This window comes from Phragmites australis, chromosome 20, assembly GCF_958298935.1.
Source record: "Phragmites australis chromosome 20, lpPhrAust1.1, whole genome shotgun sequence".
NCBI lineage: Eukaryota > Viridiplantae > Streptophyta > Magnoliopsida > Poales > Poaceae > Phragmites > Phragmites australis.
The window spans coordinates 2,510,830-2,563,888 of record NC_084940.1 but is presented as its reverse complement, the minus strand read 5'-3'; the positions used below and the strand labels follow the sequence as shown (position 1 = coordinate 2,563,888).

The 53,059-nt window shown below is 45.1% G+C and overlaps 6 protein-coding genes across 7 annotated transcripts; 3 read left to right on the top strand and 3 right to left on the bottom strand.

Annotated features, from left to right (window-relative positions):
* The first annotated feature begins 900 nt into the window (after positions 1-900).
* On the top strand, positions 901-2,561 carry LOC133901968 (3-ketoacyl-CoA synthase 4-like). The gene has a single exon (XM_062343525.1). It carries the CDS (start codon positions 949-951, stop codon positions 2,398-2,400), a length of 1,452 nt encoding a protein of 483 aa, XP_062199509.1. The 5' UTR covers positions 901-948; the 3' UTR covers positions 2,401-2,561.
* Positions 2,562-16,236: 13,675 nt separating this feature from the next.
* Positions 16,237-17,471, bottom strand: LOC133901214 (transcription factor PCF2-like). The gene has a single exon (XM_062342504.1). It carries the CDS (start codon positions 17,373-17,375, stop codon positions 16,389-16,391), a length of 987 nt encoding a protein of 328 aa, XP_062198488.1. The 5' UTR covers positions 17,376-17,471; the 3' UTR covers positions 16,237-16,388.
* Positions 17,472-19,244: 1,773 nt separating this feature from the next.
* On the top strand, positions 19,245-23,803 carry LOC133901212 (hydroxymethylglutaryl-CoA synthase-like). The gene is made up of 12 exons (XM_062342501.1): positions 19,245-19,917; positions 20,717-20,823; positions 21,032-21,164; positions 21,297-21,440; positions 21,559-21,717; positions 21,875-21,948; positions 22,050-22,125; positions 22,255-22,310; positions 22,729-22,816; positions 22,897-23,037; positions 23,125-23,274; positions 23,391-23,803. The coding sequence occupies exons 1-12, from the start codon at positions 19,852-19,854 to the stop codon at positions 23,607-23,609; spliced, it is 1,413 nt and encodes a 470-aa protein (XP_062198485.1). The 5' UTR covers positions 19,245-19,851; the 3' UTR covers positions 23,610-23,803.
* Positions 23,804-24,248: 445 nt separating this feature from the next.
* On the bottom strand, positions 24,249-28,363 carry LOC133901213 (ATPase GET3A-like). Its single transcript, XM_062342503.1, has 7 exons — positions 27,984-28,363; positions 26,742-26,863; positions 26,343-26,493; positions 25,792-25,902; positions 25,092-25,230; positions 24,714-24,829; positions 24,249-24,635 (listed from the first exon to the last, which is right to left on the bottom strand). The coding sequence occupies exons 1-7, from the start codon at positions 28,257-28,259 to the stop codon at positions 24,459-24,461; spliced, it is 1,092 nt and encodes a 363-aa protein (XP_062198487.1). The 5' UTR covers positions 28,260-28,363; the 3' UTR covers positions 24,249-24,458.
* Positions 28,364-29,735: 1,372 nt separating this feature from the next.
* On the bottom strand, positions 29,736-33,360 carry LOC133902042 (SPX domain-containing membrane protein OsI_32082-like). Of its 2 annotated transcripts, none has more exons than XM_062343616.1 (10): positions 33,308-33,360; positions 32,967-33,087; positions 32,293-32,604; positions 32,097-32,204; positions 31,549-32,003; positions 31,133-31,446; positions 30,895-31,034; positions 30,610-30,800; positions 30,404-30,537; positions 29,736-30,299 (listed from the first exon to the last, which is right to left on the bottom strand). In XM_062343616.1, exons 1-10 carry the CDS (start codon positions 33,358-33,360, stop codon positions 30,058-30,060), a joined length of 2,070 nt encoding a protein of 689 aa, XP_062199600.1. In that variant the 3' UTR covers positions 29,736-30,057. The 2 variants fall into 2 exon arrangements, with proteins under 2 accessions (XP_062199600.1, XP_062199601.1); XM_062343617.1 differs by having other exon boundaries at positions 31,139-31,446.
* A 9,250-nt stretch (positions 33,361-42,610) lies between these two features.
* On the top strand, positions 42,611-46,295 carry LOC133902166 (flap endonuclease GEN-like 1). The gene is made up of 8 exons (XM_062343765.1): positions 42,611-42,962; positions 43,173-43,373; positions 43,680-43,850; positions 43,942-44,123; positions 44,224-44,470; positions 44,721-44,853; positions 44,991-45,544; positions 45,859-46,295. The coding sequence occupies exons 1-8, from the start codon at positions 42,759-42,761 to the stop codon at positions 46,123-46,125; spliced, it is 1,959 nt and encodes a 652-aa protein (XP_062199749.1). The 5' UTR covers positions 42,611-42,758; the 3' UTR covers positions 46,126-46,295.
* The last annotated feature ends 6,764 nt before the right edge of the window (positions 46,296-53,059 follow it).

Genomic DNA, 53,059 nt, shown 5'->3' with positions numbered 1-53,059 from the left:
CGAAGTTGCGGCGCCCGAATCCGAATAACCCTCCTTCCAATCTCCAAACCGTGGAGAGATAGCAGTGGAGAACCGCTTGCTCTGGAAAAAAGACCACCCAAGCAACAACAACGACGACGCACAAGAAAGCTTAATGGCTAAGTAGCTAGTTGGGAAGCATGTGGAGGGTTGGAGGTGGGAGGGGGTCATAGTTGAATCAACGCAGCTGCGTTGCGTTGTGTTGTACTCAAGTGATGCAGCTCGAGAGTAGAAGAGAGGTAGAAGAAGACAAGAGAGAGGCTGACATGTGGGGCCTACTGCCACTTCATCCGAAACCACCGGAGGGTGTGGTTTGTATGGTATCGGATAGTTGATAAAGTATATCTAGTTTTATGATTGAGGAAGAAAAATCGACTGGAGGAAGATAAAATGTACCTTTTCCTTTGATAGATGGCATGGAAGGAGATCAAATGTGGTTGATGATCACAAGCCTTCTAATCTCATCACAACTTCAGCAGGTCGTACTTTGTCGTTCGTTGGTGATGGGGGACTTTTTCTTGAGAAATTTGTTGGCAGGCCCATGTTTGATTTGCAGATACGATGGCCATTCAGGCATTCACTGAAGCAGCACATCAGGGTCAGCAACGGTCCTTGGCCAGAACCGGTCCTTGGCACACCTCAAACGATCCCATTCTTGCAATGTTTAGACGAGCTAGATCTGATCTATGATCACTTAAAGCTATGTCTAACCCCACACAAAACGATACTGCTCTACCTGCCAACTGAACGATTTCCACTGGTCTGATGTGCGTGAGTTATGATGCACTGGATCATTCAAAAAAATATTTTATGTACTAACCCCAAGCATTTGATGCACTGGTCGTCGAAAAGCCTCTATAAAACCTCACCTCCACATCGTCTGGGGTGCACACTGACACCGCGCACAGGCACATCGCCTGCAGCAACGGCATGACCATGGACATGGACATAGCTCACCGAGACCACCTCCTCGCCGAGCTTCAGGGCCTCATCGGCGTCGCCACCCTGCTCCTCTGCCTTATCGCCGAGCTCTACGTCTTCGCCTTTCAGCGCCACGCGGCGCTCTTCCTTGTCCCTGCGGCAGCAATGCTGCTTCTCCTCCGCTTCCGGCTCCGCGCTGCGGCCGAGGACATCGGGCTGGTAGACTTCTCGTGCCTGAAGCCGCCCCGCCGGCTGCGCATCCCGGTGGCGGGGCTGCTCGAGCACCTCAGTCTCATCGGCTGCTTCGACGACGGCAGCGTCGACTTCATGACCAAGGTCATCGAGGGCAGCGGCATGGGCAACGAGACCTACTTCCCGCCCTCGCTGCACTACATCCCGCCGGCGGCCACTCACACCGACGCCGTCCAGGAGGCGCGCATGCTCTTCTTCCCCACGCTCGACGACCTCTTCGCCAGGACCGGCGTGCCGCCGTCCGCCGTCGGGGCGCTCGTCGTCAACTGCAGCGGCTTCTGCCCGGCCCCGTCGCTCGCCGCCATCATCGCAAACAGGTATCGGATGCGCGAAGACGTCAAGACCTTCAACCTCTCCGGCATGGGCTGCGCCGCGGGGGTCATCGGCGTGGACGTCGCGAGGAACCTCCTCCGGACGCACGCCACCATGTCCTACGCGGTCGTCGTCAGCGCCGAGATTGTCACTGTCGGCTGGTACAGCGGCAAGGACCAGGGCAAGCTGCTCCTCAACTGCTATTTCCGCACCGGCTGCTCCGCCGCGCTCGTCACGAACAAGCGCGGCGCCGCAGCAACGGTCCCAATCAAGTACCGGCTCGTCAGCCTGACGCGCACGAACCAGATAGCCAACGACCGCAGCTACCGCTCGGGTTACCGCGACGAGGACAACGAGGGAATCACCGGCTTCACCCTGGGCCAGGGCGTCGGGCGCATGGTCAGCGAGCTGCTGCGCGCGCACCTCGTGACACTCAGCCTGTCCATCCTCCCCTGGCGCGCGAAGCTGCGCTACGTGGCCGCGCTGCTCCTCTCCGCGCGCCAACGCCGGGACAAGCTCGCCGGCAGCAGCCCCGCCGTGCCGCTGCCCGACTTCCGCGTGGCCGCGGACCACTTCTGCCTCCCGTCCTCGGGCAGGCCGATGATCTGGCGCCTGGGGCAGGGGCTCGGGCTGGGGGAGCGAGAGATGGAGGCGGCGCTGATGACGTTCCACCGGTTCGGCAACCAGTCGGCGGCGTCGCTGTGGTACCAGCTCGCGTACCTGGAGGCCAAAGGGCGAGTCCGCGCGGGCAACACGGTGTGGCAGCTCGGCATCGGCAGCGGCCTGAAGGCGAACAGCCTGGTGTGGGAGCGCGTCGACGCCGACGGGCACGACGGGGAGGGCGCGCTGGGGCCGTGGGCGGACTGCATCCACAAGTACCCCGTCACAGAAACGTAAGCGCGCGCAAAAGAACGCGGATCACGTCGCCCAAACTTCCAATTCCATCAAGTGCTGTTTTATTTGTGAGAAGTACCAAGTGTTGTTCCAGTTACATGATCGATCAAGTGTGTACTAAGTAGTGATATATTTTCCCATAAAAAATTACTTGTTCTGTGGTATACTACTTACTCCAAGTTTCTGGTCAAAATTACAAGGATTGGGGAGACATGATCTAGCTATAGCTGGCTCGTCTGGATGTGCATACCTACTCTTGTGCTTCGCGGCTTGGCTCGAACAGGGTAGTATGTTTGGTATGGTTGGCGGAGCTTTTGCTTCAAAAATTCTTACTGGTTATCCCTAACTTTAGAAATTTTTAGAATTAGAGCTATGGAAAAATGTTGATTGTTTTGCGGATTCGAAACGTCTCGCGTTCGAATTTGTGTTGTAGCTTTGTATGTATGTGATATTGCAGGCGTATCAGTATACAGAGTATACGAAAGATAGGAGAATGTAATAATCAAAATATGTAACTTTATTCATTCATATCGAAATCATAAAGTGTAGCTTCTCTCATATACATTTTTACTCCACAACACACACGCTATCTGACTATCTTCATGATCTGGCGATTGCTTTGTCTTGGTTCCCGTGGCCTTGTGAGGCTCTCCGGTTAATTACGCCCGTCTTCGAGCTACCTCCGATTAAGTGCGCTGGCGGTCGTCATACCGAGGTCGTCGCCGAGTCTGCAAGGCTGTAGTCACACGCAACAAAGACCAAGCAAAGTAAACGTTAGGAATAAAAAACAATAAAGAACAAGATCACAGTCTAGCATGAGCTTTTTGGACTGTTTATATATCTCAGGTCATCATTGGTCACATAGGCCTCATAATTGTGTATGTGTGTGAAGAGGTGAGCTAGGAGTGCGGCACAACGCGTAGCTTCTACTGGAAGCAGCGGCGAGGCCACAATCGGGAGCTCCGACGTTGTGCTTGACTCACTAACTCACTCTTTGAGCCTCGGACTTGTCCTCATCAGCCACCGAAGGCAACAAGCAACTGGCGCCACACAAGCAAAGCCACAAAGGCGGGGTGATCACTTGTGGGCCACACAGGCTCCAGCCACATAAGTATGTATTATTTTGTGATAGGTGTTACCTAATGGCCATATAGGCACTATGCCACAAAGGCAAAGCCACAAAGGCGAAAGGGAGATCACTTATGATATAAGGGCAAGCAACAACAAGCCTCTGCAACATAATAAAATATCATAATATCATGATCACAACCTCATATGATAGCATGGATATAGATCACTGGCTATTAACACTGCATAACTTTCAGTACCATCAGTAGGGATAACCCAAGAACTGAAGCTTTCATGCCAATCTCATCTCATCTGATAATACAGAGATACCACTGAACTTCAACAAGAAACAAATAGCATAATTGAGATCAACAAGAGGGCAGAGTAGCATCAGAATCAAGCCAAGCTACAGTCACCCTCACAGCATAGCACTACTAGATGATCATTAGCCATAGTGATACGAATGATGGCAATAGGATAGGGTAGACAACAGACTCAAACCAAGCCACAGCCGCAACTCCATCAGCGGAACAACAGACAAAGAGCTAACAAAAAACATTAGCCACCAATACGAGCATCAGCAAGCTATGTTCAAACAACAGTCAAAGAAATCACCATTGCCAAAAGCATCACAGGAGAGTAGGATGCTCAGACAACAGCAAAGCCGGCCTAGCACATAGGCACAACGGTGATCGATGAGCGAGTTATAGTGGCCGGGCCATCAGTGAGGCACAACGGCGCACAGGCGGCACGATGGCACGCACAGACAGAGAGACATCAAGGCTATCATGACACGCAACCAGAGCCCGGAATTCACTAGCGCGTAGCCGGAGTACAAGACTTCAACAGCGCATGTCTAGAACCCGGAGTTTCTTACGGCAACGTAGCCTAAGCTCGAACGTCCACGGCACAAAGGCCGGTCACACAAGGCGAATTATATCGGCCGGGCCTCAGTTTTTTTCATCACTGGCCACGGGCACGACATCATCACAGAAAGCACAAGGCGGCACGATGGCACGCACACAGGACAGACGGAGTAACCGGGGCCTCAGTTTTGTCATCACCGGCCCACGGCGAGCACGACAGCACGAAGGCCGGGCCATCACAGAGCACCGAAGAGGAGCAGAAGGGGCAAACATTGCCAGGGATCACCTTGAGTCGACGTCATGGCGGCGGCGGGGACGGATTGACAGCACATTCCGGTCAACGTTGGGGCAGTAGCAAGGGATCGGCCTTTCTTCCTCGGTACGGGGTGGCTAGGCCATGGGCAGCGCAACAGGAGCGACAACGCATAGCCAGAGCAAGGGCGTCGCCCAGCAGCGGCGAAGGGCGATGGCACAGTGTGGCAAAGCTCATGCGTTTTTCTCCCCCAAAGCTCTCCCCCCTCCTCCCGGGCACTCCCTCCCTCCTCCTTTTATAGGAGCGACCGGGGTTCCCTCGAAGGGAATACGCTCGAGCCCGGACTGGATTTTGCATCTGCCTTTCTGCAAATCAAGCCTCCCAACCGATTTGAAGTCGGGGAAGAGATAGAGGTGGAGTTGGTTTGGATTCCGATCGGGACGGCTCGGTTTGGGAAGAGATAAAGATGAGAGGGGACTCAGGTGGTGCGGCGTGGGCGGTGCACGAGAGGCGGCGTAGCCAGGTGGCGGTGTGCTCGGGCGCGTGGAAGAGGTGGGGCTGGTGGCGGCGCGGGAGAGAGAGGGGCGCGGCGCCAGAGAGAGAGGCGGCGCGAGGGAGGGAGGAAGAGGAACAACGCCCCCTCCCTTGGCTCGCCCAAGTGGATAAGGGGAGGGGCAGGTGGGCTGGGTTGGCCTGACCGGGCCGCGCGTTAGGGGAAGAAGGAAAACGGCCACCGGGCCGCCCTGGTCCTCTTTTTTTTTCTTTTCTTTCTTAATTTTATGTATATGAACACGTATATGGATGCAAATATATGCTAAAATAGCATCGTACATTGATCTTTGATTTAAGTATTTTATTTTTATTGTAAATTAAAATTAGATAATTTATTCATTTTATTTTATCTTATAAATTTTAAATTCTGTATGAATCTCAAAACTAAAAGCTCTACATACCCAATCAATCAGCGAACTGCTCAGCTACAGCAGAACATGTCAATAGGACGACTGACCATGTTTAGACTGATTGGGCCAACATGTCAACAATACGGTGTAGGCCCAACGAACGATGCATGACCTTTCCACTTGGGCTTAGTGGGCCTCTACCCTTAACACGCAGGTAATTAAGGCTGATGCACTGCCACCGGCCACTCCAATCTGACTGGACGTCTCGGCTTCGCGCACGGTGCTCGCCTAGTTTACAAGTTTATCAAATTGTTGCTACTTGCTAGTGTTGACAGAGTTTTTTTCTTAAATGAATTATATAAAAAATGAACTAAGAAACAAAATGAGAGAGCAATACTTGACTAATTGTATGGTTACATTCCTTGAATGTGATTTTTTTTAAACAAGTGGATGATGATGCTATCATAACTCACTTCCAAGAGGGGATCATAAACTTTGAATACCCGTTCTTAAAATCCTGCCTCTTGTCATGAGCAAGAGTTAGGTCGCGAATAAGTGTGATGTGCAGAGCTAGCTTGTGCAGCAGCAGTAGCAGCAGCTAGTAAATGTGCGGTAGGTGCGCTTAACGTCGGCTGCCATGGATCTGATGGGGCCGGGGAAGACATTGCACGTTGTGAAGAGTTATGAAGTACTGCCTACCCGTACCAGTCGATCGTAGGAAAATGCTATCGGTATAAGCTTAACGACCTTGCTCCGGTTCGGTGTTCACTAGAAAAATGGCGCGCCCCCAATGCATGGCGAGCTCATTGGTCTTTGATACACAGCTGTTCCGACCGTGGACTCAGTAGCGGATCTAGAGTTATTACTTCTCCTTTTATTCTTCCTCCTTCGTACCTAAAAATTGAAGGAGTGCATTGTGGATCCGCTACTGTGTGAACTATACAATGCTGAATATGCGGTTAGGATTTTAGCGGAAGCATCACCAGAATCATCAAGTCAAGCACAAAATCAACACACAAGACACGATGTTTTTTAACGAGATTCGATCAAGTTGTCTACATCCTCAGTGCATGACTACGGATGCTTCTCCCTAACTGTTTCAGTTTTTTTTCCCCTTAGATACAACGGTGGTGCTTTCTTTTTAAAGACCTGAAATTAAGAGTTCAACTACAACCCTAATCCTAATCTCATCCAATTACAACTCGGTAGCAGATCTGGAGTTAATTAGATAGATTCGCTCTTTCTTTTTTACTTCTCTTTTTCCTCTTCCTCCTTCATACTAGTAATAATTGAAGGGGGCGCACTACTGTGGATCCACCACTGTGTGAACTATACACTGCTGAATATGCAAATGTGGGCTCCGTTGGAGCACCATCAGTTATATTTCAAAATTTGTTTTGAGAGCAGAACTACTCAAAAATAGCACGGAGATAAAAACAATGAGAATGAAAAAGGTGGTTTTACAAATCAATATAATATTATATACTAACGGTGGTGAAATCCGCGGTGATCATAACCGTGTGTGTGTATATATATATATATATACATGTATATATACATATATACATGTATATATACATATATACATGTATACATATATGTGTATGTATATGTATATGTATATATATATATCCTGCAAGTTAGGCAACTGAGTCTCTCCATGCATTCGATAGTACTAAAAAATTGAATCCAATGATTCTGAACTTGAGTATAAGCAATTGACCGCATGTCCAATAGCATGTCAGGAAAGACCACCAAGCTCCCTGATGCCGTTGGATCCAACCAGACAGCCATACTCGTAATCTTACAGAGTCCCAGACAGCCAAACACTAAATGGCAAGAAGTTCTGAGGATCAGGCATCAACGGTCAATTCAATACACCAAATCATCAGAAGGTTACTAGCAACATGAGCTATATTACTCCTGTTTCAAGGTTATTATTTCATATTTTGCTTCGTTGTGAAGGGAAAAAAATACGAGTCAAGTAGAAATTTTGATACATATTTGCCTTGTTTCAGGTCAGCATGAGAGAATCATTTAGCTCCTGCTAATAAAACAATTATATTCTGGTCCTGCTAGAGTCCTGCTGGCACTGAACTGAAGCAACTATTCACAATTTAATTTTAGATAAACATGAGTTAATCGTAAGTACCATCGATCCCATCATGTATTTTAGATAAACATGAGCTTAGGACCATATTACCAGATGGATATGGATTCCGTTGGGATATGAAAAATCTGTGGTTTGTGCAGAATGTGGTCTTAAGTACAAAACTATCCAATTAGTTTATAGTGTTGCTAGGTCAATAAGATAATAATCTTGACATGAATGTAGATAGACTAAATATGAGTGCGCAAATATAGTATACACTCGTCTCTGCATAATAAGAAGGGAATAAAATTGTGCAGTTGCATTATATGGATAAAATTCAAGAACTCCCCTCAAATATCAAGATATTTACTGATAATATATTTCAGTAGCAACACACCTCTAGCAGATTTGTGCAGGTATTCTACAGTTTTTTCTTGGAACAGTGACGGAAAGATGCCAACATGAGCACGGATGTTTCAGAATGGAATTAAATTAACAAATGGACTTTTTGCCTCACAACCAGGGAAACCCATTAGCTTCCGTAATCTTTACTGAACTCATTGGGTATATATTTGGACATAACAGATTCATTTTAGGCAAATAAGAATCTTATTAAAAAGATGATCAAGTTTCTCGGGCTAAAATTGGACACGTACGATTGACCGTGTCCAATAAAAGAAGAGCAAATTAGGGCGTTGTGACTTTACGCTAGGGCTCGCAGAGTGTGGTAAGGTGCTCTGGAATGCCCAGTCATATTGTGACTCTGTGATGCTGTATCCACAGTGCAGTTTGAAACTTAGGGAACTTGAGAAGCATCTCAATCTAACAATCTCCAAATGTTTCGCAATAACATAGAGGCTCATTTTCTATAGTTAGCATTAGTGAAACTTATGTACATTCTGCAAAAATATATTTCTGTATTCAAGTTTTCCCATGTTGATCTCTTACTTAAAAAAAAAATACTTTTTCCATGAAGGGGCAATGATGATATCTCACTTTAGCTTTGTTGCAAAACGTTGCAAAACTGCCTGATAGCATTGAAACAGCCAACAGATAGTTCTTTGGCTAATCGTATTTTTAAGAACTTTTTTTGTTAGTATGGCTTAAAATATTTTGTATAAGATTTTTCATTAAAACTATACAGCCTAAACAGAAGATAAATGTCGGTGTATCAAGTAAAAGGGTACCCTGGCTAACAGGTCCTACGAATGGTGCAAACAGCTAGGGAACATCTCCTAAAAACGCTCATCGGTTGATGAGCTACCCCGACCAGTGCAAGACCTCCAGCGACCAATCTCGCTACGACTTCACACAAACCCACAACTAGCCCCCTGGTCGTGGGACTGGATTGGACACTCGTCCGAACGCTTCTCTTCACCAGGCATCGGCCCCGACGGATAAGGTCGTGGGTGGTGCAGGGGGACGTTGTCCCATCCCGTAGCATTAAAGGCTACGGAATGAGACTCTACAGGCCGGCACAGCGCCTCACGATAGATGGAATGTTGTCAGCCATCTGGCAGGGCAAGTGGACGGAGATGGCGCAGAGAGGCAAGTGGACGGGAACGACGCAGAGGGCAAGTGGACGGGAACGGCGCAGAGGCAAGTGGACGGGGACGGCGTGGAGAGGCAAGCAGACGGGGATGGTGCAGAAGGGCATCGTTCCGTCCCATTGCATTAAATACAACAAGATAAGGCTCTACGGGCTAAGCAAAGACGGCGCATGGTAGCACGATATACAATACCGTCAGAGCAAGTTGGCATGCCCAGTACTCCGTAATGATAAGTTGAGTTAGATATTAGAATGAGCAGAGGTCATCTATGTAGGACCCGTTTGTAAGTTCTTATTCTCTCTGCTATATAAAGGAATGAAGACCCTGTTTATAACTAAGATAGATCAATTCTGGCAAACTGCTAACACACCGTCTGTAACCAAGTAAGATCTACTATAACACAAACACAGGATGTAGGGTTGTTATCCTCCAGTAGATTCGAACTTGTATAATCCCTTGTGTCCCCGAATCCATCATTTACACACAGACACACCAAGTCCCTGAAACACCGTTCACGCACCCACTGTCCAACACATCCCAGAATCACTGTCAAGGATTTACTTTCAACATTTGGCGCTTCAGGTAGGGGGGCGCATTTTTGTTGTTTCAACAAATTTGAGAAAACTTGATCAGGCTACCCATGGCTGAATCCACGGCAACCGCTGAGTCCCGTCCCGAGGACCCTGGCCGTCGCGACGTATTTGTCATGGGGTACCATCCAGACTAACCAGGTGTACTCCAGGCATGGGACACTAAACCGGAATCAGGGAGCTCTGAGACCCAACGCGAGGTATGCATGGCGGCCCATTCCGCAGAAAGTGCTGGAGGGCCCCACGCCTCAAACACCGGCGGCGAACCCCCGGCTTTTCTCCTAGAGGGAAACTGGCCTGACGCCGGACAGGCAGGAGCTTCAAGACAGCCCTAGCATTCCCAGCACCGTCCCGAGGAGCCCCTGCACATGACGTTTTCTACGGTGGCATCTTCACCTAGGCCATCATGCCGCCCCAACACTAGGGGCTCCCCATCTCGCAACCTATCACCGCTCCACGCCCAGTGTCTCGACTACGAGACCATGACGCCAGCACAGAACCTCCAGACCCTATGAGTTCTCCTTAGCCACCCGCCAGTGCCCATACCGGAAGGCTCGCCGGCAACACCATGGCTACGTGATCTCGCCCTCCTAGTCGAGACCGCCCGGCGCCAGAGCACGTTGACATGCACCGCGCCTGTCATGAGGTTCGGTGAGGGTTGCGGTCGCCATAGGTCCCGTGCTCCCCCACCCACGGGGAGTACCTATGGGCCACCACCAAGTCGGGGTGGCCAACCCTCCGACTTACGCGACTACCTGTGCCAATGTGTGCTCTCCCCATTCTATTTTAGTGTGAGATTTGAGAAGAAACGTGAATTGAGTTGAGAGATTGAGTGCAAGTGAGCTAAATTCCACTCTTGAGCACTCGAGTTCATCGGCAAGAAGTTTGCCAAGCATTTGTTACTCTTGGGGATTCAATCCCCTAGACGACTAGGCATCGCCGGTGAGCACACAAGGTTGTGGTGTGCCATGAAAAATTTGTGAAGGCTTCAATTTCATCTTCGCAATGGAAGAAATCAAGAGTGAAAGGCAAGTTCAAGTGTGATCGAGCTTGGAGAGAAAAATAGTTGAGAGAGACCCGGTTCAAGTATGATCGAGCCCCTTAATGGAGACGTAGAAATCTCTTGAGGAGGTGTCCAAACTTTGGAAAACAAATCACATGTCTCCTCTCTTATTTCCTTGATTTTGAGTTCTTGCTCAATATTTATGCATATTACTTAATCTATTTTCTTGTGAACTTTGAGATGCAAGTACTTGGTAAAATAGGTTGGAATACATCCACTGATGCTAGGCAATTCATAGATTTGATTTACGTTGTATTGCATAGGCATCTCTTGAGTTTTTCCTGAAATCTCTGAAGTATCCGTAGATTTCTACGGAGACTCCGGAAAAATCTACGGACTGTCACATATTGCTAATCCGCTGTATTTAGTTTGTAAAATTTTCAGAATACGTCTATTCACTTCCACTCTAAGTGACATTATTGTCCTTTCACATATTAAGTTAGACTAACACTTTGTTTGAGACCGTGTTCCACAGAAATTATTAGATATGCAGCTTGTACCAATAAAAGATCAGTTGCTGATTGATTTAGCAAACCATTATCAGCTCAAGGTTTAGAAGCATTTAGACATAATCTTAACATAGACGTTATGATTGAGGGGGATGTTAGAGATAAGAGTTGGTTCAGGTGGATTCGGTCTTGTGTCTATGCGCCGGTTGAACTTCTGTTAGGGATAGAACTTGTAGATAGAACCGGACTCAAATCAAGCGACCGAATCAGCCTGTTTGAGTTGTAATTCATCTGTATATCCTGCTGGACAGCCCATATAAATACAAGTATGCGGCCTCGCGACAGGTGATAATGCCTCCTAATAGCCCGTACCTTCTCGGAGAAGTGCTAGCTCTTCACCGGTGTCCGGTTGAGGTTGTTCTCTCGATCGCCGCCGTCCCCGGAAGAAAACTGAAACAGTAGTTCTTCTTCGTCTTCAGTGCCGTTCCTATCGTTGTGTATGGTTGAGGAAAACCTGATCACCATACATGGTCGATTTTATTGAAAGAAACAGACGCTGAATATTTCAACCAAGAAAGACTAGACTTTTCGTTACAACAGAAGCGACACCCGCTGTACGCAATGTTCTTTCTTTGCGCGTCATTCTCAGAAGATACCCGAAACATTCTCAGAAGTCCACTGTACCCATATCTTTGATTTTTAAATGATGGAATTAAGTAGTAGCATTTAGCCTACAGTTTACTAAACATGTAGTGCTTAAGCTTGCTTGGACGTCTAAGACTCTGTCTGTCTTCTGTGCAGGGCGTGCAATGCAGGACAGGGGTTCAGTTAAGCTATTGGCGGGCAATTGTCACTGAACTTTCTACCAGAGAGGGCCGCATTTCTAGTGCTGGAACCGGACTCGTTCTTCTCTGAAGATTCATGCAGATTCTCGTGAACTTTTCCTAGTAAAGTCTCGTAATTACTAAGCCAAGTATTAGGGGATACTCTTCAGCGAACTTACTACACGAGGTATGCCTATAAAAGGAGCACCTTGCTTCAGCCAAAGGCATCAAGCCTAATTAGCTCTTTTTCGGAGTAGTCACTTTGCAGGTATGGGTATCTTCTTCCCCTGAAGAGGCAGTAAGAATATGCTTGGTTATACTCTGTGCAGGTTTCATTGCATTAGTTTCTAGCTACTCCAAAAAAACAGCGCGGCCAAATTAAATTTTCAGATTTTCTTTTTCACGTGAGATGACTCGTGCCATCCATACTCTGTTATTCTCAGGAGTCAGGACTCAGGAACATCTTGAAGCATTTGAACTCGTCAGGCTCAGCGATCTCTGCTGGAAGGATGGGACAGTCTAAGCGTAACAATGTGAAGAAGAGCATCTGGCAGCTCCTCTGCGGCTGCTCATCACCCCAGACGAAGTGATTGATTCGGAGTTAAATGCACTGGAGGTTAAGGATCTAAGCTTGCCAAATTCTTTCGTACAGTTCGTCAAGAGTTGTTTCATGACATGTGTAGTGAGTGAGTCGGTATACCCAGTTGTTTGATTTAATTTGTATCTGGTCTTGTTAGATTGTATTCGTGTTTGACATCACGAAGGATGTTATGAGTCGGTACGCTCAGTTGTTTGATTCAATTTGTGTCAGCTTGTCCATTGTAGTTGAATTGGGCATCTCTGCTGTAAAGGAAATAGGGAATGTAAGTGTCATGTAAAATATACCCTGGAATAAAAGCTTGCCCGTTTGGTTATGTACCGTGAGTTTGTTTTAAGAATGCATCGTGCCACATGATAACCCGTGATGTTTATCTAAGTATGATGAAGTCAGCCAAGAGGTTGAAATATGAACTATCCAACATAAACACTACACTGTGATGTCTTGATTTGCTCAAAACTATAGTACCTGCAGTCTGCAGGCCTGCAGCTGGATGTTCAGAATTTATGTTCTGAGACGTGTAAACACTCCTATATGATGGCTTCTAAAGGAAACACTCCGATCGGTATGTTTGTTATTCAATACCTAGCGGTAGCGTTCCTCTTGATTTCTCTGAAAAGTTGTTTTCCTGACCTGAACAAGTTCTCTCAAGAGTTGCAAGTGAACCGGAAGCAGGTTCTCTGAAGTTTTTTCACGAGTGTTCATTAGATCTATCATGCCATGTTCGATGCATATGGCCGGAGAGCAACCACAGGTCCGAGAAACATTTCATCTCATTAACCAATGGATCACGTCACTGGAACGCTCTTCTCCACACATTAGGTCGAGTACTCTGTTTTCCTTTTGCGTTCGAGGAAGTTACATCATACTCTGTGTTTCTTACATGGTGCATCGCTGCTCTCATGGAGTGGAAAATTCTATTAGCCTAAAATTATTTATTTGTATTGAAATTCGTATTAGAGAGATAGATAAAAACAATTGTTAGCAGATGAGAGAATTAATGGATTGATAAATATCATGTGAAAAAGATAGACATACGAAATAACCAACGGAATCAATTTCTACCTTTTGCAAATAACCAACGGAATCAATTCCTACGCATGAAAGCTCATTAGGATTGTAAGTTCATGTATTGCCCAATATTTTGTTCTTTATGTTTGCATTGTCAAATAGGGAGAAATAAATGAAAAAGAGGAGAAATGAAATTTTTGCATAAAATCAAAGAAAAATCTTATGTAAATAAAAAATGTGCATTCATCAAGTGGGCATTTGATTTTGTGTTTTTGAGTTGTTATTGTTCTTTTGAGGTTTTTAATTGTATTTGCCTCTCTTATACTTTATGCAAACTTTCTTATGTCAAATGACATATTTTTGCTCTTTTTTGAGTTTTTAGTCACTTGGACGAGTCTATCTTCTTTAAACCAAAATATTTGTGCTTTAAGGTGTTGTCAATACACTTACTAAGGGGGAGATTGAGAAACTAAGTTGAAATGTACATTAGTTTATATGTGATGAGTGATTGACAAGGTTATCAATTTGGTTTATTGAGTTTTGGATTGCTTGAACGGTGGGTGAGTTGACGTGTCTCTTGAACAGTGCAAACTAGGGGATAAAAATAATGAGATAGTTTAAGAGACACGTCAGCTCGCCTATTGTTCTTCAGAAATGTAGTTAAAAGATTAGCATGTCAACGGAATAAAAACAATTAGATAGTTGAATTTTATTTGAATTCAAATTGAATTAAAAAAAGAATATCACATGGAATGATAAAAACGCATATAAATAGAATATTACAAAGGAACTTATTTTTTCATCATATAACTTAGGGTTAAAAATAATTTTAGAAATTAGTCCATCACATAAGAAGAATATTAGTGAATTTTTTCAGATTTTTGAGAATTTATTTGAGCACTAACAATTATTAAATTAATAAAAGTTGTCTTTTTAAAGAATTTTAGTTTAAAATATACAAAGTATTTTTAGGTGAATCCAATTAAAATAGGTTGCACATGGATTATGAAACATGTACAATTTTTTTTAATTTTTTTTGAAGTAACGGAAGACCACCATTTTAAAGTAAAGTGAAAACGAAATTTAATCAACATGTTTACTGTTTATCCACGAGAGTAGACGAAGAGCTACGCTATATTCAACACCTGAGGTGTTAAATACAGAGCACCTCAGATGTTAAAAATGGTGAACAATATCATATTCGGTATCTTATGTGTCGAATATGATACTGTTCATCATTTTTGATAAATGAGATGTCAAATATGCATGCTAAATTTATAAATATAACAATATATTATCTATTTCGGTAAATAGAATCAAGTATATTATCTACTTTTAAATTTTTTTCCTGGCGAAACAAAATTGTGCCTGCCAAAGGGGCTATGTAAATATGTCACCGCTGCAAAAATTTTAAATGACCACGTAGTCCTGAAAATTAAAAAAATATATATAGAGAAAAAAATCCGGGCGAGCTATCAATGGGCCAGAGGGGCCAGTCACGTCACTGCCACTCGAGAGCTAGCTGCGACCTGCCTCTACTCGCACGGTCAGCGAGGCTGCCCTTCGACTCCACTCAACATGATTTCACTCTAATTACAAAGCACAAGCTCAACGCAAAATAAAAATAAATTACAAAGCATAGTCAATTCACAATGGCACTAAACTTAAACTGGGATCCAACTGAACTAAGGAGCAACTTTGGCCTCCAATCCCGAAAAATCAACTATGACAACTTTTGAAGAGCTTCAAACTCTCAGCAAGGAAAATGTATGAAACTTCCAATTAGTAAATGTTGACTTTCACATCGAGGTTTAGAGATTCCACCTGCATTCCCAGCTGGACATGTAAATGATGGATCGATTGCAGACTAGTTGATAAAGGTCAAAGGCTCGGTCGTCCTTCATGTAGGAGGCTGTTATGGTGAGTAGAGTAAGGAACACATGTGCGATGAAACACGTGGTGAAGATCTTAGGACTCATAAGTGACGCAACTTACCTAGGTTACGCTAGCGGCTGTGGCTATGGCACATGAAAGTAGGTTATGGAGCGTAAGATAGTCATCAGTCACACATTAAGGATTAGGGTTTAAGAGGTTGTTTGGGAACGTGAGGTCCATGTGTGTAGTGGGGTGGTGATAGGGTGTGGGTGAGGGTGAAATACAAATTGGCGGGAAATGATGTGGAATTACTTTATCATTGTATGAATAACATAGAAAACCTCAATCCAATGGTAACAGTTAGTGATGGCTAATTTGTTCGTGTCTACTGGGCTAACCTGATGCCCGCTATTGTGGGCACAACTTGAAGTTAGCCGCGTTGAGCTGACACGAGTCATTGGATCATACTTGGACCGAGATCGCGGCATGTCGTGCCAGCACGATCAATCCCCACCTCGCTGCCCCGCAAGGTGGCTGATGGCCGTGCGGTGGATTGCGCCTTCAGCACATGTGTTGATACAAAGCGACCCGTTAACAGTCTATCGGACCGTGTCATAGCCAGACCGGTCTGACATGCTCATTTGGACAGCACTAGTAGGCGCAGATGTATGGTGAATAATGTTGCAACGCGTGCCCCAAGTTCAAATTCGAATTCAGAAATTAGCACTTAGCACCACTAGTTCTTACCACGAAAGTCTTAGCACGGGAGAGAAGGAAGTTAGAGAATTGTAATTTTGACCTAATCTTTGGATTGAAATTTGGAGGTTGACATCAAATCGCTGTGCTGCTGCTACTCTTCGGAACTGGAATCCGTCACGGCGATATCTTCGTCCTCCCCTTCCCCGTGCCCCTCCCCGTGCTGGTGGCCGCCGGGCTGCTGTTCCTGTGGCTCCCCGCTGGCGACAAGCTGCTCCGCGTTGCAGACTGCTTGCTGATGGAAGTTGCCGACGTTGAAGAGTTCAGGGTTGGTCGGGAATGCCCAATAGTGAGTCGGCTGGTTGGCTGCGCCGCCGACGTCGGCCTGCTGCGGGACCATCCACACTGCTGCGGGTTGGATCAACTGCTTGCCGTCGCTGGTCGCGCCGGGGCCAGGAGCCGGTATGGCTATGAAGGGGATGGCGCCTGCGGGCGCCGCCGCGGTAGAGGCGGGGGCGAGGCCACTGGACATCGAAATCGAACCGCCACCGTTGCCTTGGAGCAGGGGGTCGGCGACGACTGGGTAGTAGGCCGCGGGGGCCTCCGTGGCCAGGGGCGCCGCGGGGCTCGCCGCCGCGCGCGTCGGCTGGAGCTTGCGCTGCCGCTTGGGGGCCGACTGCTGCTCGCCGTCGGCGCCCTCGGAGGGCGGGGAGGCGGGGAGGCGGAGCACGCCGTCGGCGCCCATGGTGGCGATCGCGGGGACCGTGCCGGTGCCCGTGGCGGCGATGATGGCCGGCTCCGACTGCTGCAGCAGCCAGCGGATGGTCTCGCCGTCGGACTTGTGACCTAGGTCGCGCGTGAGGCGGGCGACCCTCGCCGCGCACGCCGCCGCCATGCGGATGCGCCGCCCGCGGCCCTCCACCTTGGTGTGCCGGTCGCGGTACCGCGGCGCGGGCCGCGGGCTGGCGACGTGGAGCCCGCCCAGGAACTCCGCCGGCACGCGCTCCGGCTTCGGCAGGACGGACCCGTGCGCCTCGACTGACCCAATCGTGTCCATCCCCATAGCCGCCGTACCATTGCCGGCGGCGTGGTAGAGCGCCTCCGCGTCCTCCTCGCCCCCGTCCGGCGCCCGCGACTCCATGAGAGATCGAGTTGTGGCGAGTCGCGCTTCGCTTGGGCTCTCCTCTCCCCCTTCTTCCCCTCCGCTGTTTCGATTCGGCGGCGCCTTTGCTTTGTTTTGGCGGCGCCGTCTCTCGGTCGGGTACTCGGCTTGGAGATTTATTCTGTCTCACTGAACGGTGGGTCCCGAAGGATGGGGTCCACTGCCCAACCGGGCCCGGGCGAGATTCGGCCCACGACAGATTGGAGAGCAGCAGCATGTATTAATTAATGGATAAACAAGGGTGGCTAATGAATAATTACTACTTATTTGTAGTGGCTTTTAAGGTCCCAGCTGGCTGTCAATCTGCCACGTGGGCCTCCAACCAAAGAAAAAAAGATCTGACATGTGGCCCGCTCTTTGGGCAAAATGTTTAGACTCGTTGGTTTGGTGCTGACTTTGTTCAGTCAAACTTGCCAAAATTTGGCCATCAATTTTGGCGACTCATTGGCTAAATATTGCCAAACAAACAAATTATTTTTAGCAACATTTAGTTGTCCCTTGTGTTCCTTAGGTTAGACACCTCATCATCCATTCTTAGCTGTTAACTTCACCAAAATAAGGCACCTAGTGCGTGCCAGGAGGAACGCCAAAGACACAACTTACATTGTAGGATAACTAGTTTGGACTAGCATAAGAGCCGATGCGGGATGCAGGATGAGGCAAAAGCAAGATTAAATGCCATTGCCGAGCCAGTGGCGTGGAATTAAGTGTGGTAACATCAGATCAGGTTCAGTAGAGCGAGAATGTATCCAACTCGAAATCCGAATATGACCTAGTCCCGATATTCTTATCAGATGCAAAATCACCTTAACCCCAGCAGGAACCTGATAGGGGATACGAAACCTGATGGTGGTGCGGGCCGCGAGCCACAGGCGAGAGGGAGCCCGAGAGAGGGGGAGGCACTGCACAAGAGCCGCATAGGGGAGGGGGAGGAGTGGTCACTTCGAACTTGACCTGAATTCGGGCTCGTGGGACACTTGTGGGTGCAAATTAAGCCTCAAACCCGATTCGAATTGGGGCTTCGACCTAATGGTCCCGCGAGACAACTATATCCAAATCCATAACCGCCAGATTAAAACTCGCAGAACCTCAACCCGACCCACCATCATCCTTACACGGAATAGATAACATAAGAGACACCCTCTATGATGCTCGTCTTTACACTTGTCTCTTGACGGTAATTCTCCCGCATCATATATGACTATTGCCTTCCACACTACTCACGTCAAGAAGTGTTCGTTATAGCAACCTTCCACAACAACGGAGATTTACTAGTCTCTCTCACTTTGTTCTTGTGAAACAACTCAATTCGCTATGTCTATTCTCTCTCCACCATATCAGAAAAAAAAACTTTTTGAAGTAAGATATAGATTTTATTTCTCATTTAGAACATTTATATCTAAGAATATACGAGAGGAGCCAAGCCACATATGTCGGCCAACCCCAAGACTACAAGAGTACTTAGCGTTAGCGAGATAATAAGCCTCTTTATTACATTCCCTCCCTTCGTATGCAAACTGCACATAATTAAAAGAGTTTAACCTCTTATAAATATCTTAGAGATCCATCATATAAGAACGCCTAGAATCTCCTTAATGTTCTTGATAACACTTACACAATCAGAAAAAAAAACTATGTGCCCATACTCAGGGATAGCCATGGACGAGCTCCAGCTCCGGTTTTGGTATTCTTAAAAAAAAAAAGAGCCTCCGGTTTTGGTGGACCGAAGCTAGCGGGCCAAACTCTTGGGCTCCAGATCGTGCGGAGTAGGCGAGAGGACGAAGCAACCTCGGCCCATCATCACTGGCACTGGATCACACCACTGGGAGCTCGCGGTCACAGCGTCAACGCCGTTGCCGGCCATTACCATCGAAGCATCGACGGCGTTTCAGCCGTAGAGCGGCGCTGCGTCTTGCATGGCTTCGCCGTGCACGGACTGCCGGGGTCGCTCCGTTTGCTCGGCAGAAAGCCCACCGCCCTCACGCGAGTTGGCGCGCGTTGGCGTTGGTCGCGGCCGGCGCGCTGACCGGAACCAGATCGTCAAATCCGGCCGCGCGGCCGTCCGATCCCCGCGCGACCCCACCCATCTGAGAGCTCAGCTGGCCCTCGAGCCGGCACGCCTCGAGCCGTTGTCGTGTCCGGGGGCCATCACGTGCCGTGCCGGAATCTCGCAGCGATCTAGCAGATGTGCCGTCGCGCCGAGCTGAGCTGACGCCGCACAAGTTCTCCAGAATATATAGATCCACCCGTCCTCCTCGGCCCGCAGCCAGAGCCGTGTGGAGTCCACGAAGACACAGTCCGCGACGCCGGCGCGCAGCTACCAGCTAGCTCCCGTGCAGAGCAGAGCCCACTGCCGGACTGCCCACGCTCAGCGCCGCGGGCCGGAGGAGCGGAGCGCGGCCAGGGAGGGTGGTGACCGAGGAGGCTCGGCTGAGTGAGTGAGAGAGAGAGAGAGATGGGCCGCAAGGATGTCGGGATCCTCGCCATGGACATCTACTTCCCGCCCACCTGCGTGCAGCAGGTGAAATTCCTCCCCCCTTCAATCCCTGTCTGTGTTTCCTTAAACCTTCCTGTTCTGTTGTTGCGAGCGTTTCCGTTGCGGCGTGGTGAGTGTGGGTCTGATCCTCGGCTCCGGCCCCCCCGGCATTACGGTGTGGGGATGGATGTGACTCTCGTCACTCTGCACCGCCATCACGAGAGATCTTGGGAGGTTCTGCGATGGAGGATTAGGCTTCTCTAGGAATTGACGGGAGTCTGTAGCTACATGAGTGGAATTTTGGATCGAAGTGGTCCGTGGTGTCGTCAGTGTGTAGCTACTATGGAAAGGCTAAACCTTTCGTAATTGCAGCACAATGCTGCGGCTTGGGGGATCAAAGTATAGTGAGAATTGTGATAAAGATTGTTACCACAAGCCCACAAGGGGAGCTCCAATGGACCTGCAGACGCGCTTGTAGCGCAATGGTGTGAGCTGCCGCCCACCCGGGTTCGACGCCCCTGGGCGTCAAAACGGGTGCTACATGCGGACGACCGGCAATATGCTCCAAGGAGGAACCGAGTCCTGTCGTGCACAAAATTATTTGGCTCTATGGTGGAGTCAATTTATGGCCTCCAATGAAGGCCAGGGCAGTGGCAAATAATTAAGCCCTCTTTTTTTATAGCTCCATGGACCTGGCGATTTTGGGCTAGGAAGTTCCAAGTGAAAACGGGGAAAAGATGAAAATTCAAGTAACATAACAGAAGAATCTGGGTACCTGATGTTTAACAAGGACTAGACATCACGCTTTGATTCAACAATCTCACTGATGATGACTTGAATGCAGGAAGCTCTTGAGGCTCATGACGGAGCAAGCAAAGGTAAGTACACCATTGGTCTTGGGCAAGATTGCATGGCCTTTTGCAGCGAGGTGGAGGATGTCATCTCAATGAGGTACTTTTTCTCATTTGCCTCTAACTATTGGTCCGTTGTCGGATGTTTATATGCCACAATTACTCCTTTTCCGATGCCTTTATTGTGTTGTAAGGTTGATGCATACATTCGGTTTCTAAGGAGTCGCTCAATCGTTGCAATATGCATTTCCTTTTATGGATATGCGTTACCGTTTGTGATTTGAGTACTCAAGGAGTTCTTCTTGCAGTTTAGCTGTCGTCACTTCCCTACTGAAAAAGTACAAGATTGATCCAAAGCTGATTGGTCGCTTGGAGGTTGGCAGCGAGACAGTAATAGACAAAAGCAAATCCATCAAGACTTGGCTGATGCAAATCTTCGAGGTTTGTTGATTCAATTTTGTTTTAAAATGGACAAGAATGTGCTAACTCAGTCTATGAAATGAAGTTTTGATATCAAAATTCTTCTGTTTTCCCAAAAGTTAATTTTTGTCAGCATATGTTCCCAAAACGCAGGAAAGTGGTAATACCGACATTGAAGGAGTTGACTCCAGCAATGCGTGTTATGGTGGGACAGCAGCCCTGTTGAATTGCGTGAATTGGGTCGAAAGTAACTCCTGGGATGGACGCTATGGTCTTGTTGTTTGCACAGACAGTGCGGTTTGTCATACAACCTTCCTTTTAATCATAAGTTGCTTAGTTGTTGCTGCTTCTAGTTTCTGGTTGTACACGCAATCACATTCTCCCATCTTGCACTGCTGACTATCGTGGTGTTCAGGTTTATGCGGAAGGGCCAGCTCGTCCAACAGGAGGTGCTGCTGCTATCGCTATGCTCATTGGTCCTGATGCTCCTATTTCATTCGAGAGCAAATATAGAGCTTCTCACATGGCTCACGTTTATGATTTCTACAAACCTGATCTTGCAAGTGAATATCCGGTTAGTTTTGGATCTCCATAGCATTCTATATCCTCGCATATATGAACTTCACACAGTGTGAGGGTTCCTTTTCCAACTGAATGGTGTGTTCTATGGTTATCTATCTTAGAGTATCACACTTCGTCCACATTTTCTAAGAACAGCAGATTCAGTGCAGGTTGTTGATGGAAAACTATCCCAGACATGCTATTTGATGGCTCTAGACTCGTGCTACAGACTGTTTTGCAGCAAGTGAGCTCGTCCTTCTTTGTTTTGATCTTTTTTAATTGAAACATATTTATTGTCACTGAATATTGTTTTCCACTATGCCACACCGTGCTTTCTGAAACTAGGTATGAGAAGCTCGTGGGGAAACAATTCTCAATTTCTGATGCAGAATATTTTGTGTTCCATTCTCCATACAACAAGGTATTCTACTAATATTGGGGGACTTAACGAAGATAAATAACTCTCAGAAGCCCAAAAGTTGACCATTTTCATTGTTTCTAATTTCATGACCTGGTGAGATTTGTCAATTCTCTTCTTCTGTTATCACAGCTTGTGCAGAAGAGTTTTGCTCGACTTTACTACAATGACTTCATGCGCGATTGCAGGTTTGCATTCTATTCTTGATTTTTCTCCCCTTCTAAGAGAAGCAGTGTTACCTGGATACGGACACGGGTGTTAGAATCCGACTTGGACACCGGTGTCGGAATCCGACTCGGATTCAGGGTGTCCGATTCGGCAAAAAAAATTGAACACGTGAAATACAATTCAGAATCTGACACCGGTGTTGGAATCCGACTCCAATTCGGGGTGTCTGATTTGGCAAAAAAATTGGGACATGGGCGTTCAGGTAACACTGAAGAGAAGTTGAGTTTGGATTCCAGATTTGCCTTGAAAAAAGTATGTAGGGTTCAGTTCCTGATGAATTTTCAAATATCAGATGCAGGTTACTCTTATATATAATTTATTGTACACATTAAGTCCAAGATGACATTCTCTAACTAAATTTCTTCATACAATTTCTAGCTCTGTCGATGAAGTTGCTAAAGTGAAGCTCCAGCCTTTTTCAAATTTGACGAGTGAAGAGAGCTACCAGAGTCGCGACTTGGAAAAGGTCTGTTAAATTATATGGGAAGGTCGTCATGCGGTTGATTTATGATCTGATGAAGTTTTTTTTTTCTGCCGGATTTCCAGGCCTCACAACAAGTTGCAAAGAATTTGTATGACATCAAAGTGCAGCCATCAACACTACTTCCAAAACAAATTGGTAACATGTATACTGCATCCCTTTATGCTGCATTGGCATCTGTACTATTCAACAAGCATGATAGTCTGGTGAGCCCTGCGTCTTCAATCCTTTGTCATACAGTTTTGTATCCGTTGTTCTTGGATTCTGATAACTAGCTACTTTTACTGTTGCAGGATGGCCACAGAATTGTCATGTTCTCTTACGGCAGTGGCTTGACATCCACTATGTTTTCGTTGAGGCTAAACAATGGTCAGCACCCCTTCAGTTTATCAAACATTGCTTCAGTGCTTGATGTCACAGAGAAACTTCAGTCAAGACATGAGGTAAGCCCTTCCGTTCCTGCATAGTCATTCACTCATTATAGGGTTATGCAGTTATGCTCCTTCAGTATTTGTCTTCACACTATGCTGACTTATTTTCTCCTAACTCCTGCAAACAGACCTTACCTGAGAAATTCGTCGAGACGCTGAAGCTGATGGAGCACCGATACGGCGCAAAGGATTTTGAGACGAGCAAAGACACGAGCCTGTTGCCGCCTGGGACGTTCTACCTCACCAGGGTTGACTCCATGTACCGAAGGTTCTATGAGCAGAAGGTGACCGAGGAAACGGTCGGAGGCAAAGCCAAATGCTGCAACGGTTTCGCAAATGGGCACTAGTGGCATACCATGACTCTTAGGTCGCCTGCAATTGCTCCTGATCGTGCTCTCTACTTTGATATGGTTCTGGTTAGAATTTCCAGCCTAGAGTGTTTCTCAAATAATTGTTCTATGCAGCTGTTTCCTCTAGACCAGCTAATTTTTTTATATTGTATTGATCTGACCAGTGAAATTCAGTGTCGACATTCCTTTTCTTTTAGTTCATACTCTGTTCATTGGTTGGAGTTCCTAGATATTATTAGTCTGAAAAAAAATGTATTCGGTAACGGGCGATACTTCAGGTGCTTCCGCTTAGAATGGAACAGCCAGAGGCTGCTCTGTGAGGCTCGCGCACGCTGGCGTACTGAACCGTGTGGATGGATGCTCTCTATACTTTCTATCGGCTATCTGATGCATGTGAGACTGTGTGAAGCTCTCAGGCGCTAACAGTGCAGCTCAAGTTTACAGTTCGGCATGGTCCACTCGCCAAAATCAAACAGCCGCCCAAGAGGACAACCCAACCATGCAAATTGTTACTCATACGCAATTTAGAATAAAACCAGCACCAACCAAACCCAGAGTGCATCCTATAATTTCATCCCTTGACCAAACAGCATCAGGAGAATGGATTCTGGAACCGATCCTCAGACACCCAAATAATTGGCGAAAAAACACATCTATATCTCATCTCGTGCTAATCGTACACTTCTCTGCCGATAGCTATTACAAATCTAAATATTTCGATTGAGGAAACATGAAAATGAAATCAACCAGAGTATGTACTGACACGAAAAATTTGAGTGTTTCTCTCTAATTTCATTTTCTCATGGCTTCTGTCAAGTTCCACGCGCATTGACATGTGAAAAAGGATCATGCTACCTTCTTCCCCTTCCTAACTTTATCTAGTTCTGACTCAGCTTCTTGCAGTGCGGATTTCAGTATAGATACTCTCTGTTCCAGCTCCTCGATGGTGCCCCTTTTCAGAGCAGGCGTGTATGGTGTAAGGAACTGCTGGGAAAAGTTTTGCAGCGCTTGAACACCACATACCTGGAAAATGTTTTTTTTAAGCACTGACAAATATGATACGATGGAACAGGTGAAGCAGTGGTCTAGTGGATGACTGACCTCTTCTGGAAGCAAGGGCAGCTTGGTGATGTTGAAGTCATCATATAACATATGGAACTGATCAATATATTTTTGTTGCATTTTTATCCGTGCTTTTAGCAATTTTGACTCGACAACTGCAAGCAATAAGAAATAAGTACATTGAAGCAATATAAGGACTGGAAATAGCCGAAATGAATAATTATGTGTTTTGTCCTGTGTTCAAAAAGCTTTTCCTGAAACACAGAATCCCTAGGTCTTTCAGCCAGAGTTCATGAACACAGTTCTTTCCTTGAAGAACAGGTCCTTGTGAATTTCTAAAGTGAATGTGGCATATTTACATTTCCAAGAAAGCTTCAAGCCAGTAAATTTGATAAATAAGGTGGTTTTTGTACTAACCTTCCTCATCAAAGATAACTTGATTGATAATAATATTGTGTGAGTCAATCTCAAACTTTGCTAACTCTTGCACCAATCTCTCCGTTTCATATAATGAAAGAAATTCCGGGATACAAACACATACAAAAGTTGTCAAGTCCTGATAAGAAAACCAAAAGAAAAGTCAGAAGGGGGTATACCATTTTCAAAGTTAGGTGTTTAAACAATGTAGAGATGCACTGAGAAAACAATCAAGACTAGAAATGATCGGATAATCCAGCATGGTTGGTCATTTTATGTTTACCCAGTAGCACTCTCGTAAGATTAAATTGGAGGAGCGAAGAAGTTATCCTAGAGAGGCTTACACAACAAGCAACTAGTGTGTTGTTAAAAGTTGCTCTGTACGGTAACTATACAAACTGTTAGATCTGAGCATGTACTGTGAATCAAGTTAAAAGTTCTACACTTGTGCCATTCATTACCAAATTTGATCAAATCTTAAGAGCACTAATGCATCATTGTATAATTCCCCCAAAAAATGCATCCTTGTAAATTCCAAATTTCACAATCACGAGTTTCCCATGTGTTCCCACTATATCATGGGCATATTCCCACTACACCTTTTAACTCATAAGAATTGTTTGACATCACTTACTAAATATCATATTTTATTAGTAGATAAAGGAACAAATCTGCTTCTCTACAAGGTTGGCGATCTTACTGGATCTTTAAATTGCTTATTTACTTGCTCGATCACATCCTTCATACCCTCGAGTCTCCCAAGCATTGCGTCCTCATTCAGATCATCGCCAAGACCAAACAATCGACTAGCCTGCCAAATGCATTAATTATTGTATTAGCTACTTGCTGGTTTCCGTATCAATGAAAATTTTGTATGCGAAAGCTTGCATCATGTACATATTACCATTTCAGGTACTATGTTACCAAGTCAACCCTTTTTTTTTTTGTTCCAAAGAGAACTAGTCATATCATATCATTTTAAAAAACTGCAGCACCAGAATTTCTTTGGGACTTCAAAGTTCATCTAAAGCTTGGTTCTTCATGCTATATTGAACAGACCACATGCTTCATCTATTTGCTATTTTGTTATAATTTATAGAAGGTACAACCATGACTAAATTATTGATAAGGTAACATGTTTCCAAAAATAGCAAAATAGCATCAGTCAAAGCAAAAGACATGTGAAATACATGGCCTAACAACTTGCCAACAAATATAGTTTTTCAGTTGCTTGAAATGTATAGAGAATACCTGATTCAACAGACCGCCAAATCTATTTTTCAACTCCATCATTTTCTCGAGACCCTTCTCTAGGGTTGCTGGGAACTGTAGCAGCCGTAAAGTATGCCCTGTAGGAGCAGTATCAAAAACTACAACAGAGTAATCCATTGTTTGGACTAATCTGCAGTAAGGGGAAAAAACATATTTAAATAGTTGCTAGAAGCCAAGAAGTACACAAGCAGTCCATAGCTTGTTATAGCCACTGTTGAGAAGAACAATGATACAATAATCTTAAATGCCTGGATTTCTTCGACAGACATTAAAAAAGTGGACGAAAACGGTGGCAACTGAACTACAAAATGGATGCTAATGAATGTAACTGGCCATATTGGGAAGAATGAAAAACATCACAATAGAGCTAAACATTACTTTAGCATTTCAGCAAAACTCATAGCTTCATCTACTCCTGGAATCGCATTTGTTAATTCTGAAAGGAATCCCTCCATTCCTTCATTGGATAAATCATCATTTTCTACCTTTGGATCAATTTCCTGCAAATTAATTGTTGAAATGAGGTCGTTGAGCGAAAACACCAATTCTAGTAAAATGATCCAAGCTATCTTTCAAAGAAAAAGTCAGAATAATGGAAGTGGCATATGAAATTAATAAAACAGCAAAAGGAAATTGAAGCTAGCTGGTTACAAAAGATATTCGCTGGGCATCTTGTGGAAACATTTTCTAACAGGATTATGTTTGACATGGATAAAAATACAACAGAAAAGAAAAGGAGGGAAAATGCTAGAATCAGGCACCTAGTCATACATTTATTTTCTACTACCCAAGTGGAACATGTTTTAAGTGAAATTGCTAGGGACTGTTTTTTCCCCCTCTATAAGCCAACCACCTTATTTCTTCTTAGCCTAAGCTGGACATATACAAAAGAAAATTACGTACTAAAGACCAGGTACTTCTTTTCTACAAGTCACCTAATCTTCAATTTCCACCCTAAACGAAACAAATAAAGAGGAAATCTGCAGTATATTATTCAAGCAGAAGAGGAATCCCCAGGATTCATGAACGTACAGGTCCCATCACATACCACAAAGTAACAGCACAAACCCAAACTACCAAAATTGGAAACTTTCTGGCTCGGATGGCCTTGTTGAGCCCCTATGGTATATTGTCTAACACTTAGCAACTTAAGGGCAATGTGCGACTTTTGTAATTGCATGCTGCCTCTCCTCTTGCACTGCAGTACGGCACCACACCACCCTCCCCTCCCGAAATTCGGTGAAGCTACGATCCTAGCCAAGCGCCAGGCCAGGCAGAAGACAGACGGGATTCTAGGATTATCCTTTTGGGCAAAGACTTTTATGCATACTTCTTCTGGGTTATCTATATCATACTGTATTCTCGTAAGATGATACACGCTAGCTAAAGATCCACCGGGTGCTACGTCATAAGCACATTGGGAACGTAAATAATTGTAACCATATACATATAAAATGACAGCAATGGAATCCCAATCCCCTGCTTTTATTTGTAAAGTCTCTACCCATCCAATCCTCACAAACACCATTGAATTGGGCCGAATCGAGAGGTGTCCCAACGAGAACTGTGGATTGGGGCCGGCGAGGCGGGAAGAGGAAAATATGTATTTGTTTGGTTTACCATGGCGTAGAGGTTGGAGAATCCGCGGACGAGGGTGGGGAACTTGGTGAAGCGCTGCTGGAAGGCGTCGCTGAGGTTGTGGGCCGGGTCGGTGGAGATGACGAGCACGGACTGGCGGACGGAGGCGAGGAGGACGGAGAGGATGGAGCTGCAGGTGGTCTTGCCGACGCCGCCCTTGCCGCCGACGAAGACCCACTTGAGGCTCTCCTGCTCGAGGAGGTTCCGCACCGTTGGGTCCGGCGCGTCGCCGGCGTCCACCACCGCCGCGGACGCCATGCTCCGATCCCGCGGGGGTGATCGGGAGCGAGGGAGATGAGATCTGAGGGTGCCGTGGTGAGGCAGGTCACAGGGTGGGACCCACGTTTTCGTTTCACCTTGGTCCTTGGCTGGGCTGGACTAAAATGGTAAATTCTTATGAATTTGTTTCAAGAGACATTTCTCATTAAAAAATTGTTTCAAGAGAATATCGTCAGGTTTGAGGTACCATTTTGAAATCATTGTTTTCTCTTTACACATGAATTGAATTGTTTTACTGTGAATTTTCGACGAAGTTACTGCATGGCAAACAAATTTTTGGAACTTTACTTGAACATATTGGTCTTGATGGAGTTTAGCCTATTTACACCCTTCTTTTTTAGAGCGGATGGAATTTCAGTATAAACTGTAGGAATCACTCCAATTTATCAATTATATGTAATCTTGTGCGGAGCCGGTGAAAAAAAGCGCTTGTCAGAGCTTTGCTGCTAAATTCGAGGGGGGATCACTCTTGAAGCACTATCAAACATGCTCTTAATAAAAAAAAAAGAATGCTCTTAATAAAAAAAACATGCTCTTAATCAAAACTGCATAAAATGAGTCATGTGCTTGCATGGAGTAAAAGCCACCGCTTTGCTTGTTAATCGAAGTTTGAGTGCATGTGAAGGCTCTTTTTGTTTAGCGATGACATGTAAAGGCTCTTTTTTTAGTCGAAAATAGATTCTATTAGACCTCAGTCTCAGCTAAATCAATGACGCATGACTGGTTACAAAATCTGAAAAATGATTCAGCTATAGACGATGATTATCTCCACCTAAATTAGCATCATACTTTGCTAAAGCATATACTACCAAATTACAATAGCGAGTGTAGTAAAATACTCTGATTTTGATAAAGTGTATCGGTATCATACTTCGCCATTCCATCGCTAAAAACCCATAAGAGAAAGATCAAAAGTAATTCCCTTCAAAGCAACAATGAGATTCAACACATCAAACTAAAAAATAGTTCTGGACATACCCTAGACTAAAAAATAATTCTGGACATATAAAGTCTCTAGTATACAATTGTTCACGAGTTTATAAATTTTAAAGTGAATTGCACAAACTCATAAATATTGTGCTATTTGTAATACAAAACTACAAGTATTATAAATAGTAACATAAAACTATAAGTATTATACAATAATTTCACACGAAATTTTATTTTAATTAGATTCATCTAAAAATAGTCTTATGTTTTTCCATAGAATTTAGTTTAAATTTTACACAGACGTTTGGGTGAGTCTAATTAAAATGGTTGCACATGTATTATAGAACATGTAAAAAAGTTCTATGATTTTTTAAGAAAGGTATGACAATTTTTTAGATGAATCTAATTAAAATCGAGATTTATATGAAATTAATACATAATACTTGTAGTTTTATATTACTATTTACAATACTTATAGTTTTATATTACAAATATTATAATATTTATAGTTTTGTACAATTCACCTTGAATTTTAACAAAATAGTGTACCGAGGGGGGAGTACACATCTTCACCCAGGCCCACCACATTCCGCACGGGGCCGTGGATCACACGAGCCTCTCGCGTAGCAGTCACGGCCCGCTCACCAGCGCCAGCCAACGCCGGCCGAACGCGCGACGAGGTCCACGATCTCACACGCACCTGCTGGTCTCTCTCTCGAAGCACACGATACGCTAGCAAACAAACACACGCGTGAACCGCAACCAGTCCGCCGCTGCAACGAGCCCTTTGCGTCGGCGCCGCCACGTCCGGACGTTCCATGCCCAGCCGCGGGCCGGACGACGCCTGCTAGTAGAAGAGCGAGTTGTACGTGGATATGGTGGCGGCGATGGAGGCGAGGCAGATGAGCAGGGACGGCAGCAGCGTGGCGTTCAGGACCGCGCCCTTGCCGAGGTACCCCGCCAGCGTGATCGTGCCGTCCGCCACCACCCGCGCCAGCGTCCCGGCCTCCGTCGACAGCAGCCCGCCGTTGTACGTGCCGCGCGACAGCCGCGACGACATCACCTGCGACAGCAGCGACAGGTTCACGCCTGCACGCGCGCATCGGCGTTCCCGGTTCAGCAGCTCGATCGGTCAGATGATGATGGAAAAGAACACGGCACGGATGCACGACGTCGCGCTGCGGCTTGCTCACCTTCAAGGACCTCGGCGGAGACGAACGTCAGCAGCGCCGAGCAGACGTACTGCGCCACGGTGTACGTGCCCGTCAGACGGAAGCTCAGCAGCACTCCCACCAGAAGCACGACCTCGGATGCCAGAAGGATTTGCCTGCAAGAACAATCCGTCAGGAAACCGCCTTCTAATTAACGTGGAAATCTGAAGATCGCAATGGATCTATACCTGTCTTCGAACATGTTGCTGATGTAGGTGCCGACGATGGCGTTGACGGGCAGGACGGTTAGCCCCAGGATCGCGAGGAACACGGCGATCGTGCTGGTGGTCCAGCCAAAGTAGTAGCTGGTTACGACACTCGACTCCGAGAGCAGAATCTCCATCGCGTATTTCAGCATGAAGTATATCAGTAACTGTACCTGGAACATGCACGAGACAGTTCTTCAGAGAAGAGCAGAGATCGCATATGTTCGATGATAAATCAGTGCATGCCATCATGTTCATACGCCGTACCTTCACTGACGGTGTGAGCAATCTATAAGCCGAAGCAAATGAAGATGCTGGCTTAAGAGATCTTACTTCACCCTGGTCATTGCCATTGGAGACCAGAAGTTGTTCAGCAAGGCCCTGCTCCAGTTCTTGCTCCAAGTATCCTGTGCAAGAAACGCACTTACGTAAATCATGGCCATGAAATGCAGAAAGATTGGGGAAATTCAGCATGCACTCAGATGTTCATTTTGTCAGAGCTTACTTGTACTGGAGCTGGTAGAGGAACCCTCATAGAAAACTTTTACACCAGGATCAAGAGCTGGCTCTTTGAATGAAATCCACAGCCAGATCAGGTATGCCAGCCAGCCAAACGCCATGACCCAGCCGGGCAAGGTGTCTTGGTTGATGGTGAAAACATGCAGCTTGAAGTTAGTCTGAAGCAGGCCGGCGAGTGCAGGACCGCAAGCCATTCCAAGAGCACTAGCACTGACGAATGCTGCAGAAGCCTGCATGCGGAGCCTAGGAGGAACACAGTCACTGATGTACCTCCTGTTGACAGCTCTTGCAGAACCCAACCTGCAAAATTAGTCAAAATTTAAAAATGATTAGAATTCATCACTTGTTTGTGTACATGCTGAGTTCAAGAAATGATCAGGAATAGCAAGGGTGCTTGCGTACCCGCACAAAAGCCGGCCGATGAGGAGGATCGCCAGGGAGTCAAGATCATAGGCCAGAGCGTACATCACATTGCCTAGAAGAAGGACGACGCTGCTGAACAGCAGCGGCCTGAAGTATGACCTGTTTGACCACGCGCTGAAATAGACTGAGGAGAAGATCTGAGCGACCGCCATGGACCCGATGATGACGCCGCACACCGTCGCGGCTGCGCCAAGGCTGGTGGCGTAGTCATCGGCGGTTGGGACGATGATGTATGTGTTGACCATGTACAGGAAGGTGTTCACCAGGTTCAGCACAAGGGAGATGAAATAGTACTTGTCTTCCTCGACGTTTTCTACTTCTGAACTTGTGGTGTCATCTTGCGCGATAAGCGCGTGCTGCCCTAAGAACCGTAGGAAGTTCGTCGAGTTCGTCAGCTTGTCAGCTGTCGTCTTTATCAGATCAATTATGGGGTCCTACAGATATCACCAGATGAAAATAATATTGTTAACCACATTAGAAGTTCACAAGGACTCTATTGCACTGACATTAGGAGGACAGGACTAAACCTTTGGAATGGCCAATGGATGCTGGTCATAGATATTCAGATAGCTTCCTTCACGCTCCTCGAGATCGCTGAGGTTGCGAGACAATGCTCCAACAACAGCCCCAATACCCTAGTTTTTCACAATTCAAGATTTTTCAAACACCTCACCTGTCTAGCAGTGAAATTAGCATGACTGAGACATTGGCCAAGTAACTCACCACATGCCTGAAAACCTGTTGAAGCTGAGAGTACGGATGGTTTGATCTGCTCTTGACATAATAATCTGTAAATTTGTAACCCAAGCGTTCATCGAATTTCTTCAGTATCTTCCGAACAGCATTGGCATTAATTTCGACAAACTTTAGAAGCTTCACAAGATCCAGGCCAACTTCCCTGTAGGCTTCTCTTAGTTCAGCAATCTCTTGTAGAAGCGGCAAATCTTGAAGTCTTGCCCTTTTCTTCCCTAAATCTTCAAGCCTTGCTGCGATCAGTCCTTGCTGTTCTATCATGAACAGCACAATCTTTTCAATCTGAGAAGGAAAACTACATGAGGTCATCATGATGGACGCACAGTATATTCATTATTATTAACCGAAAGAACTACTTACTTTGATTCTAAATATAAGTCTATTAGGACATCAACACGGTCTCCAATTTGTCACTTTGACTAATAATATCTAAAAAACTATATTATTTTAAATAGAAAGATTTATTTATTATGAAAGTATTTTTCATAATAAATCTAGTTAGATCAACTTTATATTGTCAATCTAAATGATTTTTCAGCTATTGATAGTCAAATGTAGAAATGTTTGACTTAGGACAAATTTAAATGGACTTATATTTGTGATCGGAGGTAGTATTTAGAATTGTTGGCCGGACTGTAATATACCTCATCATCAAGCAACTTTGAGAAGTCTTTCAAAACACGTCGGCGATCACGGTTGCCTTCTCTAGTCTGCTCTGTGTATTCCTTCACTCTTCCCTTCAGTAGCCTGTAGTTGAAGTAGTACCTAGAACGAAGCAGGAGATGAAGATGGCATCATTGTCTTCAGAATAAGGAGCTGACAGTTAAGCAGTTATAATCAGGATCATGAAACAACTAGTCCACAGAAGAGCATCTTAGTCGACAACGAGAATAGCACTTCAGTTTCAGTGAATTGCAATGCACGGTCTAAATGTGATCATAAGATAAAAGCAAATTAGAGAAACAGATGAGGCAAGTGTTCATACTCCCCCCATCCTGGAATTTGATCTGTTGTCAGTTTCTTGGAGAAGTTCACCATTTTTCTTCCTAGCGTATGGCCTACATAAAAAAAAACTCCAAGTAATCATACCAAGCATCAAGATCAAAAGTGAGAACATTTGTTCCATCGGCTTCATATTGAGAATTCAACCAATCAATCAAATATCAGCGATGAACAGAACGGCACAATTATCAAAATGAGGTACAGAAAAAAGAATCTCACAGAAACATGGAAAATAATCAAATAAGCACCTGGAAACTTAGTGAATGATGAGAACCAGGATGCAACAGCTGAGTAGGTCTGGGACTGTATGAATGCCTGTGGTTGTAAAACGGATGGGCCTTGTACTGATATGAACTAACTATGTATAGCTTTTGCTTTGGAGGTAGGACTTTACCAGGTTGAACGAACTGTTTGTTTATCAGGGTTGAAATTTTCGTTTGCTGAAACACGATAAAATTTAAGCTTGATATGCACAGTTGGACATTAAATGATATTTTCCCCAGAAATAAAGGCGAAGTGTACATATTCATGTTTGACTTTTGTGTTATCATTTCATTGAGGTCGCCAACAAACTTGCGCCTGGATTGGATTGTCCAAAAAATACGAAGAAAATATTTCTTTTGATTTTATTTCAGTTAAAATGCAGAAATGTGGAGGACCATGGCTATGTGTCCTATGATATTATCCATACACCTCTCTTCGATGGAGTTGACTACATAGAATAGCTTATTCTAGAACCAAAAACAAAAGTCAGCTGCTTCTTTTTTTCAGGGAGGATGATCAAAATCCATATGCAGGCAGGAGCAAGCTTAAAAAAGTTTCCCTTCCCTCTGAGGAAAAGAAATGCAGCAACCGTTGGCCAAGATTACAAAATGCAGGTAAACTCCACCGGTCGGTGATTCTTTCAGCGACCAGCTGGCTCCAAAGATTATCCGGGTTGACACGATAACTGAATAGTTCAGTACGCGCGTGCAACTGCCATTACCTGGCAGCTGAATGCTTTTCATTCGACCCTGCAAAATCCAGTGCCATTTCAGAGTATATATTCCAATCCTGCAAAAAGTCAGAACTCGAAGACAAGTTGCTAGTGCTACCACTTCCACAGCACTCTGTTCCTGCGAAACACAGGTCAATCCCGTAATGATAAGATCGTACGACGCCAAGTGAATGCTCCGGCAACCGCAGAGCACGTCGTATGAGCGCCGAGAAGTCGAGCGCCGGCGGACGGACACCGCGATCGCTTCAGTTCTTCGGCAAACAGACACCACACCACCGATTCAGTTGCTTAGCGAGCTAGCAGACGCAACGGGAGATCTTCTCGCCGTAACTGACCCGTGCCCTTTCCTTCCATCTGATCTCCATATAAATCTCTACTATAAACACGAGTTGATTCCCATGTTCAAAATTAGAGATACTATATTTGAATACAAGCAGTAACAAATTTCTTATGTCAAAATTATAAGGTAATGCCGAATACATCACAAGAATGCAAACCCAATAATTACTTATAATCTAGTTATTCATAAATACTAGTAGGTTCGAGAAGTTTGTGTTTGATGTTTTCACGTCCAATACTTATATTTTATTTTCAACGCATGAGCAATTAGTTAGTCACATGAAGAATCCAGCATAATCCTAAGCACTTGTATTCGGCTGCTGAGGTAGACAACAGATAACTTCTGAAAGAAAAAAGAAAAAAAGGGAGAGAAAAGAGAGCTTTTTTTAGATTAACCAGGGAACTTTATTGCTCAATAACCAACGGTATACAAATAAAATCTGGTGGGTTTTGAAACCACACATGTCTACCTAATCGCAACGAAGTTGCTGCTTTTGCTAAGCTATGTGCTTCACCGTTGAATTCCCTCCGTTCATGATGGAACTGTACTTTCCAAAATTGGTTTCTTCCCGTCTCAATCTCCTTTAGTACCACATTATACGGCCTAAGATTGGATTAGAAACCCCCTTGATAACTTCTTGACAGTTAGACGCAATGTGGATTCTCTGAATGTTCATATCCGCTGTCAGGGCTAGCCCTTCACTGCACATTGTTGCCTCTAGAACAGAGGGGTCTATCAGGCCTTGATATACAATTGTCGATGCTCCAAGAAAGTTGCCATTTTTATCACGACACACAACTCCTACATCTCCTATCTCCCCTGATCTTGACAAACCTCCATCAACATTGATCTTTGCCATTCCTGAACTAGAAGGTAACCAGCTCTGTCTCTGTCTATATCTCGGCCCCAAAGCGGTAACCGAGTTCTTCTTATCAGGAACCATCTCTATTTCAGACAGAAACTTATTTATGAAACTAAACGTAGAAAGAGGACTCAGGAATTCATTTTCATGGATAGTTCTCCTTCTCGCCCACCACATGGCCCACAATGTCACCAAAACCTTCACAAACTCCTTCTGCGATAATTTTTTACTTAAAGCAAACAACCATTGTTTTGGGTCAGTGCCTCCTTCAGCTGCAATTGCTTCCGTCAACTCCTTATCTAGCAGTACCCACACGCATCTGGCCATGTTGCAATCTACCAGAGCATGCCTCAACGAGTCCACCACTGCATTACATATTGCACAAGCTGGCACTACACCATATTCATGTGACACCTGACTTCATCTGTTGGCAAAAATACCCATGCAAGCCTCCAAGCGAAGACTCGTAGTTTTGACGGTACAAAAATTATCCATAACTTCTTCTAATCATTTCTAACTCTAGCAGTGTTTGACACTTTCGCTCGTCCTTCAAGCTAGTTTTCTAGTCAGCATCTTATTTCAATGAGCATTTTGTATGTCGATCGAATCGTAAATGTAGGACCGAGAATGATGACTAGAGGGGGTGAATAGGTGTCTCAACAAATTTCTTTCAAAATAGATGATCTTATCTTATTTTGTCACCTAATGCACCTCAAGAACTAAGCGCAACACAAAACACAGAAACACAGCGGAAATACAGAGCTCAACTCGAAAGATATGTCTAGAACAGAACAAAAATTCAAAGAATTCAAAAACCAAACTTGAAGATCCAATCAAATGTGGGTCTCATAGTTGGAATCGAACACTAGGTTCCACAGCAAACCAATCCATAACTCATCCCCACACAAAGTTTATAACTTGAAAAAAAGATTCAAAAAACAAAGACAAGGTCACCAGTTGAAGAAATTCTACAAGTTGATGATCTAGAAGTAAGGGAGTTCAAGACTCATGAGTATACACTCATATATGATTTTTATGTCTCTAGCAACAAGAAGAATGACTTCACGATGTGCAGAAAATTCATCCCAAAAACCAAAATAAAAATCACAATGAAACATTAAAAACTTGCAAGGGAACTAATAGAGGAAAACTAGAAGGAGGGGAATTCAAGCATATGCAAAAATATAATCTTCAGTACTCAAATAGATCAGCCCTATTTTAACTAGATTATAAATATTTTTCACTCAAAACTCTCACTTATTACACAGGCTAAACACTCGTCTTTCATCTACTCTAAAACTCTAGCACTAAGCTCTCAAATAAGTGGCACAATAGGCTCAAGTGGCTAATTCATCCTCTCCCATAGCCCTACCTCTCTATTTATAGGTCTATGAAACTTGACACTAAGTTTTCAAGTTTTTATCCAAAATACTCTTCTCTTGTAGTACACTTCTACCTACCACCGATGACACTTTAGTCTATTTTTTTCTCCATTCATCAGATGGCCACGACACCTTTGTGACTTAACTTCTCCTCGACGCAAGCTTCGTGATGGTGCCACGTACTCCTCCATTTCTCCCACGGTTTTGAGGTCAAACCGCAAAACCCTAGCACACTTCTCAAAGCATGACTAGCCGCCACTTGCTTCCACCTGAAGCAAGCGCTCCGATGATGACGTGTGCCATCTGTCTTAAGATCTTGACCGCTAGAAAGTCTCTCTTGCTCTCGATCCCTCAGGCCGCTTTGTCACTTGCACCAGTATTCACTTCATTTGACTTTGTCAACACGCCATCTTCATACCCTGTTTCATGCTTTGCTTAACTTTTATGTGTACAGCCAGGATCACCCTTAGCTTCGTCTGGCCCTACTTGATTGTTTGGCACCAAGCACCGCTTAGCCCCGATCACCCATCCGTCACCTGCACACCTTAAAACAAACAAACACATTTCTCCACACTCTAAAACATCTTCAAGTTAGCACAAAATCAAAAACTTCAACTCAGAACACATCCTGCAGAAAACATGAACACCGGATGTTCCGGTGTGTTCTGCTCCTGAACATCGGTCCATCCTGTGAGTGTAACACTATTTGTTCCAAGAAATTTTTGCTCTCTGCAAGAAAAAGTCCGGTGAAAGCTTTCGGTGATCTCATATACATCACCGGATAATCTGGTGTGTGCCAATCCACCGAACCACCCTTATGCAACCTCTCTGCAATAAAAGGTCTAATGCATTCTCCGGTGTTCACATCTTAGCACCAGACTATCTGACGTACATAATCAAACTTGGCTCCAAAAATCTGCTCTCTGTAGAAAATACTCCGATGCTCTCAAAGTCTATTACCGGACCATCCGGTATTTGCTTTCATTTCTGCTTTCACACTGAAAATGCTCTGGTGCTCACTTCATCGTAACATTGGACTATCTGGTGTGGTCAAAAAACCACACACCGGATGTTTCGGTGAGGCATAATTTTCTGGACTCTGAAATAATCTGCTCCAATTCAAACTTTGGTTAGCTATAAATAAGATCTCACACACACAAGCTCATGCCAACCAAAATTATTTCAAATTCAACATTGTCAATGACTCATCATATGCAAACCAAAGCACACTTCAACCTGGTTTCTTAGTGAAGATGCCAATCCTTTCATAGTGCCAAGCCCAAAAATCAGTCTGTGTAGTTAAACTGATCGTGATCTTCAAAATGGTATCCACATCCATGTCATACAAGTACATCCTTAATTTATTTTCATCCCATCTCCTTTCATATGCAAGTGTTAACTCTGACACTGTTTCAGGTGGCTGTATCGACTTTGGACAAACCAGTCACAGTTTAAAATCCTTGGGTAACCAGTTGTCCATCCATATGTTCGTTTGCTCTCTTGTGCCTATACGCTTCAGCAACCCCTATTGTAAAACCTCCATTCCTGCATAAACTCATCTCCAAATTTGCGAAGGCCTGTCACCAAGCTCTGCAATCAACAAATCCTTTTCCAAAAAATAAACTGCTTTGAACACCCTGGCGCTCAGTGTTTTGGGACTTTGCAGGATCCTCCATGCCTGGCTCACAAGCATGGATAAATTGAATAGCTCAATGTCCCTAAACCCTAAACTGTCCATATACTTAGGCATCACCATCGCATCCCAGGTGGCCCATGCAGTCTTCCTACTTCCTGCTTTACTTCCCCACCAAAATTTATGAATCAAAGCATTTATATGCTAGCATAACCCTCTTGGCAGCAGGAAACACACCATGGAGTAAGTCGGAATGGCCTGATCCACAGACTTTATGAGAATTTCCTTTCCCCTTGTTGACAAACATCTTCCATCCAACCCTAAACCCTCTTCCATACTCGATCTTTGAGGTACTGGAATGCACCATTCTTTTGCTTTCCCACATCTGAGGGTAACCCAAGGTACTGTTCATTTAAGCTCTCATTTTGTACATTGAGCAAAGCTTTAATTTCATTTCTCCTGTTTTCCAGAAACCCTTTACCAAAAAATATGGAGGACTTATCAAGATTCACTTTCTGCCGAGAGGCATTACAATACTCCTGTATATAGTTTTTCACCTATTTCACACCTTTCACCTTTGCCTTAAAGAAAAGGATATTGTCATCCACAAATGATAAATGGTTTACATGTGGTGCCGTTGGTGCAACCTTGACTCCAGCTACATTATCATCCGTATTTCCTAATTTCAACAAGCATGACTGCCCCTCGTCGCCAATAAAAACAAGTAAGATGATATAGGATCTCCTTGACGTATCCCTCTCGTTGGCCTGAATTCCTGTGCTGGTGCTCCATTGAAGAGCACCGAAAAGACAACTGTGGACACACACCTCATCACCGTCGCCACCCAACTTGGGGCAAAACACAACTTTAGCATTATAGCTTCCAAATATCTCCATTCTCCTCTATCATACGCCTTCATCATGTCCAATTTTAGTGCATAATGTGAATTATTCTTACTCTTCTTCTTCCTCATAAAGTGCAGACATTCATAAGCTGTAATAATGTTATCAGTAATGAGCCTTCCAGGGACAAATGCCGATTGCTCATCAAAAATCACCTCATGGAGAATCTGCTTCAGCCGGTTAGCAAGCATTTTGGATACAATCTTATATATCACATTGCACAAGCTAATCAGGCGATACTGAGCAAGAGAGTTTGGCTTTGATACCTTGGGAATTAAAACAATGAACGTCTTGTTGACCTCCTCCAAAGAGTCCTCTGCGTTGAGCAATATCAGCACTATGGTTGTCACGTCACTACCACAAATATCCCAATTTTTCTGAAAGAAGTGCGTCGGGAAGCCATATGGTCCTGGAGCTTTTGTTGGGAACAATTGAAATAACACATTTTTAATCTCAGCTTCATTGTACGGTGCAGTGAGCAGGCCATTCATTTCAGCTGTAACCTTCAAAGGCACATGTGACAATACCTCCTCAATCCCAATAGTATCCTCCAAATGATACAAGTGCTCGTAAAATACAATGGCCGCACCTTCTAACCTGTGCATCCTCACACTCAGTTCCATCTTGTACGATAAGATTACTTATTCGTTTATTCTTCCTTCTCATGCTTGCTTTTTGATGGAAAAACCGAGTGTTGCTATCACCTTCTACCAGCCACTATACATGCGATCTCTGTCTCCACAAAGTTTTTTCACGGAAGTTCAGTTCGACAATCTGCTGCTCCGCCTTCTTTTCCTCATACGATAGGCCGACACGGGCCGGATTCGCTCACAACTCAAGCAGCCGCTTACATAGCTCCCACAGTTCAGCACGCACGTTACCAAAAGACTCCTTCCCCCATGCTGATAGGGATCCCGCCATCGTTCGCATCTTTTTGCACAACTCTCTGGCTGATCGACACGTCGCCGCGTCCCATGCACGTTCCAACATATGGCAGAATCCCTCATGCTGCTCCCATGCCACTTCATACCAGAACAATTTATTCACTACTATGCGATGATTAGTTGCCTTCATATTATTCAATAGCAATATCGGGGAGTGATCCGACTTAGCTGCTAGCAAATGCTGAACGGTGGCATGCGGGAATAATGCACACCAGTCCCCCGTGGCAAGTGCCTGATCCAGTCTGACCCGACAATACTGGCTGCCAACTACTTTCTTCTCAAAGGTCCAATCAAGACCTATGTAGCCCAAATCACAGAGCTCTACCACATCTCTAAAAGCCTAAATCTGTCCTCAATCTCTCTCATTCGGGCCCATGTGTTCTTCTCTCCTGAGTACCTCATTGAAATCACCTAAACATAACCAAGGCAAGGGTGAATCGGCCTTCAGGAAAGCCATCATCTCCCAAGTTTTGTACCTTAGACTTCTATTCGCTTCTCCATACCAACATGTCAACCTCCAAGGCTCCTTCCCTACCTCCCTAACTTCCGTATCAATATGATACTTTGAGTAGTTCCACACATTTACTGTCAAAGAGTTCTTCCAATAAATGCACAGACCACCACTCCGCCCACTACTACCCACTCCAAAAGCATGATCGAACCTTAGGGTTCTTGTCAGCCCCTCCACTCGGTACTTTGCAATCTGAGTTTCAACCAGACAAAGCAACAACAGCGCACTTTCCTTCGCAAGATCGCGAATCTCTTTGACTGTCGTGAGATCGCCAATCCCGCGACAATTCCAACATAAAGTACTCATTGTGCCTGGCCCGCAGAGCCCGCCAATAGCTTCTCATTGGTTTCTTCATCATCTTCTGCTCTCTTTTTCTTCTCAAGCTGCTTTGATGGTGCAGATGAACCACCACCTAAGCCTTCCGTTCTTGGACTGCCTTTGAACTATCCTACAATGTCAAACACTTTGTTTTGAGTAAGAAAGAGTTGACTCTTATCTCGCCCATCAGCTCCTATGTCCTGAAAAAGCCTCTTCTTTCCCGATCTATCCACCTCATTCCCCATATTTGCATATTCCGACATCATCTCCGACTCCATCATATCCTCCTCCCCTTCGTACTCCTCCATCCAGCCCTGGTAAGACACTACCATCCACTACCCCCATTTAATCTTCTCTACAGGGTGTTCACCTGTTCCACACTCCTTCATCACACATGGCCCATCAGACACACACACCACAGAACTTCGACACCTTTTCATACTTCACCACATACCTCGTCTGCTCCCTCTCCTTCGTGATTATCACACAATGAGTTAGTGGCTTGTTCACGTCCAGGCTCAGATGGACCCTGACATAATTCCCAGCATCTGCATTCGGTTGTAGCAATTGCATTGTCTTCACCTCTCCAATTCGCTTTGCTAGATTTTTTTTTATCATTGGCTCGAAGAGGACACCATCTGACAGGTCATAGATGCATGACCATACCTCGAGCCTATCCATCTTCATCGTCGACGGCTTTTTGAAAGCATCGTAAGGGGTCATGAGAACTCCATAGCCCCGAAAAATCCATGGACCACCATACATCGCTTTCCCAGACAATGGAACTACACCGTAAATCGATTATCACCCAGGACACAAAAATAAATATCCTGTGCAAGAGTCCAAGCCTCTCGCATATCGCCGAAAAAGACCCTCTGATTGATCTCCTTCTTTATCAGCACCCTGACCACTGCTAACCACTTTGTGATTACTTCCACATCCACCCATATGAACTCATCTAACTCGTCATCCTGCAGATCCATAGTGTTTAAGAGCTCTGCAATCACCTCATCCTGGCTAGGGCCAGAACTCTCTCCCTCCTCCCTCACCCCTTCCAATCTTGCATCCTTCGTCTTGTCACCAATCTTAAACACTTCGCCGCCACGATCACGTCAAGCCCTAGATGAATATCAGTGCTAAGGCCGGGTAGACAGACCAGCTGACTCCGCAATCAACCTGAGGACGTAGATAAACACCCAGGAGCAAGATCAGATCAGACAAAAACCACAGGAACACTCACAACGAGAAGATCGCTGGAGAAGTTAAAATCCTAGCAGCTGCGTAGGGGAACATGAAGCGTTCCACGTAAGAGAAAAGAGAGCCGAAAAGAGGAGGGAAGGAAACGGCCAGGCCCGCATCAAGTTAACAGGAGACCCAACCCACGCAACCGCGAGGCAGCCCATTAGCCGCCGCGAGGCCCGCAGGTTGCCGAGGCCTCCGCAGTCCACACGACGTCACAACGCCAACCCAAAAGGCCAGAACCCTCCAGCTTCGCCGCCGGCCGCCGTGCCAGACGCCGCCGGCGAGAGAGAGAGAGAGGTAGAGATGGGCGTGGGGGGCAGCTTCTGGGACCTGCTGCGGCCCTACGCGCGCCACGAGGGCGCGGGGTACCTCCGCGGCCGCCGCGTCGCCGTCGACCTCTCCTTCTGGATCGTCTCCCACAGCACCGCCATCCGCGCCCGGTCGCCGCGTGCGCGGAACCCCCACCTCCGCACCACCTTCTTCCGCACCCTCTCCCTCTTCGCCAAGGTACGGTTGGTTTCCCCCCATGTCCCCTCCTGTCCTCTCCTCTCCCCTCGCCCCCATTTTTGTCTCTGATTTTTGCCCGTTTCGTGATCTCTCACAGTGTGTAGCGTCCTGTCTCGCGCTTGTGGCATTCTGCAATCTGCAGTTGCTGCTTTGCGCTCGTCAAGATTTAATCTTTTCCGAATTTAATCAAGATTTAATCTTGTACTCCAGATGGGTGCTTTCCCTGTGTTCGTGGTGGATGGGGAGCCGTCGCCGCTCAAGTCGCAGGCGAGGGCCGCGCGCTTCTTCCGAGGCTCCGGGGTGGATCCGGCCGCACTGCCGAGCACGGATGCGGAGGCGGAGTCCAGTGCTGCCGCGGCGCCAGTGAAAGGGAGGAACGCTGTGTTCACGCGATACGTGGAGGAGTGCGTGGTGAGTTCCCTTATTTTGGCAATGTTGTGATCCTTTGTGCAATCTTAACCCTCCTCATCCTCACCCAACACCACAACCTCTACCCTCATTTCTGGCTTCTTGCTCGATATATCGGAAATCTTACCAGTTACCGCAAGTCTCTTCCATTTGACCAAGTAATAAGCGTGGCCATGCCATATCTTAATCCGTGGAATTGAATGGAATGCATATTGGTCATAAAGAAGCAATGGTTTAAATGGAGATGGTGCCAGCTCACGTACATATATGCCTTGTCTGTAATGTTGTTTAATTTTCTGTAATTTCAAGGAACTGCTTGAATATCTTGGAATGCCTGTATTGCGGGCAAATGGTGAAGCTGAAGCCCTTTGCGCTCAGTTGAATAACGAAGGTCATGTAGATGCTTGCATCACTGCAGACAGTGATGCTTTCCTATTTGGAGCTAAGACTGTCATAAAGGTCCTCAGATCAAATTCTAAGGTAAGCACTCTAGTGTAGATCTGTGACCACGGCAATGGTTTTGCTTCATTTTCGATGTGCAGTGGTAACATGATCATGAACTTAAATGCAGGAACCTTTCGAGTGCTACAACATAGCAGACATTGAATCTGGTCTTGGATTGAAGAGGAAACAAATGGTAGCCATGGCGCTTCTTATTGGTAGTGACCATGATTTGCATGGGGTGCCTGGTTTTGGTCTTGAGACTGCACTTCGGTTTGTGCAGTTATTCGACGAAGATGACATTTTAGATAAGTATGTATCATACGTTGTCTTGCATGTTTTTTTGGCAGAATGATCTCCCCAGTATTGCATTTATGAAGCTAGGCATCTTAATTTTTTTTACCTTCTCCAGGTTATATGAAATTGGTAGAGGGTTTTATCCATTCCCAGAAGGATTTGACAAGCTACATATTGATGATCTTCCATCACCGTCCATGAAAAGTACAATTGTGAGATCGCTGCACTGCTCACATTGTGGTCACCCGGGTAGCAAGAAAAGTCATAGCAAGGATGGGTGTAATTATTGCTTGGTGGAAGCATTAGAGAATTGCATGGAAAAACCAGCTGGATTCAAATGTGAATGTCCTAGTTGTGACAAGGTAGTCTCACTTATTCTTTGTAATCCTTTTTTGTAAACCCTGTGAACTACTGAGCTTTCTTGATATTTATTTCAGATGTATGCTCTTGTTCTTGTACAGACAGGCTTTTATGTTCATTTGATTATCTAAATCTTGTTGATTCTGATGCCTTTGTTCGTAAGATATTATGTGTTTAACCTGTTCTTACCCTTGAATGGTTTATGGTGAATAATTATCTCCGTATGAACAGTTACTTTGTTATGAATGTTAGGCACGGAATCTAAAGGAACAGACAAGACATGAAAATTGGCAAATCAAGGTCTGCAAAAGAATAGCTGCTGAGACAAATTTTCCAAATGAGGAGATCATTAAAATGTATCTATGTGATAACAATTTGGATAAAGGTAAAGACAGTATGGCCCAAAGCATTAGAAAAAGAAATCTGCTTATCTACGTGCCTGTTTTGTTGTAGTTTTTTCTTTGGTCAAAGTTCCTAATAGTTCACCCTTATTCTAACCGAAATTTATCATCCTGTTTGCAGAAAATGGTGATCCCTTGCTTAGTTGGAATAAGCCTGATGTTGAAGCTTTGGTCGACTTCTTAACTTATAAGCAGAACTGGGAGCCATCTTATGTGCGACAAAGGATACTTCCTATGTTATCGACCATATATTTATATGAGGTGGCGTCATCTCCATCTAGACCACTGCTTCTTTATGATCAATATGAATTCGATTCAATTCAACGGATTAAAATAAGGCACGGTCACCCTTATTACTTGGTGAAATGGAAGAGAGCTACTCATAGTATGATATCTAATAGCAAGAAGTCAAAAATAGATGGAGAGATGAGTAGCGAGGTAGTGGTATTGGATGAGGATGACGAGCAGGAGACTACAGTGATTTGTGAATCTCCTGAAGATGAGCCAGATGTTCCACAAGTGCGTACTGATGATGGCTCTCCTGAGTTGTTAGATGAGCCAGATGTTCCACAAGTGCTTATTGATGATGGCTGCTCCTTTCTATTGACTGATGAAGACATTCAACTTGTCAGCGCCGCATTCCCTAAGGAAACAGAAAGGTTTCAGGAAGAGCAGGTGGGCCTAGGTTGCTTTGAACTATGAAAATTTAAAATATGAATGATACTTGCGGGGCACTTTTAAACTTTAGTTCCAGTTTTTTTTTTTCTATTCTTGTTACGTGTCTGCATTTAGCTTATCCTAGTACATAGGCCCAAGTTTCAGCTACATTTTTGTACATGTAATTTTGTAGGTGTTTAGACTTTACCAAAGAAACTACCTTGTGGTCGAATTTATTCCTGAGCATGCAACGCTTATTTCTTACTGTTCAAGAAACATCTGAAACTATGATTTTGTTGACTGCAGCTAACACATCCGCTTATTTGTTGCAGAGGCTGAAAGAAGCAAAATCAAGAGCACGAAAATCCAAATCGAGCTTAGCAAATAGTGTATTCGAAACACCTAAAAGTCCAAGACCTAGTGGAGTTCAGCTTAGCATCAAAGAGTTCTACCGCTCAACGAAAGGGCCGAGCATTGAATCTGGGAAGAAGCCGGTTGCAGAAGGTGACACAGTGAAGGTTGGCTCAAGAAAATTCTCAGATAGGGACCTCAACAAGAGCCTGCCCAAGTCTGTTCGACGACGCCTCCCTTTCGATTGACAGAACGTCTCCCTTTGGTCGTCCTCACAACCTTGTTGCCACTGTTGTACATGATCCAGCGAATGTCTTAATCTTTTGGCCCATGTGTGTAGATTATGCGGCTTTTTTTGTACAGGGAACAATAATCATCTTTATCTGAGGAAATGAAACAGATTTGTTCAAATTTATTATTTGGACCTTGTGTCTTCTGTAAATATTACTGCTGCTTCTGGGTACATCTAGAGTTTTATGTCTCCCTTGCCTGACCACATTGTAAGAAAATAACTCTACACCTTTTTGTTTATTATTATTTGCTAGGTGAATAAAAGAATCTTCAGGTACATGTCCAAAAATTCCGAGGAAGAGAAAGGCTCTGAAACTGTGAACTGAGTCACGTAGTTGCATTCATGCGTTGATACTCTCGGCGCTTCTCCTTGCCATGGACTTCACTTTATGCGTAGCACGGACGAATTAAAGCTAGAAATGAAATATTAATCCTTAATATAATGTCTTTTTTTTACCCAAGGGCAAACTCTTGACTTCTAATGGTTATTGGCCCGCGTATCCGTAATACGACCTCTTCTTCTCTGACTTGTGATGTGACCGGCCCAATGTCAACCTGAATCCTGAAGGGAACAGACCGTACCACTGTATAAGTACTGTAGCAGAATCCAGACTGCAAAAGAGCACAAATATTACCTTTTCAGCAAGTCTTTCTACACGTGCGAACAGTGGTTGAAGCTAAACAGGCAGCGGTATCGGAAGCCCAGAATTCTAACTATCTTCAAGATTTTCCTTTCTGGTTCAGATTCCCTTCACGACTGAATTTTTATTCTCTTCAGCGCTCTAACGATTTTTTTTCATGATTCCTGTCACAAAGATATTCATAAGGTCATAACCTTCAGGACGAAATTCTCTCTCCTTTCCCTTCGCGATTCTTCTCAAAGTGAAGCTGTTGAAGATAAAAGCAAATAAAGGGAATGAAAATGGGGAAGTGAATCGGGAAGAAAATAAAATGAAGAAAATATGGTTGAAGATTATCTCACAAGAACTACTTTTCTTTTAGAGGGTATAATAAGGACGCACATAACACACGCATCTCCCACTCACACCACACGTGCACACACGTGTGCACATCTAAAGATGGCCAAATGAGCCGTGCTTACTGTAGGCACGGAACTGTAGGCACGGCCCGGCCCGAGCCGAGATGGGCCGGGCCGGCACGGCATGAGGCCACGGGCCGTGCCTGGGCCGAGCGCGCGGCACGGCCCGGCCGAGTCGGGCCGGCACGGGCACGGCCCGACCCACGGGCGGCACGGCCGGGCCGGGCCGGCACGGCACGCGGCGGCCCATCAGGGCACGGCCGGCCCGACACGGCACGGCCCACCGTGCCGGCTCGGCACGCGGCGGCCCACAGCACGGCCGGGCCGGCACGGCACGGCACGGCCCACTGCGGGGGGCACGGCCCGGCCGGCACGTGGGGCACGATGGGCCGGCGGGGGCACGCGGGTTAACGGGTTAAACGGGCCGGCCTGTTAACCCGATATTTTTGAATTTTATAGCCGTTTTGTGACCGTTTGAGCTCCAAAAAATTCAAAATTTTTTTGCAAAAATCACCATTTTTCACCTATAAATAGAGGAGCACCTTGCCCTTCCATTCCACACCAGCAACACCATTTTCTCTCTTGTTTCCTCCTCTCATTCTTGTCTCAAAGTTCATGAGAATTAGCGATAATTTGGCAAAATTAGTTTGAATTGTTGCAAAAAAATCCGAGCAATTCCAAAATCGTCATCCTGCTGATTTGCTATCTTGAAGTTGAAGAAATCTTGGTGATTTTTTTGCATCGTTGTTGAGTCTTATTTTATTATTAGTTTTATTATTTGATTATTTCTAACTCTGAATATTTGCAATTTTTGTAGTGTCATTCGACATTGATCATGGATGCCGATGATCATGATACATCCATAGATCATGATTTTTTTCTCCAAGGACTCACAGGGGACTACGGCCCCTTTGATACTAGTGCTGCAGGTGATGATGGACCCGACGGTGAACCTCCGGTTGGTTCACATCCAGATCCAGGTGATGCAGCAGGAGTGCCATCGTCAGGCTCTATAAGTGCGCACACATTAGCAAGCAGCGGGTCTAAAAGATCAAGAGCCGGTACTTCCGAAGTTTGGCAAGACTTTGAAAGGATCTACAAAGAGGAAGATGAGGTAAGTGTCAGGTATGCTAAGTGTTATATTTGTAAAAATAAATTATCTGCAAAGCCCTCGGGTGGAACGGGGCACTTAAAGAGGCACGCCATAAGTTGCAAGCGAAAGAGTGGAGTAGCCATGAAGCAGACGGTGTTGCAGTACAACCCCGACGGCTCTGTTCATCATTGGGAGTACGACTCTGCCAATGCTCGAAAAGAGCTATGTCGCTTCATTGCAAGAGCGGATCTACCACTAAATATCGGTGAGTCTGCTGCATTTGAAGATTACATTAAGCAAGCTCATAATCCTAGGTTCACGCATGTTTCTAGACAGACAACTAGTAGAGATATGGTAAAATACTACAATACGTGTCGTAGCAAACTTAAAGAAATGTTGCAAACATGTACATTTTCAGTTGCTTTGACCTCGGACATATGGGCAGGTAGGGCTAGAGAGGATTATCTTAGTGTGGTTGCTCATTTTGTTAATAATGATTGGGAATTAGAAAAGAGAATAATAGGTTTTTGCTTGATTGACAACGCACATACCGGTGAAAATATTGCTGAAAAAATATCTCAAGTAGTTGCAGACTTTGGCCTCACGAATAAAATATTTTCTATCACTTTAGATAATGCCGGTGCAAATTCTAGAGCAATGGATATTCTTACTCCGTTGTTTAGTACTTATGCTGAATCTTTCTTGTTACATCAACGTTGTGCTTGTCATATTATCAATCTTATAGTAAAATCCGGTTTGAAGAGGTTATCGCGATACTTAGAAGATTATCGTACTGCAATATCTTTTGTGAACTCCTCTAACCAACGAATTGCAGCATATAAACAGTATTGTGTTGCAATGGGTGTGCATCCACGTAAGTTTGCTCTGGACATGCCGGTGAGATGGAACTCTACTTTCTTGATGCTTAAAAATATTATACCATATAAGAGCACATTTGGTGTGTTTATTCATACACATTACCATCAGCATGGGGGTCAAACTTTACTCACGGAAGCGCATTGGTATGTTGCTGAAAGGATATTGGAGTTTCTTGAATTTTTTTATGATTCAACTGTGAGTTTATCAGGAGTTTATTATCCAACATCTTGTTTAGTAGTGCATAATATTGTTGAAATTGCTACTCATTTAAACAACTATGAAAATGATAATCTTTTAAGAGATTGTGTAGTTCCTATGAAATCTAAATTTTTAAAGTATTGGAAAGAAATTCCTTTGTTATACGCTTTTGCCTTTATTTTAGATCCTAGAGCTAAAATTGCAGCTTTCTGTAGAGTTCTCGCAATTCTAGGTGATGCTCTTGGCCATGATTATTCTAATTATTATACTAATGTTCGTTCTAAGTTATTCGAAGTTTATAGTAAATATGAAACAAAGTATGGCGGAGTTCGCCTGCAACGACCTCCACTAGCACCCACAACAAGTAAGAAGACGACAACGTGGGGGAAAATATTTGGTGCAGGTTCTTCATCAAGAAGTTCAGACTCTTCGTCACGATCGTCTACGGGCACCGGAATTCCAATATCCGGAGGGGAGCTAACTACCTCCATCGACAGTGACGTTATCAGCCACGAACAAGAAAACTTCAACATACTGCAATGGTGGCATGAGCACAAGACGAATTATCCAGTCCTTTCACTGTTAGCGCGAGATTTGTTAACGGTTCCTGTATCTACAGTTTCTTCTGAGGCTGCCTTCAGTCTTACAGGAAGGATAATCGAAGAGAGAAGAACAAATCTGTCAAGTGAGATGGTTGAAATACTCACCATAGTAAAGGATTGGGAACAAGCTGAAGCACGAATGCAATACACTGCAGAAAATGCTGAGCTTGAAGAATCATTCCAAAATTTGTATCTAGATGCTGATGAGAACGTGTAATTTTAAATTTTCTGAGCTAGGTTGTACTCTTTTTTCCTTTGCTAGAAAGATTTTTAATGAGGCAACCTATCAATAAAGCTCATTTTTAGAATTAATCATGTGCCCCTATTATTTCTAAGTTTTTTTTATTCATGTTTTTTGTTTATTTTTTTAAAATACCCCACGCGGCCCCACCCCCACCTACCTCTCCTCTCATCGTGGACTATAAATACCATCTACTCCATCTCAAACTCCATGTATTCTCATTGCCCACCCTGCCCACCCATCTCTCTTTTCCTATTTGCTAGCCAAGTAGCCAGTATTCACTTCACATCAAGAAACTAATTCCATATTTCAATTCATGGATCAAGACGCCGAGAACTCAGGTGTATGGTCCCAAGTGTGGCAACATTTTGAAAAGGTCTTCAAAAAAATTAACGGGGAACAGGTAAGATTTGCTAAGTGTAATATATGCAGTATAGAAATAGGTGCCAGATCTTCACATGGAACGGGACCCTTGAGGAAGCATATTAAAAATTGCAAGCAAAATTCTGGGGTTTCTAATGAAATCATGTAATTTTCGGAGCATAATCATTGGTTGTACTCTTTTTTCCTTCTAGTAGAAAGGTTTTTAACGAGGCAACCAATCAATAAAGATATTATGTATTTATTTTCCATATTTTTTTATTTTTTTTGGATTTTTTTAGCTATTATTTTTGATTTTTTCCTATTTTTTTGAGTGCTAACGGGCCCAACGTGCCTCCACCGTGCCGGCCGGGCCCATCGTGCCTTCCCGTGCCGACCTGGCCCGTCGTGCCTCCACCGTGCCGGTCGGACCCGTCGTGCCAAACGGGCCTATCGTGCCTCCACCGTGCCGAACGGGCCCATCGTGCCGAACGGGCCGTGGGCCGGCCCGACACGGCACGGTGACAGTTGGGCCGTGCCGTGGGCCGACGGCTCGGCACGCGGGCCGGCACGGCACGGCCCGTAACAGTAAATGGGCCAATCGGGCCGTGCCGATTTCGGGCCCGTGCCGGGCCGGCCCGATTGGCCCATTTGGCCATCTTTATGCACATCTATACACACGCTATGGAAGGGATTGAGAGGCACGGGAACTTCAGTGCACGAGAACGTGTGGTACCACCGAACACGCACACGTATGTGTAAACTAGTCTAACTCAGACTAATCACAGGTGCTACTAGAAAAATACCCTGTGCGACACCCGACAAGAACTGCTTTTCTATCTACACGTTGAGTCACTGGTGCTCCTGCGAGATGTTTTTCTAGATGTGAAACAGGAACGGCGACCAGGCATAGGTTAGGGATTAAAATTTTGCCGAAATTTTGGTAAAATTTTACGAATCTTGAGAATTTTGGAGGAGAACGAAATATCTAATTTTGATTTTATTTACTGGTACGTGGGACCTATAGAGCATGGATGAAAAATAACCAAAATTTCGGTAAAATTTGATAAATTTTGGTTTTTTTGCGGTAAACGAAAAAATTTATAAAATGAAATTGAAATCCTTAGCACAGGGGACCACGACAAGAACGACCTTTTCGGGGTAGGCTGTTTGGTCGCTGTTACCCATTGAAGCAGGCAGGCCAGTGGCCGACAGAGAGAGCGTTGGATTCGCTCGCCGTGCTGGGGCCGATGGAATCGAGGCAACTTGTGAAGCGCGAGCGCGGCGGCGTGAGCTTCTTCCTCCCTACAAAGCCCGGGACGTGCTGTCGACGGGACGTACATCCGCTCCACCACATGGATTTTTCTCCACTCTGAACTTGGCCTGTGCCCAGTGATCAGTTAACAAGAGTTAGAGCTCAACAAAGTGTGGACAGATTATCAGTGAAAGTTTTACTGTTTCGGTAATCGCCACATCTCAAATTAAAAAGGGTTTGACTTCGATCGGTTGAGCATCCATGCGTCTGGGCTTGTAGGCCGGGCATGATCTGACCTGACCGGCCTGATGTCAACCTGCAGGGTACAGTAGATGACCACAAATCCCAGACTGCAAAAGAGGACAAATGTCACCTTTTAGCGTTCAGTTTTTGTCAAATGTTAACCTCATGGTCGCCAAGATTGTGTGCGCCACTGGCCAACTGCTCTCAGAATGTACTGAGCTGACCGGCGTGATGTCAACCTGAAGGTAAGTGGACCATGATTGGCTAATCTCACCTTTTCAGCAAGTAAGCCTCTATCCAGCTTTCAGCCTTATCATTTGCTATGACAGACAATTGCAAAGTGGTATTACTAGTGCTCATCAATACAGTGGCGGATGGATCATTATGGCGAGATATGGTAGGCGCCATACCTCGATTTCGGCCCACCCTATAAGCCCATCTCCTCATATGGATATGACCTTCAGTAATCCAATATTGATTCAGTGAGGATTTAGCAAGATAAGACCACAATACAAGCATCGTGTATTGATTCAGCAAGGCTGCCGAGGCGAGTATCAAATCCGTGACGATTCATCTTCTTGACTGCCTTTGATCTTGCACACAGTGTGTGAATGGCGGTGCTCGGCGCGACTGGATTCAGGATTTCAGCACTGCTTTCTTTCGTACTTTCACAACTGGGTGCTGCCACTAGCCTGAAATAGCCTCTCTCTCTATACACGAGCTACTAGCTCTGTACTCGATGTTGACATATGTCGTTGACCACTTCCACTCTGATAGATACTAAATGGAAAAGAGGCTCGACGAGCCTGATGTCAACGTGAAGCGAGTACAGTAGACTAGAGATTTCGGGCTGGAAAAGGCGACAAAGATCGCCTTTTCAGCAATTAATCAGTTTGGTCGATCTTGCCCTCCGCTGTGACCTGTGTGTACACGCTGTGACGGCGTGACGCTATCCGTATGTATGTGTACACTGTTGTTCTG

What these genes read in the sequence shown, in the direction of transcription:
- LOC133901213 (XM_062342503.1), bottom strand. Translation starts at nt 28,259, where the DNA reads ATGGCGTCCGCGGCGGTGGTGGACGCCGGCGACGCGCCGGACCCAACG. An exon ending in AGTTTTGCTGAAATGCTAAA is followed by an intron (nt 26,494 to 26,741) that starts GTAATGTTTAGC and finishes CCCTTACTGCAG; the next exon opens with ATTAGTCCAAACAATGGATT. An exon ending in TTGGCGGTCTGTTGAATCAG is followed by an intron (nt 25,903 to 26,342) that starts GTATTCTCTATA and finishes TGCATTTGGCAG; the next exon opens with GCTAGTCGATTGTTTGGTCT.
- LOC133902166 (XM_062343765.1), top strand. Translation starts at nt 42,759, where the DNA reads ATGGGCGTGGGGGGCAGCTTCTGGGACCTGCTGCGGCCCTACGCGCGC. An exon ending in CCCTCTCCCTCTTCGCCAAG is followed by an intron (nt 42,963 to 43,172) that starts GTACGGTTGGTT and finishes CTTGTACTCCAG; the next exon opens with ATGGGTGCTTTCCCTGTGTT. An exon ending in GAAGATGACATTTTAGATAA is followed by an intron (nt 44,124 to 44,223) that starts GTATGTATCATA and finishes TACCTTCTCCAG; the next exon opens with GTTATATGAAATTGGTAGAG.
- LOC133902042 (XM_062343616.1), bottom strand. Translation starts at nt 33,360, where the DNA reads ATGGTGAACTTCTCCAAGAAACTGACAACAGATCAAATTCCAGGATGG. An exon ending in CAAATTCCAGGATGGGGGGA is followed by an intron (nt 33,088 to 33,307) that starts GTATGAACACTT and finishes GCTTCGTTCTAG; the next exon opens with GTACTACTTCAACTACAGGC. An exon ending in CTCTACCAGCTCCAGTACAA is followed by an intron (nt 31,035 to 31,132) that starts GTAAGCTCTGAC and finishes TTTCTTGCACAG; the next exon opens with GATACTTGGAGCAAGAACTG.
- LOC133901212 (XM_062342501.1), top strand. Translation starts at nt 19,852, where the DNA reads ATGGGCCGCAAGGATGTCGGGATCCTCGCCATGGACATCTACTTCCCG. An exon ending in GAGGATGTCATCTCAATGAG is followed by an intron (nt 20,824 to 21,031) that starts GTACTTTTTCTC and finishes TTCTTCTTGCAG; the next exon opens with TTTAGCTGTCGTCACTTCCC. An exon ending in TACAGACTGTTTTGCAGCAA is followed by an intron (nt 21,949 to 22,049) that starts GTGAGCTCGTCC and finishes TTCTGAAACTAG; the next exon opens with GTATGAGAAGCTCGTGGGGA.
- LOC133901968 (XM_062343525.1), top strand. Translation starts at nt 949, where the DNA reads ATGACCATGGACATGGACATAGCTCACCGAGACCACCTCCTCGCCGAG.
- LOC133901214 (XM_062342504.1), bottom strand. Translation starts at nt 17,375, where the DNA reads ATGGAGTCGCGGGCGCCGGACGGGGGCGAGGAGGACGCGGAGGCGCTC.